Source organism: Phaenicophaeus curvirostris, chromosome 5, assembly GCF_032191515.1.
Source record: "Phaenicophaeus curvirostris isolate KB17595 chromosome 5, BPBGC_Pcur_1.0, whole genome shotgun sequence".
Taxonomy (NCBI): domain Eukaryota; kingdom Metazoa; phylum Chordata; class Aves; order Cuculiformes; family Cuculidae; genus Phaenicophaeus; species Phaenicophaeus curvirostris.
The window spans coordinates 49,472,633-49,544,721 of NC_091396.1; the positions used below are offsets into that span (position 1 = coordinate 49,472,633).

The 72,089-nt window shown below is 37.1% G+C and overlaps 1 long non-coding RNA gene across 1 annotated transcript; it reads left to right on the plus strand.

Annotated features, from left to right (window-relative positions):
* The first annotated feature begins 29,984 nt into the window (after positions 1 to 29,984).
* On the plus strand, positions 29,985 to 50,236 carry LOC138720709 (uncharacterized). The gene is made up of 3 exons (XR_011337457.1): positions 29,985 to 30,069; positions 49,510 to 49,567; positions 49,856 to 50,236. It is a non-coding gene; the product is annotated as an uncharacterized lncRNA (long non-coding RNA).
* The last annotated feature ends 21,853 nt before the right edge of the window (positions 50,237 to 72,089 follow it).

Here is a 72,089-nt window from a genome sequence, read left to right on the forward strand (position 1 = left end):
TTTAAAAATGAAAAAATAGATATGCAAATTTAAGACATCGTACATAAAAATGTATTGGAAATACTCTAACCTTCCATCACTGCTGTGTTGATAACAATGAAAGACAGCACACTACCTTTTCAATACTTGTGAATTTCTGAAGATGAGGACAAAATCTGATTTAAATGCTGAGGAAAGTCCTGTAGCAGGTTAATTCCTGATATCAAATCAGTGAAGTGACCACACTATGTGCCAGTGGCTAAGTTTGGACCTTGCCCCTTAATCATAAGCAAAATATTGAAAATCGTAATGAAAACTGAAGCTCACACATCTGAAAAGCAAAACTGAGAGCTCTTCAGGTAAAATGGCTATGTAATTTTAAGGGCTTTTTCAAGTATTGTAGAATTTTAGACAGGACGTTTTTACTTTATAAAGAATTACATTTCAAGTTAGTGATTAATTTTATAATACTCTAATTAAATAAGCAATATGATTGCTTAGAATCTGAAAATTAAGTTACTTAGTTCTCAGCATAAGTAAGGGTTTCTCCAGTAAATTACACTGTATTTAACTCTATTATAATTTAGAAGCTCCTATCTGAAAAATAAGTTTATCATCATGTCTTCAGTATTACCCAAGCATTCTTGTAAATTAGTAGCATTTCAAACACTAGAGGAAAATTACTTGTGATTTAAAACTTCCATGTTTAGCTAGATGAAACTTGATAGTGAGATAGCCACAAACATGAAGAAGCTTCCTGAATTTGAATAACATACTGGGTCATTTCCGCAAACTAAAGACACATTTTGAGAGAACCTTAACATCAGCAGTCTGTAATGTAAATGGGCTCAGGAAAAGTGAATTCATCTTAGCTAAGTAATATGAAGCCAGTATTAGTAGTAATTATGACTTTTAAACCAAACCACCTCACAAAGCCTCATTCTCTCAGTCAATTCCCTTTTGTTTAATTAGATATAAGCAGATCAAGCCCAGAGGATTTTAGCAAGGAGATAAATGTAAACTAATCAAGTCAAAAATAACATATGTGCTGTTCTTTGCCACTTGTTTATTTGAGCATCTGGTCTCAGCTACTGCTACATTATTAGTGAATGATGACAGAAGCAAATTCAAATCACTGACATAAACCATAGGTAGTTTGGCAATTTTGTTTGGGTCTGACTATATTTAAAGAACAGCACAACCTTTATTGCTTTACTGAAGCGAACTAGAGAGAGACTGGGCAATAGTCAGTAGCAGTTATAGTTCTTCTGCAATAATAAACCTATAGGTCTACTATGCTTTCTTCTTGGGAACACTGATAACATATCTTACAAAGCCTAAAAGCAGGAATCTATTTTTGCAAAACATTCACCTCTATGGGTTTTTTTATAATTCTCAAATGAAAATAAGTAGAAAGCAAGTGGTTCTTGGCAAAAAGGTGAAAGATCTTTCAGATAACAAAATTTTTGTAATCAATCCAGAAACTATATAAAGGCCGTTTGCTCCGAGATGTCACGATGTCTAAAAAGACACAATCCTTTACAGTAAACCATGTAGTCAAGTAATGGGTGCTGTTAAATTCTAGCAAAGCCTTCTTAGTGAGAAGTCTGTAACACTCAACTGTAGATGAAAGAAAAACAAAATACCTAATTCATCTTGAAGTCATTGGTTAAAAACTATAATAAAATCCCAAATTAATAAAGTTTAAACTTGAGAAATGATAGCCTTTATTTGTAAATCCATGTGGATTACTGACAAATTCTTATCTAAGTGCAAGATATTATACTCATAAAAAACTTAGCACCTTTTACTTGTATGAGTTTGCTTCAAAGAAAAGCAAAGAATATCCTTCTTAATTTCCCCCCTTCTTTACACAAGAGATGGCTGTCTGAATTCAGACTCCTCTGTTCAGTATTAGGAAATGCAAGTATAGCGATGCAAATTTCCCTGCCTTCATTTTAAGGTGATTAGACGTGACAACAGTTGCAATCTCAAAGTCATATAGCAACATTAATAAGTAGTGATGTCTAAAGCTGATGAGTCCTTATGAAAGGAAGTGATCTTTTGCCTTCTGCTTGGTTACCTATCATTTATTGATCCAACAAATGAGAAAAAAGTCCTTAACCTCTGGATCTTAGACTCATCATTTCTGTTTTAAAGAAAAGCATGCTCTGCCTACCTAACTAAAAGCAAAAGTAGGAAAGGCCTTGTCATTTCTCCATTTCAACCTATGCAGTGTGGGAGGGACAGTGAGAAAATAAGGAACCTTACTACACCCTACAACTCAGTGCTTCCTCTGAAATGCAAGGAGTCTCTGTTTCTGAACTCTGCCTTCCAATTGCACTCTCTTAATATAATTCTTTGTTGCAATATCACTGCACAAAATACTTCCTTTTAGGAACATGTCTTGGGAGTGAAGAAGACTTTTTTCTGCCGCTCTAATCTGGAGCTGGTCAGCCCATACCATGACAGTTTAGGCACATTATGCTTTGGCACTTCTGAACTCTGTGATAATGATAACTGCACTCAGAGTCATTGTCCTTACCTTATCCTTTCTCCAATACTATTAAAAGTTATAAATGATCCTTGATATCCACACATGTCTTCAGGTCTCCATGGGGTGCATTTTGAGTCTTCCTAATTCCACACAACTCTACAATTTTTTGTTCTGGGCTCAGGCAGAGTAATTTGATCCTGGCAGCTGCAGAACAAGCTCTGTCATAGCTCTGTGATAATATCCAGTCCATGTACTATGTGTTCTATGAAATACAAAAGTCCTTCCTTCTGTTTTTCTCCACTGAGGCTATAAGCAAGGTATCATGAGTAAGAATCGTAGAATTACTAGATTGGAAAAGACCTTTGAGATCATGAAGTTCAACTGTACCTGTCCACTACTAAATCATACCCCTAAGCACTTCATCTACCGATCTTTTAAATACATCCAGGGATGTATTTAAATCACCACCCTGGGCAGACTGTTCCGGTGCCCAATAACCCTTTTAGTGAAGAAATTTTTCCTAATGTTCAATCTGAACCTCACCTGGTGCAATTTGAGGCCATTCCCTCTTGTCCTATCATGTGTAAATTGGGATAAGAGACCAGTACCCACCTTGCTACAACCTCCTTTCAGATAGTTGAAGACAATGATAAGATCTTCCCTCAGCCTCCTTTTCTCTAGGCTAAACAACCCCAGTTCCCTCAGCCATTTCTCATAAGGCTTGTTCTCCATCTCCTATATCAGGTTTGTTCCTCTTTTCTGGACATGCTTCAGGACTCAATGTCTTTCTTGTAGTGAGGGGCCCAAAACTGAACATAGTATTTGAGGTGCAGCCTCGCCAGTGCCAAGTACAGGGACACAATCACTTCCCTGGCCCTTTTGGCCAACCTGTTTCTGATACAAGCCAAGATGCCATTGGCCTTCTTGGCCACCTGGGCACACTGCTGATTAATATTCAGCTGGCTGTCAACGAATACCTTGAAGTCCTTCTCTGCCTGACAGATTTCCAGCCACTCTTCCCCAAGCCTGTAGTGCTGCAGGGCGTTGTTATGCCTCAAGTGCAAGACTCTGCACTTGGCCTTGTTGAACCTCATCCCACTGACCTCAGCCCATCAATCTAGCCTGTCCAGATCCCTTTGCAGAGCCTCCCTACCCTCAAGCAGATTAACACTTCCTCCCAGGCTAGTGTCATCTGCAAACTTACTAAGGGTACATTCAGTCCCCTCATCCAGATATTGGACAGAATTGGACCGAGCACTGAGCCCTGGGGTGCACCACTTGTGACCAGCCTCTAACTGGATTTGACTTCTTTTACCGCTACTCTTTGGGCCCAGCCTTCCAGCCAGTTTTTTACCCAGCAGAGGGTGTGCCTGTCCAGGCCAGCAGTAGCCAATTTCTGAAGCAAAATACTGTGAGAAACAGTGTCAAATTTCAAGAACACCATCCCAGAGTGATCCGAATCTGAAAATTTTACTTCTGCTTTGTTTACATGTTCTTATTATAATTGCCATTGGGGTTTTGACCTTTAACCAAGCCATCTTGTCAGGTGATAACCAAAAGATGAGATGACTGAATCATTAAAACCAGCTAGAGTATTTTATAAAATTAAACTGGAGGGCCTCTTTTAGGTTAGAACTAGAAGGTGTTAAAATTGGTAAAGTAGAAATAAATAGACATTAAAGAAAGTGAAATTAAAAATAGACATCAAAATACTAAAGTCTTCTGTACAAGAAGTAGGATGAATTTACTAGAGAGGCACTGGAACTGAGCAGTGCACAATTTTTTCACTAAAAATAATATGACCACAGTATATTTAATTAGATAAGTTAAATATATACTGGTCAGGTTTTGGCTTGGGAACTGCTCTGTTGGAACCCTGTACAGAATTTTTTTTAAGATTACTCCAAGACTGAATATGTTTTTGTGGTTTCTTCTGTAACTTAAGGGTACTTTTTGCTTTATTTGGCATGGGAGAGTGAAGAAGGAAACATTAAAAAAAAAAAAGATAGATTTGAAATACAGAGGATAGCATCGAAGAGCACAAGATATTAAAAATTCAGCTCTCAGTCCTTGAATGGTGCAGCTGTGAGCCACTTAAACCAGCTTATCATTTTAATTTAATACATTATAATGTGTATTTTTTCTATGTACTATACCCTTTTTCTTATACACACAAAACATCAAGGGTTTTTGGTTTTTTTTCTTTTTAAACAGGAGGTGGAATGTTCTTAGATTTACAGTTTAAGTCTTCCTGTTTTCCAAATGGCTGTATTAACCAAGCATATTAAAATGCAACTAACAAAGCTCTGTTTAAAGCAATCTGAATAGACCAGTTTATTCTTCAAGTAGATTTCTGAATAAAAAAGAATATTTCTTTTAAAGTAGAAAAGATCCCCTCACTTTGACTGGAACAGTCATTTATTTATTAAATATCCACAACTTAATACAGAATCTTATTTTTTACAAAAGTTCCAAACATATTATTGAATAAATGATTAGAATAAATTATTTGACTGGCTAACGATAAATCATTTGGAAATATCTATTAATTACCAGGTCAAACACTCTCTTTGAACAATATGACCTACTTTCCCATGTAGTCTGTTTATAGGTTGCCTCATTAGTGCTTATTTTATGTTGACTACATATAGTGCCTTGCATAACAACCCTTCCAGTGAAGTAATATTTCCCAATATCTAGCCTAAACCTATCCTGGCACAATTTGGTGCCATTCCAACTCATCCTATCACTTGGTACTTGGAAGAAGATATCAACAGCCCTCCTCACTACACCCTCCTTTCAGGTAGTTATAGAAAGCAATAAGGTCTCCCCTCAGTCTCCTCTTCTCCAGACCAAACAGCTCCATTTCCCTCAGCTGCTCCTCACAAGAGTTGTGCTCCAGACCCTTCATCAGCTTCATTGCCCTTCTCTGTACATACTCCAGCAACTTAATGTCTTTCTTGTAGGAAGAGGCCCCAAACTGAGCAAAGTAATCAACGTGTGGCCTCAGCAGTGCTGAGCACAGGGAAAGATCACTTATTTGGTCTTGCTGGCCACACTATTTCTGATACAGAGAAGAAATAAAAGTGACAGAAAACCAAAGAACATGATAAGCCTAAGGAACTGCAAATAGGTTGAGGACTGATGATACTGGTAGAGAAGGGATAATTTAAAAATATTTTAAACCCCAAGGAATTTTAGTCATGATAAGGAAGTGATGAAGCATAAAAGCTGATTTATAGTCTAGCTTGTTCTTTCCTGTGAATGTGAATTGTGGCCTGTACCAATTCCTGGCTGCAGTATTTAGCTGAGCAGTGATGACTCAGCTAGAAAGAGACAGAGATTTAGATGATATTATTTTCAGATTAGTAGATAAAGTGCAGTTTGCTTATATTTCTTTCACCAATATCATTATAAACTTCTGTAACTGTTATTATAACATCTATTTGTGTAATTTAATCATTGATTTTGTAAGAATTTTAATGCAACTTACATAGACAATGCATTAGCTGGAAAATATCAAAACCACAATTCCAGAAAATAATGGCAAGCCTACAATAAGAGTAAAAGCGCACTCTGATAGTGCCCGCACCACATTACATGTTATGGACTGTGAATAAAAATTTCATTAAACATAAGCAAATATTAAATGCAATTGATCTTACACATTTCTTTAAGACAGAAAACAAGTGTCCTTACGAGTCCTATTGATGAAGAACTAAAAAAATAGCCGTCGCTTCTACATTAGAAAGCCAACTAAGGGGATTCTTTCTATTAAAGCCCGGAACAGTCAGTCTTTGAAATTAAGAAACCTTTTCCTAAAAATGTAATTAATTCTGGTTTCACTGAGTATTTGTAAATCATGATTCAGCCTCCACAAGTTCAGTAAAATGGCACATTAGTAATGACTGTGCTTGTCATATTTCTACTGTGCCCATTTGTTCATCACCGAGGTAGGCCAGTGCTGCAGGCAGCAATACTAAAGCAGGTGTTTGAGAAAATAATGGCGTAGCAAGGTACAAATTAGGGCTAATATTAGTAGTACATCAGATTTGGAAGAGAAGCCATTTAGAAAATTATCACAGAATTCAGAAGCCAAATTTTACTTTTGTTCCACATACATATATACTCATACGTGTGTGTATATATATATATATATAAAATCCAGTGTGCTGCAAGAAATGCATCTGTCCAAAGTATCATGGTTAAAAAAAATAATTAATTTGTAATGATAACATTGACATGCATTTTTATGACCATTGCACTGAGGTTTTTTTTCTGTTTCTATAAATTGCAGTAAATTGCTGGAGCATAACCTTTTTTTCCCTGTCTCTACTTGTCTGTCTCTATAGAGGACTGCTGGAGAGATAAAAAAAATTGCAGGACCATTGTAGCCATATAGCAATCATAACTGTAGATTGCTGAAAAGTGGAGTTTCCAATTCATGAAAGATAAAGGGGAGGCTTTAATTTATCAGCTTTCAGTACTTCACGTCAGTCCTCACAGGATGGAAACTTCAGAATTATAGTTCTTCATGAAAAGAAAGTCTAACAAAAGCATATATAAACCCACCAGAATTAGAAATTTCCAGGAGGTAATGGACTCCCCAGGCTCCACACCTTTTGCATAAAGCTGATTTCCTCTTCAGTCTCATGGCTGACATGCTTTGGAAGTGGCAGGCCAATTTCCCTGTACATCAGCATTCCCTTCTTCTGTGCACTTCTCTTCTATCACTATGCATGAAATGACAAGGCTGCCACATGAACTGCTCAGAGCTGGGTTTGCAGCCCTTCAATGATCTCTAGTTTTAGTGCAGACCCACTGGCGACTTGTTCTCTGTATCTGCCCTATGAAGGATACTTGGCTTCCTTGACTTTCCACCCACTGGCTCCATCCCAGATCAAGTGACCTTAGAAACACTACACCCTGGAACGGAGATCAAACTGCTTGACCTGGATTACCAGGATAGAAAATTTACCTGACAGCGAACATAAAAGTTACAGACCTTAGATGTCTGAGTACATAACTTTTCATTTAAATAACTCTGTCATTTTTTTTTGTGATGGAATTTTATTTTGACATAAAACATGCTACATATTCTAATTGCAGTAATGATGGAAATGTAACAGACAATTTTCACAATCCACTATAACAACATTTTTTTCTGTGAGTAGGTCAGTTGAGCAAAAACCAGTTAGAACTATACAGCTTATTAATTTCTGTTTCTCCAGCTGTTTATTATTTTCTTTACATTTTCTTAGCTCTCTTCTCCTTTTCCTACATTTATTGCATTTCATATTCACCCTTACTAGCACTATGTGCTTTTCGTTCTTGGAGAAGATTGAGAGTTAAGTTGCACTGAGTACTACAAAATGCAATAAACTATACTCAATTTGTGGAAGAATACAGTCCTTCTTAATAATGATTGCTTGATATTTTGTGAAGCTTTGATGTGATATTTTGTCGCCTTTTAAATATATCCAAACAGCAGTTTGATAACCTTGACAATTATTAAAGTAAGGAAGTAAGTACACTTTTATTCAGAAATTATGGATGAATTTTTGATCATTATAGTTTAAAATATTACTTTACAACATAAGTCAAGATGAATATCAGAGTAATTGTAACACTAGATATAAAATTTCAGCTTATTTTACCAAGGTGCTTACCATATGACTGCGTATTTGAATCACATGTTTCTGCAAGAATTATTGTTTCTTTCTGTGTTGGAAAGCTCAGGCAATATGGTAATTTTAAGCCATAGCTACCCAGGATATATATATGCTGACAATTACATACAGGCATGTACAGAGAGAAGAAGACAAACAGAGAGAAAGGAGGAGGGTCTGTGTGCTAGACTGAAACAATCTAGATGGGAAAAAGTATTGAAAAAACAGTAGTGAAAAAATTATATCATCCCCCAGCAGGTTTTCTCTTTTTGCTAATGTGTTATTTGCATGATACTGTACTGAGTTGTTAATAAGGTCAGTGAAGTTACCTTGACATGGCTCTACCACCAAATGAGATGAACATTCATTTTATCCAAAATTTGGTAAACAAACCCTATTTCTTATAGTCATTTTAAAATGTAACATAGTTGATAATTAATTAAGAACTAAACTGAAAGAATTAAGCAAACTCTCTAAAACTGCTTCTAAGTATTTCAATAAATCTCTCACTGTATGGATGCTTAAAAAAAAGGAATATGGAAATATCACAATAAGTTTAGATTTATTTATTCATCAGTAGCACCTGTTTTCTAAGTTAAAAATATTTAAGTCTTCTAACAAGGAAAATGGAGAAGCAAGGTTAACATGATAATGAAAGACTGAACACACAGAGCTTAGTGGTCCATCAAATTTGCAGCACACCTCAACTTAAGTTTGCAAATGGTGTGAAAACAAAAATAATTAATTGTTCCATTCTCCAGTTAATTTGCTTCTTTGCATGATTGATACCCATTTAAAACAAGCACATTGCAGCATTTGTGCTGGGAGAAAAAGAAATATTTAGGTACAGATTGAAGTATCTTCCAGTTTCCCTCTTAGCAGAGGTCATCTAACTGTGGACTTGACAGGTCCATTTATGATCTACTTCTACTGCCTGAATGAAAGCAGAAAACACATTTGTTAGGGTTGTGTCTGAGCGTGATGGATCAACCTCCCCCATTCTCACCTCCCCCTAAACTGACACAATTGAATTCCTGATGAGGTGGCTCATTCTCTCTCCATGGTTACTTGGGGATTGGGGTACTCAAGTTTAACTCATTGTGACAGGCTGTGTGCTATGTGCCCTTGTGATGTTTACATCTTCATAATTGTACTGCACTAATGTTGAGCAGCCAAGAGTGAAAAGCAAATTATTCAGAAAAGTTTCAAGGTTAACAGTCTTCTGCATTATCCCCGACTCCTCCCAACACTTTCATTCCAGACCTCCTCTCCCTAACAAAACGAAAATAACAGGACTGTATTGTAATTCCACTGACAGAGAATATCATATTAGAGCTTGTTCCAAATGCACACAATCTGCCAGGACTCTTATTTCTGTTCATTCTTTTTTTAATTTATTCTATTATCCTGTGTAAGCAGAATGAAATCTATTAAACCAGTTTTCTTCCTTTCTTCTTTAACACAGGAATTCCAACCATGCAACAATAAGCAGTAGCTAGACAGCTGAATTAGGCTTCCCTAATTCTTTTATACAACATTTTTTATATTTTTCTTTCTTCATGTGTTTTTTATAGAGGATATGAATTATTCTCTTTCATTTTTTTTCTTTTATCCAGTGATGATTTAAGAGGAAAAAATTGTATGAACCATCTAGGAAGTATAAATAAAAATTCCATTCTATGCCCACATAAGCAAGTTCTTCTTTCTTTTGTGTGGTCTCATGACTCTTGCATTTCTAACTGTATAGTGGCTGCATTTATTTTATCTGTGTTAATTTTCTGGAGTTTCTGTCTGCTGAAATTTATTGAAAAAATATGTTGTCATTATCATGATGTCATCATATGAAGTTGCGTGTAGGCCTAGACTTTTAGACCATATGGGTATTTTTTACATAATTTATAGAGAATTTGGATGATTATTCATCTGGCCAGGATTATAGTCGGAGAAGACTCTTACTCATCTTCTACTAATCTTCAACTCAGAATTGTCATTTGTGTACAGGGGTGGGCAACTGAGGGTCTCAAATTAAACAAGGAAGCACCAGCTGGATGGAGACTCCTATAGAAGTGGACGGTACTGATTGATGGAGTAATTGTCTTGGTCTCAAGCTAACTTTAAGTGTAATTCCTATTCAGGTGATCATTTGTTATGATGTTTTTCATGATGAGACAATGAATGACAAGGAAAGAAATGGGTAGTCAGTTTGAGACAGAAAAGGAAAAGGGTGCAAGAGCAATAGCAGAACGAATAGGAAGGTGTGGAGAGTTGTTAGTTGAGCAGAATAAACTATGAGAAGACTGGTAGAGGAAAACCTTCTTAGCAAGGACAGTATAGAGATTGACACTGAAAAGAAAAGGTAGTGAGAACACACAACCTATATCTTCAGATAATGTCTTCTGAGAAATGCACTTTGGGTGCTGCACCTTCCTTTAGAGCACTAATGTTTCTATTGCTGGCTTATGTAATATCTTAATGATTAGAACAGCTACTTCTCCTATTTCATTTGCTGAGTGTAAAAAAGAAGATTTCTTTCTTTCAATTCCTTTTTTTTTTTTTTTTGGCTACTTTAACCAGAAAATTGATAAATACCATAACTAGACTGGCAGAATTATACAGATCATTTGTGCAAGGCCCAGATGGATTGGTGTGAGAATGCTTACAACAACGAGCATCCTCTGAGGCAATAGAAAACACCCTAATTTGTTGATACCAAAGGAAATAATTTTAAACAATCATCATGCTGTGAAGTACTGTGAAAAATCATGTAAGAATTCCCCAGTTAAGCACTTGGTTTATCTACAGGAAAATCTTAGGTGTCTCCAGGGTCTGCATCAAATGAAAAATTTTGGAAATCTTAAGTATGGATTTAGGTATTTAAATCAGCACTGGGGCTGTGCTTTGGTAACCATGTACCTTATTATATTTATCTTGAGAAAGCTATCATATTTATCAGAATTTGTATCGCTTTCGTTTTCCAATGTACTAATCACTGATCAGACCTCAACAGAAAACAGGATGACAAATCCTACTTTCCGAATTACAAGTGGGGAGATAATTAAAAATTATATCCAGGAAGAGGGAGAAAAGCCTAGTTTTAGTTTTGTTAGAAAAAAGGATATTTTTGTGACTGAAAAGAACATTTCTGAGCTCTAAGAAAAGACTGAAGAGATTAACCTAAACAAAACAAAGACTCAAATTTAGGAGACGGTAGAGAACTTGTCTAAATAGTATGAAATTGTGCAGCTGAAAAATAAATATGAGCAAAAAACCCCAAAACATTGAAAGGGAGTCTTTTGTGCATTCAGCTATATATTGGTAGTGTAAGTTGAAACACTTGCTGTTAAGTAGTTTTGCATCACCATATTAGGCCTTCTCCAGCAAAACAAAGCAACTCTGTGGAATATTTACTAAGGAGAGGCCAGCCCAACAATGTCTCAGGCAGGAGAACTCAGGAGTGGTCTATCAGGAGGGACAGACAGCATGCCAGTGTGTTTAGTAAGTTGCATCATGTAGACAGTGACTTGCATTGGCTGCGTGCTATTGGTATAGAGTAGTAAAATTCCATGTGTGAAGCTTCTGTGTGTGTGTTTATTTTTGTGTATATCTGTAAGACAGAGAAGAAACTTGGGGGAAAATTGTTCATGTGTAAATGAAAGAGTAGGTACACTAAGCTATTATTAGCATTAGGCTTGGCAGGACTACGGTTTGGCAAATGTTAGCTAAAAGAACTGAAGATAATGTATTAATATCAGAAAAAAGTTATGAACTTTGGGACAATACAAAATGCAGCGAGTTAATACATCTTAAAGGCATTCTGATTTACTATCCATAGATTGCTACCACCAAGACTTTCTCAGTCCTTAATCAGACTTAGACAAAATGCCTCGTAACAAGTTATTATCCTGATGTCACTTTCCACACATAAATGGGTACTAAATGAAGGGATGTACTCACATTTTCATTAATAGGCTGATTTTAAACCGCTGCCATAGGTCTTGTCCAACCACTGTTTGAAAATCTAGAGTGGAAAAAGCTGCAGTAATCAACTAATCGGATACTATATCCTATGCTAAAAAGGTCAGATTCAACTTTCCACATTGAGGAATCTTATTGAAATGCTCACTGTGAGATAACAATAATATCAGAACCCCATCTTTATTTGTATTGTTCGGAATCTAAACATTTATTTCTTGGAACAAAAGAGGTGCAATTTGTGAAAGAAACCAGTGGACTATGTCTTGCAATGCCAAGAATTTCCTTATGGGTTATTAAGACTTCAGTTTGCAAGAACTACAAGAACAAATATGCAGCACTACAATGACAAACTTATAGATTTCCTAGTGGATAGTGGAATCCCCAATGCTAAGTTAAGATCTTTGTATTCAGAAAGTCTTATGTGTCATTCAAACTCAAGAGCAGCTCAGAATAGCTGCAATCTAGAGGTGTAAAACTGATGTTGGACACAGTGGAAAGAGGTAAATCACATGTGGTCATTGGTCTTACTGCATGATTTGTGCTTTCTGTACATGCACAAACATTGTTAGGTGTTGACTGACGACATTGGAGCAAATAGAAGCATGTTCTGTGAGAAATGTGGAGGAAATTGTAAGATGCACTGTGGGATTATCCCCAAAGGGAATCATCACATAGCAAGGGGTAGAGAAATGCCTCTTACGTGTAGGATTCACAGCGAGGAACATTATCACAGAGTTTGGCAACCTATCAGAGGAAATTTCTTTTTTAAAAGTGTAGAAGGGCACATAGTCAACAGCAGAAATGTAGGTGTTTAGGAAAGCAACCACTTTCAAGGTTTCAAGGCATCTTGGATTTTCAAAAGGTAATTTGGTGCCTAGATTCCCTTTAAAAGTGTAACCCAAATTTTATGCTTTTTCCTTGTTTCAGAGTTACCTTTCCTATGCTTTCAATGATTGATGTGGGGAAGTGTGTTTTTTGTGATTTCTCCTGAAGAGAGAAAACTTTGTGTGAGAAATAAAGAGGATAATTTTCATGCATCCCCATTACTTGCAGTGTCCTGCCACTTCAGTTTCTGCTGAGCAATCTGGTACATTTGCAGTTTATACGAGCTGGTGACATGATCCTCACTGACAGACTAAGAGTACTAATGGATTTCACTCTCCCTTATGCAGTGAAATTGAATAGCACCTCCAACTCCATCATGAAAGCTGACAACACCATCTACATAAGAGAACAGACCAGGCAACAACATCAAGTAGCCAAATGTTGGTAAAGGTTTCTCATACATTAGTGCTTTCTCTGCAAAGTGCCTGGAAACTGCCAGGAGAATTCTGTGAGCAGGGCACAGCTGTCATCTTCACTTGATTAATGCCCCATTTTGGACAGGGAGTAAACGATCTAATAACTAAAGTACCTCTAACTTTGCATGAGCAGCACAACACATTACCACTGCACAGACTGAGGTATCCCAATCTCTATGCGAGCAAAGTGAAGTGCCATGCTTAATGGCATAGCTTACAGCTATAGAGTTAGGCAGTCCAATTAGGCATTCCTTTGTCTGTGTAGTGGTTTGGTAGTTCTCACAATCACATCTGCTGCTGATTTTGTGCACATATTTGTATCTGTTCAACAAGGCTAACAGGCAAAAGAATTGGCCCCACAAATACATTCTTTCTTAAGGGAATGTTACTGAGACATTTTGGAATCATGAGCTCATCAGAGATAGGCTCATCACACTGCTAGAAACACAGATACTGTGCAAAACCAAGCATGATGGATAGTTGCTATCTTTTAAGACACTTTTAGAATATCCATTCCACTTTGCACAAGGAAAACTGGTTGTAAGCTTGCAAGAAAAAAAATGTTGGCAAAAGCAAAATGAACTTCTGGAAATAATTTATGAAAAACTTTACTGTCATTTGATAATTTTTTTTCCTCAGCCAATGGCTATAGGAATAAACAGCTGACATGGATTAAAAAAAATCTACACCTCAAACAGAGGAGAAATTAATGTTGCAAACAAAAAGATTTATCCTCAGGAACAGGCTGCCCAGGGAGGCGGTTGAGTCACCTTCCCTGGAGGTGTTTAAGGCATGGGTGGACGAGGTGCTGAGGGTTTAGTGTTTAGTGAGGACGAGATTTAGTGTTTGATAGGAATGGTTGGACTCGATGATCCAGTGGGTCTCTTCCAACCTGGTTATTCTATGATTCTATGATAGATATACAAAAGTTTGAAAATTTCTCTCCCCTGTTCAAGGGTCTGCTTCTTTGAGTTGTCAGATAGACTTATTTTAATTGTGTCATATCTCCATAAAGGGCACACTTGCAAATGTTCATATTATTCTGTAGGCAATTACTGAATATATTTGTTGTGTGTTTTGTGTATTTGTGTGTCTAACTATGACATGGTTAAAAAGGAATGAGGCATCGGGCCTGATGGATGCATTCTGGTGGTTGCATAACAGAATACCTGTGTGTTAGCAAGAAGTCTGTCAGCTAGTAGGAGTAGGTAGTTGCAGGAATGATTGGTGAGGTGGACTCCAGATAGATGTAAAGCAGAGACGTTTATTATTGCAACTTACAGGTTTATATACCTTTGCTCATCTGTCCACGCGCTTTCCATAGCAACCTGATTGGCCCAGGCCTATTGTCCACGCGCTTGCAAGCACCAGCATCAATATTTGACTGGTTGACCTCCAAAACCTCACACGCTGCCCCTAAATGCTGTCTCCACCCTGATTTCCATCTCCGATATTCATCTCTTTGTTCAGCTTCCTGCTCTTACAACGCAAGGTCAGTTCAAGGACCCCAAGTCAAAGAAGTATCTAACAGGTCTACCTTGCTATTGCTGATTCCTACAGGTAGTGCTACTTCAGCCTCCAAAATTTAACACTGCTCTGCTATTCTAAAGATGAGTAAAGGTCTTAATTTTTGGTTTTTGTTGTTTTTTATAATAAAGAAAACCCACAGAACTGAGAAGTTTACTGTTACCCTTGCATACTGAAAAAATATATCTTATGCCTGACTAATTTTGTCTTGTCTCTAAGTAATCCAATATATCTCAGCTAAAATCCCTCTGTAGCCTTTCTTACGTGTTTGTTTCTTTTTCTGCTGCTTGAGCACTCTTTGTACTGCAGCAAGAGGTCCCTGGCATGTGATACGGAGAATGAAATTCTGAAGTTGATGAAAAACTCCCATTGAGTTCCACAGCATGATGGTGAAAACATGACAGATGAATATTTCCTTGCACCAATTGTTTTATGTAGTTTCAATTTGTCCCTCTTGAATTGAGAAACACTGACAGACTACTTCTAAATTCCTTTGATGCCTCTTTATGCTTTTTCTTCACTTAAGTTTCACGCTATCTGAAAACTGTCTTCTTGTGTCTCTTTGCCTCATTGACTTAACATTCGATTGCAATTCTCAATTGAAAATACAGTTTCTCTGTTACCTAACCAGGGCCTGATTCTAAGCTCTGAGTAATTCTGTATTAGTGTAAAGAGTATTGATTTCAGTAGTGTTAGTTTCAATTTACACCACTGAAAGAGGGATGTGACTGTGGACATAATTTCTCTCTTTCCATTATTATTATCTTACTCTGGAAAAGCATTATCTACCTCTGTAAAGTCTTTGCAATTTGTATGAACCACGCTATACATAATAAAGTTGAATTGTTATGTTTTGACTTGCTGCAAAGATAAAGCATTAGATTTTCATCCCAGCCTTAACTAGATCTCTCCTTTTGTATTGATTTGTTTAGACAGCCAAGTGTGAAGAATGTAGGTGATGCCTATAATAGTTGATTAATATTATATGGTCTATTTGTTTGCTTGATAATTATAGTTGTGTTTTTACTGCAGATTACAAGGATGGTTAATTCAAGCAGAGTCCTTTCAGAGCATGGGCAAAAGAATTTATTTTCAAATTTAAAGAAGCAGTGCAGTTATTACAAAGCATGTGATTTACCTGTAACTACTTCAGATTCAGTAATCTGTTTTATAAATTGAAGATCTATTATAAACAACAAAAAGAAATTAGGAAATCTCTAAGAAGCAGTGGCTCTTAAGAAACAAATTGAATAATAATTTGTGTGGTCCATGGAGAAGTCAGGTCTTTGTCCGTATTCATGTGGATTTTATACTAGATTAGAAAGAATTTCCTACTGTTTTCCTAACAATGACCTCAAACAATACCTCATTTAAAAAAAAAAAATCTGTTTACCACATTTTCTAGCACCCTTTGTTGATCTTTTAGTCCTAACTCATATCAGACACCTTGTTTTCTGGTCATCTCCTTTCTGCTGAAGTTCTACGTATGGACATCTGTCCTCTTCTCTGTTTCCAACTTGAACACATAACTGAGCAATGACTACTACTGCCCCTATTCAGCCTTTCCTACATTCTTAAATTCATCCATTCTCTCAGCCACTAGAGAAGGATTTGGGTTATTTTTTCCCATAACATATTCACTTTGTTCAACTACCTCCTTTGTAATGACATGTAAGTCTTATTAGGTCAAAACTCCTGGAAAAAAAGCTCTATGAAAGTATGAATCCTTCCGGATTTAGTAAATTCTCCTGTGTATTACTGTATCACCGGGACCAGCCGAAAGCAAGAGAATCACTCAGTCTCACTTCAGAGTGGAGGAAGCTGTGGACTACAGTCAAAGAGCATGGAGATGACAAACTGAAAGCAGCTTTGATTTGTAGGTCTGCAAAAGGTAACTAGGAATATTTGAAGTATTTACTATCAATATAATCCGTTATTAATTTATATTATTCTACTATTATTGAATCATTCATGAGCTTATTTAAAGGGTCTTTTTCCATTATCTTTGACGTTCAGTGTTATACACTCAGAGACATGAAAGAACAATTTGCTCTTGAGCTTGTTTGTAAACTGCTGGCTTTTTTCTTCACAGTCTGGTATTTGCTGTTCACAGATCACTTACACCTACGGGTGTTTTTTCTGCATCCTGAGTAGTTGACTATAAATTCATAAGCAGAAGACAAACCAAGGCTATATAATGAGGTTTTCATGCCAATCTAAATCAAGCTAAAATTCAAGACACTTTCATTAAGCTTCCATGAACGCAAGACAGATGTCCAGTTACTCATGAAAGAATTAAAAGGAGAGTTTCACAGGTCCACAGTCAGAAGTATGAATGCAATAACTCCAAATCATATCATGTTTTATTATCAACATGGCTTTTAAGTAACTGAAATTATGTCAATTAACCTCAGTTCCTTATTGCTGGTACTAAAGGAACCTGATTTTAAAATCTGGCAAAGGTACTAGGAGGCAAAGTTTGCTATATAATTTGCCTAGTGTATAGTGTCTCTACTGATCAATGTTCAATATTTTTTAATGGAGGTTTTTTTCTTTTAAAATACCTATAAAAGGCCAGGCTGAGCTAAAACTATTTTTATTTCTTTGTGTCTGTGCATCCATCTGTCCATTGTATTTTGCTTACCAGACAAGAATATCAGACTAAAATATAAAAGTATTGAATATAAATCAAATTTAAAATAGAAGATAAACAAAAAATCAGTGTGCTATGCATGATGATTTTAGAATTGGATTTTTTCACAAATTCATCTTAAAAGGATGTTAATCTAATGAAGTTAGATTTGTAATTCAAGAGGGTGAACATGCTCTTAAAGTAGGCAAAATTAAAATTCCACATCTCAAAAATTCCTATGAGTCTCCTCTAGTTTAACTCCTTTATTCCAGATTTAAACAAAAGAAGAACCTCATAAACATGAAAAGTTTCTTCTTTTCTGTAAAAATTTATTCTATGTGGCAGGGATAATACTTAAGAAGATATGAATTTTGAACCATGCTTCACTGAGGTAAATGGAAAAGTTTGTGGTCCCTGAAAGTAAGCCTCTAGAACATTAGCAATAGCTTTGAAAATACATAAATTTAACATTCTATATGCTAAAACTGTAGATGAAAGAACTTTGTGAATGTTTGCTAATTACAGAGTAGATTGAAACAAATTCTAATTTGTTTCTATTTATAATTCAAAATTATTAATGTTAGAGAGGTAAGAAATGGCTGGAAAAAAGGTAGACTTTGTATATATATAAACTATGTAAACTGTAGTTTGAGTTACCAATAAAGACAACAAGGAACTAATAAAGTTTGGACTATATAGATTGTTTTCAGTATTCTTTTTAGTGAGGCTAGGAAGCTAATCTTGACGATTTAGAGATATTGGTATTTTCATTTAAGAACACTCATGTAGAGAAAACCTCTATGTCATATAGTATAGATTAAATCAGCATAACATCACAAATTCAGAGTATCACAGGAATAATTTATAGAATGAAGCTGTTCCTACATATGAAATAATTTACAAGGTGTAAAGAGCTGATATGTCTCCTGCTTACAATGCCCCTAGAGTTTTAATGAGAGCTTTTGTGTATCTAAACTCCTTGCCTCTTTGAGCTGGAGAAATGTTTTAACCTGAGCCAGGGCAATCCCAAGCACAAATACAGGCAGAGAATGGATCGAGAGTAGCCCTGAAGGGAAGGACTTTGGGGTGCTGGTGAATGAGAAGCTCAACATGAACCAGCAATCATAGAATCATAGAATCATAGAATAACCAGGTTGGAAGAGACCCACCGGATCATCGAGTCCAACCATTCCTATCAAACACTAAACCATGCCCCTTAGCACCTCATCCACCCGTGCCTTAAACACCTCCAGGGAAGGTGAATCAACCACCTCCCTGGGCAGCCTGTTCCAGTGCCCAATGACCCTTTCTGTGAAGATTTTCTTCCTAATGTCCAGCCTAAACCTCCCCTGGTGGAGCTTGAGGCCATTTCCTCTTGTCCTGTCCCCTGTCACTTGGGAGAAGAGGCCAGCTCCCTCCTCTCTACAACCTACTTTCAGGTAGTTGTAGAGAGCAATGAGGTCTCCCCTCAGCCTCCTCTTCTCCAGGCTAAACAACCCCAGCTCCCTCAGCCGTTCCTCATAAGGCCTGTTCTCCAGCCCCTTCACCAGCTTCATTGCCCTTCTCTGGACTCGCTCCAGAGTCTCAACATCCTTCTTGTGGTGAGGGGCCCAGAACTGAACACAGGATTCGCGGAGCAGTCTCACCAGTGCCGAGTACAGGGGGAGAATAACCTCCCTGGACCTGCTGGTCACGCCGTTTCTGATACAAGCCAGGATGCCATTGGCCTTCTTGGCCACCTGGGCACACTGCTGGCTCACGTTCAGTCAGTTGTCAACCAACACCCCCAGGTCCCTCTCCTCCAGGCAGCTTTCTAGACAGACTTGCAGCAGCCCAGAAAGCCAAACATTCTGAGTCCTTAGCACAAGAAAGACATGGTTCTGTCAGAGTGAATCCAGAGGAGGGCCACAGAGATGATCAGAGGGCTGGAGAACTTCCCATATAAGGACAGGCTGGTTTAGCCTAGAGAAGAGAAGGCTCCGGGGAGACTTTATAGCACTTATAGCCTTCTAGTACTTAAAGGGGGCCTACAGGAAAGAAAGGGAGAGTCTCTTTACCATGGACTTCTGTGAAAGGACAAGGGGTAATGGTTTTAAGCTGAAAATGTATAGATTTAGATTAGACATTAGGAAGAAACATTTTACTGCGAGGGTGATGTGGCACTGGAACGAGTTGCCCAGAGATATTGTGGATTTCCCATTCCTGGAGGTGTTCAAAGGCAGGTTGGATGATGCTATGAGCAACCTGATCTAGTGGAAGTTTTCCCTGCCTGTGGAGGAAGTGGGGGGGAGGGGGCAGTTGATTTGTGTGATCTTTAAGGTCCCTTCCAAACCAAACTATTCTATGATTCTATAATTCAGCTTGCACAAGCAAAACTCCATTTGTACTAGATCACATATGAAATCTGCTGCTTCACCAGGAGCCATAACTGGATCTCTCACATTTAGTAACACCATTCAGGCACCTAGGTGATTGTCCATCACTGTTTAGACACCTTTTTCCAAGTTACATAAGGCTTTAAACTAAATCAGAAGGGATTCAAGCACCTTGATCTAGTGGAAGCCGTCCCTGCCCATTTAAGGTCCTTTCCAACTCAAAACATTCTGTGGTTCCATGATTCTATGATTATTCCATATTAACTCATACGTACTTTCTTTGAAGCAAGAACTATGAACTGTTTTTTCCAGAAACTCCATAGAACAATAAAACTAATGATAGGTTCAAGAGAGATTCCAGTAAGTAATAAACAGAATGATGTAGAGCAATCCAATCACATAACTAACATTAAGAAAATCTAGTGATGGAGCCGATAGGTTTAACACTTTGATTGTGGACAATTTAGGCCTGAATGAGCAATGGTGAGAGAAAAGTTTTCTCCCACGTGGTCCTTAGAGCCGCTGGAACAATTCCAAATTTGTGCTTATCACAAAACTTATTCAATGTTGCAAGGTTTTTTTAAGTACATATGGAAAAAGTTAAAGAAACAGACATAAATGATTTCCCAACACAAGTCACTCCCAAGTAGTAATAAATCCAAAATGTGTTGATACGAAGAACATCTGGACTACAATTTATTTAATGGTATAACCCTACAACAGATTAGTGGTATTCACTTTTAAAAGATTGTAAGTCTTCTGGTTTTCAAGCCTCTATATAAACTCTTCATTCCACCTCTGCATCCTTATTTTTTCATAACATCTCCCAGAAATGGCTAAGATTTCTTAAGCATGACTTGGCGAAGTGCAAGAACATTGATGTTTTTTAATAACCTGTGAACAAGTAGAAATGTGCTCTGGTTGACTAATATCTGCTTCCTCAGATAAGAGAACTTGACGACAGACTCTCTAGACAGGTGAAATGAGGTAGATCTAATATTTTTGGAATACAGGATGGCATTTGATATGATTCCTTCCTTCTGTAGGCCAAAGATCTTTACGTATAGGAGAACTGGGTACTGAAAATGTAGTAAATAAGTTCCTTGGACTTTGAAAAACCTATTTTTTCTTTAGCCACACTGCCTATCTGTTTGATATCAACAAAAATATTTTTTTTCAGTAACTTACACCTGTTCCTTTTTTAAACTATTAAGTTCCCATTAATTATTTACAGAGACATCAGCAAACTGACATGCTTATAATAATAATAATGTCTTCATTTTTGAAACAAAAGGTGCCTGCAACAGACAGTTGGTTTTTACTAAGTTCTAATGCTCCTATTCCCTCTTAATTAAAATCTTGTTTTCCAGACAGGAAATCACAGGAAAAAGAATCCTCATCCCAGTTCTGTTTTGGAAGATAGGAAATATAGTTCTGCTCTGCAAGGTGAGTCATGAGCTGAGTGTGACAATAGTGCAGGTAGGAGCAGTGACCTCACGGACAAAGAAACAAGACATACAACAGCAACTCTGTGTCAGGATTGAGTCTAGAGACTAATCAGCAAGTCTGCAGGGGTAAGGCAGGTCCAAGGCCAAGCTGAGAAGCCAAACTGATGAGTTCAGAACAGGTTCACAGAGGTACAAGACCAGGAACGGACATAGCTGCAACACAGCTGTGATGTAGCACAGATTGGGGCATTGCTAAATTCTCACTTTACAAGCAGATCCTACGGGAAAGGAGGGGCAGATTCTTTCTTTTATCTCTCTTCACAAGAACTCATATCACCAAAGAAGGCAGCAGTGACTGAGACAGCTGAACTTCATTTCTCCTGTTGAAGTCCTAGAAGGTGCATGAACTCCAGGACAGCAGGAATGCAGGAAGTCTTGGAAACAGTCACAAGGGAGGTATGAGCCTAATCTACATCTGTGCAACAAGTAATTTCACCAAAAACTGTGAAAAATGTAGCACTTCATCCCCAAGTGTACAGAATTTCCAAATATAACCTGTGCCAATATGGTAACTGTTTCATTAAGGAAACATATTTATTCTATCACAGTGAAAGCTCATTGTAAAGAAAGAATAAGGATGGCAGGAAACAGTGAAATATTAGTGGATAAAGAGTAAATCTCAACGAAAGGCTGTTGTTTTGCAATACAAATATGGTGAAGCAGAAATTGCAGGAATTCACAAGTGGAAGAGGATGCACACGTGAGACTTAGAACCGCAGGCTGGGAGGTTTTGGTTATCAGTTGGCTACTATTTACAAGGAAAGAATAAGGAACATACAGATTTTCCTTTGAGCCATCATGATTATTAAGTGGAACAGAATGGCTAATAACATATATTTTGTTTAATAGGACTTGAGGAGCAGAAAACTCATGTTTACTATTAAATTGTGACAGCAAAAAAACCCAACTTATGTCACTGCTTAATTGCTTATCTTTTAACTATAGTTTAGGTTGATTGCTCATCCTGAAAAAAATATCTCCATTCCTCTGATATGAGCTGATACGATCATTTGCCAGCCCAAATTAGAATGGTACTTCTTTTCTAACAACTAGAAACAGATTATTTATTTGACAAATGGGCCTGAATATCTCTTGCCTTCTGTCTAAATCTGCCTTTGGTGATGTAAATTACTCTTTGTACCGGGAACCACAAAGATCTCCAGCTACACACTCTCATGAGTTCTTGGAAAGACAAAGGACCATGCTATAAGGTGTCTGCATGTGCTCCCAACTCTAGTTTCCACACTGCTCTGTGTTAGAAGAAAACCATCAGTGTGGTTCCCCTTTATAATTTGTTTTCTCTCCAACCTCTACTTATTTTCCTTAGTAAGTGAGTCAGAGACAAAATGAGAAAGCCCTACAACTATAAAGTTTTAATGAGAAGTGAAAGAAAACTCAAACAGGAGGTTTCATCCCATCTTTTCATCTCTTCATTTTTTTTTTTGCATAATCTTCATTAAGTTTTTTGAAACATATGTGGAAAATGGAATTCACTCTCATATCTAACACAAAAGGAAGCTTTCAAAAGGCTAACACAACATATAAATTGCTTTAGACCAGTCTGTTTATGCAAAAATAGTATCACTTGTAGCAGGATTAGAGTCAGTGAAACTGGATACCTCCTGCAGAAGTCAGCTGTGAGGCTCAAAATCTCTTCATGGTCTGCCTTATTAACTTTGTAGGAGCTAACATTAGAGCTGCTGTTCACAGCTTGTGTTTGAAACTACAAGGAACCATCACATTAAAATGCTGCAGAGCAGATTGCCCTTCAGGACTGTACTGAAGGACTGAAGTGGTCTTGAAGCACTTTCAAGCCTGTCCAGAAATTGGTCTGCATCAACCTCTCATCCAGATGACAGGTCCTTAGCATGGTCTCCTTATTGTGGTTTAGAAAATCCGTGAAAATAAATAATTGCTACAAAATCAGCATGCCTGGAGTCTGAGGAAACAATTTCCTTCCCACACACACATATTTACTCTGGCCTTAGGAAAAGAGATTACTCCGTTCGTCACACTCACAAACAGCGTAACATGCACAAAGAAAAATGTCAGTACATACTGGAGTAACACAAATAAGAGAAGGTTTCCTGAAGTTCAAAGTGTTCTTTTCACCTTTCAGTTGTGTCTCTGTGACAGGAAGCCACAAATCACTGCTCTGCATAGCCCCAGATCAGATGCCTTGGACAGCACCTGTGGGGAGGGCACCAGGGCTCCCTGTGGCCTCTGTAATGATGCCTATGAGCAACCAGAGTAGGTCCAGGCAGCCTGTGTCCATCCCACATCGGTCAGGAGCAGAGCAGCTGGGGGCACTGAGGGCAGACCCACCTGGCCACCTCCCTGGGGACAGGAATAGTTTGGAAACAAGAACAGTTGGACACAGGATGGGCCATAGACCCACAGCTGGGCAGGCTGTTGGGGAGCTGGAGATGTGCCCTGTTGTGGTGCTGCTGTGGCAAGGGCTGATGGCCCTGGGGGCCAGAATAGAGTCCTTGGCAGGGTTGGGGAGGCCATGAGGGGGCTGGTAGGGGCAGCCAGGCTGGTGGGTGGCTTCAGGGATCTTACAGAGGGAATGACAATTGTTCTCAGTTGTCTGCAATATCTTACCACTATATGCCTGCACTCTTACTGCTTTATAAAACTTTTGAATTCTAGAAAAAATGTTTTTCAGCATTCTCTCTGTCCTATTAAAAAAAAATTGTATTTTTTTTCCAGAGTTAATTTACTGCAGGACAGAATTGCACAGTCTACACAAAAGAATAGAACAGAATGTGGAGATGAAAAATGATTAAGGCAAGATATACAAGTTTTAAGATAAAAAATGAACAGAAATTCAAACAAATGTGTTATTTTCAAATCCAGAATGTTCAAAAAACATTATATTGAGATATGACACATAGTTATGATGCTTGGGATTTTCAAATATATCACACCAAATTTATGAATGTCACGTGTATCTCTAGGGCTGACTGAAGAGTATATTCCTGCTTTAACAGGTAAGTGCTTCTTACAGGAACCAGGGTGACTGAAAGATAATTAAGAAATATCCCTATCACAAGTAATGTTTCTGTGAACTGTTAAGTAATATGTCTATAACTGATATACCTAGGAATGCACATATGCTTATCCACACATATGTTTTGCTGTCCTAACAAAATAGCATTTTGGGGTTTGACCTGTTTCAAGGGAACTGGTATGTAAGGCATTGCTGTAACATCAAACAAATAAACTGATTTATGATGGAAAGTCACAATACAATGATGAAAGACCAAGAGATAGAACCATACATGAAGAATTTTAGCTGCATCAGACTGGTAGTTGCTGGGTTAGCAACTACAGTTTTTTTCATATTTTAAGATAACATTTTTTACATTATTAGATAGCTCATTAAAAACAAAAATAATGGGGGAACTTGCCAGATATATTAGATACCTATATTCTCCCACAAAGCGCATTGAGAGCAAACAACAGTAACTAGAAGTCTTAGTGCACAAATGGAGCTTAATTGGCCTCTGAGAGACTTGATGGCCTAAATCAGAGATACAGAAAGACATGTAGGGAGAAAAGGAAAGCTTCTTGCCATATTATGAAAATATTTATGGTTCTCTGAAACTCAGAAGGAGTTGAAAAGCAGACCTGTTAAAGCCACCAAATAAAGATAAAAAGAGAAATAGAATGAAGTAGTATCATAGTAAGAGAGAATAATAAAACTGATGCACCTTATCTCAGATGTCTAATACCTGAAGGACGTGACCTTATGGTAAAAGGAAAATATCTGCTGAATGAGTATTTTAAACAGTTGTAGCCTACCAATAAATTATTGAGGATGATGCTGAAACCATTTGTTTATAAACACTAAGGCTGTGCTATGTGAAAGATGCATCTGAGAAAAGGGATGGAAATGTTTAAAAGTAGATATATAGATAAACTGTCAAAAAGTATCACGTTACTAATTCTTTGCAAATTAATGTAAAAGTGGAGCAGAATAATAGCAATAGGTTACAAATTCAAATTTGAACCAGGAAGACAGGCTTTCAGAAAAGGATTTCTCATGAGAGGAGGGAGATAATATTAGATGCAGAATCAAACTACTAATCAGAATTTATTCTACAGTTGGGATGTGGGTTATAACAACAAGCAGGTAAAGCAGAAAAAGCACAGGGAAGAAAACCAAGAGTGATGAATGGCTCCAAGTTAGACTTTTGAAGAACTGCTGGAAAAAGTTCACTTCTTCTAGAAAAATATATGGTAAAGAATATTTAAGTCTTCAGGTACGTGTTTTCTCTAAAAAGGACGTGTGATAATTTCCTCCTCTTTGTGTCTACAAAGGGTAACTGAAAAGTGACCAACTTAATATGAAGATTGTGATAGATGTTTCATTAATAAGTATTACTTTGTAAGACATTAGAGAATCTTTTTAAAATTTAAGCCGGGGGAAAAGCTTTCTCACTAGATTGTGTAATGCTAATCAATTCAGGATTAGAGAACAAAATTGATAAGTCAATTTTATTGATTTACATCAAGGATAACCTCTGCCACATTAAATAGGTGTGTTTTTGACAGGTGGCTGAGGGATGCCCTCCTTTCAAGGCTCAAGGTTGAAGATGGACTTTCTTACTTTTTAAACTTCCCGTCAGATGGAAGCCTAGGTGCGGTTATATCTGTCTGTAGTCCCAGACCTAGGTGAGAGTTTATGACTGAAGGATTATGTGGATGCATGTCTATGTGCTAGACACCAGCCAGAATTAGTGTCACCTGTGAGAGTCTCCTCAGAGATTGTCACCCATAGGGTTATTTGCTGCCAATGAGCCCAAGGGGGTTGTCATTGGAAGCAGTATAGAAAGTTCCACAATGTCTGTCAGAGAGACAATTTTGCAATGCTGAAGTGGTGTGTAATTTAATAAAGTGACAGGTTAAAACAAGTTTGGATTGCTGTTTAGAAATCCACTTGTCACTTTAGCACTAGAAGATTATATCCAGTTAACAATGATAATATATTTTTATGAAGTAATGATTGATAGTTGGGTTAGTAGATATTTTCCCAGGGACATCTGACAAAGTTAGAGACACACAATTCTTACTCAAAAGGCGTCCTTTCTCGGGGAGTGAAAACAGATATCCATGCCCATCAAACCATCTGTCAGGTAAGGTGGTCATTTTTATTGCCACAAAAAAAGGGGTTTCAGGAGCCAATTTTATACTTTTTGAAAATTCTTTGGCACCTCTTGGCAAGGTGGGACTATGTCAATTAATATGTTTTGATCCACTCTTGGCAAGGCCACTCATGTAATCAGAAGAGGGGACTTGGCAGTTCACCACACATTTAGGGCAAAGTGTTCAGTATGTGCTTGTATGGATATTTCTGTCCTTAACTGAAGCAACAGCTGTCACTCAATCGATTTGAAAGTCCACCATGAATTCAATCTGTCTTGCAAGATAAGGTTGTTAGCTGGGCAAGTAGAACTTCTCCCTTTAGCATACTGATCTCTCTTGCAAATTCACAATGAGTTTGGTATGTGCCATCCACAAGGCCTAGAAAGTCTGCAGTAGGACAAACCTTTTGGTTTGTTTTTTGGGTTTGTTTTTTGGGTCTTTTTTTGACAATATTTCCTCCTTTAAAGCTGGATAAAACAAGATTAAAATTCTGATTTCTCTGCTAGAAGTGTAACACAGGTTTTGTATAAAGATCAAACATTCTAAGATAGTCTTAGTGAATTCTTGAATTCTGAAATGCAAGATTCTGAAATACAAATTTCACAGAAGGAAGCCAACTATTAATTACATCCACGGGAACTGTGACAGTAAAAGGCTTGAAAGTGAGTACAGTAATTTGAATGGAGACACAAGAATGATAGTGTGGTTGATGATATTCTCCTTTACTGTAAATCACTACATTGCCACAGAAGAAAATTTACTCCAATCAAGAATCTGGTTCAGATATAGATTCTGTTTGGTGTGCTTCTATTAATGGATATTTATCTATTGTATGATACCAATAAATCAAACGTGCCCCAGTCCCTTGCATGTCACACCTCTTTTCTTTGTCTTTCTGCATTTTCTTTTTCTCTTTCCTCGTCTTTCACATACGTATACACACCTATACACTTTCTCTGGCCCATTCTCACATATATATATTTATGGCAACGGGATTATTTTTGAATGGAAGAAGAAACAACGAGTAAATTGGAATCCCCAAGATCTGTACCCACATTTCAACTCCCCAGAGAATTACAAATTTCTGAGTCAAAACACTGACTATGTTTGATGGATGCATATGAGCATGAGGACTTTTCGTAAAGACTTTTCGAAATTAAGAGTTCCTGAAGTACAGCTAAGTGTCTATTCAGAGTATTGATTTTTATCCCATTCAGTAATTTTGTGTCTCAGAGGATTTTACTAAGAGAATTACAGAAAGTAAAATTTTGATTGTACTTTAGTGGTGAAACACAGTAATTTATTGTTTGGCTAAGATCTTATGAAAGTATTACATATTTTATTCATCATACAGATCATGAGGAAGAAATAGCAGATAGATTTCACATTCAGTAAATAAAATGCACATCACAGACAGAAAAAAAATTTGCTTTGTTTTTAAATAGATGTTATGATGAAATCTATACAGGTCTTTCATTGAAATCCCTGAACTTAAAATTTCTTGATATTCAAAATATTTTTCTTCCATTCTGCTAAAAAATAAATTCCGCGTAGTTCACTTCATTCACCTGCTGCTTTCTGTTAATTTCAGACAATTTTGTGAAACATTAAGATGTATATCTTTCAAACTTTTCATGAAATTTCAATGTATCGGGAACCCTGGACTTATTTTATTTGAAATTACCCTGCCCTGTAGAATTTAAATGAATCTGGTTTACACCTTCATTTGCTTAAATTTCTTTCTTTAAACTACTTGTTATAATGTAACAGCTACTCACCATTCCCTGTTCTGTTCATAATATTCATAATAGTTTCATACACATTACCTTTAGAAGGCCAGAAAAAAGGACAAAAATACCATGGTTATAATACCCAATGTAATTCCTCCATGTTACCATTGCTTCCTACAAAACATCCATCCTTCAGGCTGCTGGTGTACTTAGCCTGCCCTGGGAGCCAGCTGGATGTTGGCTGCCAGAACTTCTATCAAAGCATGACTCTAGAAGAGTTAGTCAGAATGCTATACCTGGAATATGCTGGGTTTTTTAATAAAATTGACTTCTGAGATGAATTATCTATTTCTGGGGAGTGTCTACAAAGTCCAGACTTTTATTTTGCAGAATGAAGAAGCTAAATTAAACCTTAGTAAATTGATTTTATTTTTCTTAACATACCCAAAAGAATTATTAGGTAATTATTTTCTTGTGAACTGATAGATATAACCATGTGCTTTATGACCAGGACCCTTCTCAAATGGCATCAGAACAGAAGATTGTAAAAAAAAAAATTGAGCAAACAGCATTTTTCATAGAAAATTCTTTACGTATCTGTTCTGTTGATGTAACAGTAACTTTACATTTTCTAGAATTTATTTAATAGGTTATTCAATTATTTGAAATTTCAGTATGTTTAGTTAATATATTCACATAGCTACAGTTTCTTTTTTTTTGATGGAAGGTGAGATTTTTTTTGTTTTGGTATGTTAGTTGTTTCTTTTAATTCTTGAAGTAACTGATGAGTGCTTCTGGAATATAACTGTTGCTGGTTTCTTTCAAGTCTCAAAACTGCCAACATGATACCACAGAAACATATTTATTAGTTCAAAGTATGTATAAAACTTGAAAAGTATCTTCCAAACTTCTCTTTTGCTTTAGCTTTCTATACTAGTTATTTTTATTCTGAGTTAAAATGTGCATATAAATGTTAGTTATATTGATTTGAGTCTTTTATTTAATATCTTGCAGTAGTCCTTTAGCACAAATTATAAGCTATATATATGTAAGAACCATTTGACCAATGAGTAAATAAGCTACAGAATAGCATTGTGAAAATAAATAATTCTCCTTTTGTATACAAGAACAATCTAGTAGTCTTACCTTTGCCAGTTATTTACTATTTAGAATCTCCTGAATTAAAGGAGTGTAAGAAAAGTGTTTTGAGGAAGTAACTACGTAACCAGATATTACACTATATCATGACTGTGCCTTTAGTCTCTTCCAAAAAAATACTCCAAAACAGGGAGAGGAAAATTCTTTGGTAAAAACTCACAGAAATATTTCTAAAAATAATCCGTTGTCATAATTCTGTAAATATTTTACATGTGTTGATTTTCTGTGGTTTGTATTTTATAAGACAGGAAATATTTTTCTCTTTAAGTGATTTTTGATCTTTGGATGTAAATAATTTCTGACTGTGTGCTGAAGCACTGTAAAATTAATAGTCTGCAAGTATAATGAGGTTATTTGATGCCTATGACAGGGTGAACACATGCATCTAAGGAAATATAGGCAGGTGGCTCCAATTAATCCTCGTTACTGGAAAAGGATCATGGCATGAGAGATATCTAAGAACAGTTAAAAATAGATCCAACTCCTCTTAGAAGAAGAAGGGATGTTTTGCCAGTTGCAACTATTTTTTTAAGATACGAGAGATTAAATCAAAATCTTGAAAGTAAGGTAATGTGCTTGAGGACAAAATGTATATAGACCGGGGCTCTTGTAGAACACCTTGGAAATGGTAGAGGAGTAAAAAAGAATATGAGTGTGTGGACATAAACAAGTGTTTTATGTTTGTAAGAGCTTGTCATTTTTTTAGGTCTACTTGATGTCCTGCTTGAAGATTTTAAAGAAAGGGAGCTGTGAGCAGGCGATGATTTTTTGCTTTATCTTGATTTCTGATTGGTGTCAATTCTTAAGGCAGTTTATACTTACAAATTTCATTCTGTTGCTTTTTCCTAATTCCTGTGTGGAGGTTACCCATGTGATTTCTGACCACCTCTTATCTGGAAATTAATGGAAGGATATTTTGCTTAAGACAGGATCTGTTCTGCTGTTCCTTGGAAAAGTTGCTATGTGAGATAGAAATGTCTCTTAGATCTGTAATTTGGCAGCTGTTATTGGTATCAGCAAGGACGTTGTGTTGAAATAACGGAATAATGGAAATAACCTGGATTTTTTGTTTTTTTTAATTGACACTGCACTTCTGGCAACGTAAGAAGTAAAGTTAACTTTAAAATGTTTTCTTCTCTATTCGCTATGTACTGTAATGTACTCCTTGAAAGGAAATGTGTTCCTTCCTTCAGAGAGAGGAAGAAGGAAGATATGTACAAAATATATTTAAAGCAGCTACATTTGTATATGCAGCATTTAAGATCTCCTTTGTTTCTTTTTTTTTTATCTCAGCTGCAGGTGTCTAGCAAGGGGAATTTGAAAAAAAGAAAAGGTTTGGTTCTGATATTCCATGCAGAAATATACTGTGTATTTTTCTGAAGTGCTTAATCTGATTTCTGTCAACTGGTTTTTGAGCTCCGAGGAGGCATGTAGGCATATTTTTGTCCTTTTTCTTTCCATCCTGTTAATTGTAACAAATTTACTATGATAAAGTAAAGGAAAGGGCAATATATTTAATAAAGAATGTTTGGCCAAAATAAAATCCCTTAGGTAAAATCTCCTCTTTGTAACATCACTGAAGAGCTTTGTAATAGAGAAACAACCCAAAAATCTACTAAGGAAGAAAATAAGGAATTCCTATGGTTAATTTGATTTTAAACTTAGCTTGAGCTTTATCATCAGACTTACATCATCTAGATCATTAAAATGAATCCACCACTAAGATCTGAGCAAATCTATTTACTGTGTCCAAAGCAGTTAGCCTTTCTCTTCCTAAGCCATTAAATGCATCAAACAGTAGACCAAGTTTTGTAGGTTCCACTCATCTAAAAAATTTAGAACTATTTTTGTTGCTGTGGATAAAATGGTAACCAGTTATCTTCTAAGTATACTGTTCAGTTCACAGGTATCGCCAAATATGAGGCAGGATCTTTTCTATCTTTCAGAAAAAAAGAACTATTTTCCTTTTAGCTACATTCTTCATTCCTCCAACAAAACCAGAACTTTCTGCTCTGCCAGCATGTTTGAAAGGCGGTTCATTGTGGCAAGGCTATGGATAGACATTTCTGTTAACTAGACAACAGATTAGCATGCTGTGGAAACAACGGTGGTTCAAATCCAAAGCAGTTTATTGTACAATCATTTGCAGATAGACATCACATGTCAGCCTTGGAAAACTGAACAACTTGCTAGCGCATGCAAAGATGTCTCAGCCATACATTGCATGTTTTAATCTAATGCCTGTCCCTGTAGAAGTGAGCCTTCCAGTTTTGCACTAGGGCATTTCAACAGAAACAGGAGGCTGCTCTGGTGGTAACAATTCAGAAAATTATTTTCATCTGCAGATCTGTGGTTCTGACATGTTCTACAAACAGGAAATTGTCTTTAAAGAGCTCTTCTTAAACGGTTCAACATTTTTTTGTAACAATTGAATATTTAATATTTAATTTCTACAGACTGTATAGAAAGGAGTGGATAGAAGTACTGTCTGGGCAGATATGTGGAGTCTCTTGCATTATAACCCTTATTAAAAATAATCAATGGCTAGTGATCTCCAAAAGGCTTTTTCACTACTAGCAACTTCAGCTTGGATGGGCTGTTGTTTTCATCTAGGACTAGAATCTCTTCTATTGCTAAAGGAACAACTGAGGCTGAGGAGTGGAGACTACAAGTGATGTTGAACATTTTTTTCCTGCCTGACCACTCACAGCAATTCAGCTACTGATTTTCCAAGGGAACACAAAAAACATTTGGAAAGAGATTTAACTGCTGATGAAAACACTATCTACGTGGGCCAGGGGATCAATTTTCTGCAATTAATATGAGGGAGAAACACTGATTTAAGGAACAGAGATACACCTGAATGACACAGAAGCTGTTAACTTCCCTCATAAAAGGCAATTTATTAGAACTTTGTTTCAGCTCCTTTGTGCTTTAAGTACAAGCTTGAACTTCATCTGGAGAATGAATTATTTGGGGGGTTTTATTAATGGGATTTTGTTTGGTGGTTTGTGTTTTTTTCTTCCTGCTACACATAATATAATTAAGTACTTTTTGGCTGAGGACCACTCCTTCTCTGTTGTTCTGTGCAGTTTAGAAATGAGAAGCAAAAGGTAATCTTTCATAACTGACTTTTTATAAAGATTTCCCTCATCAGCTTTCTGAAGGTAATGGAAACAGATATCGATCCCTTGATTTACAAGATACTTCCCCCTTTGCTCATGATTCCAGGAGCTGTCAGTGCCCTGACTGCTGATTTACAAAACTTGCCTTATAAAAGCTGTTAAATTTTTAGCATAAGAATGGAAAAGGCCACTATAAGAGTAGAGAAGTTTGGCAATACTATTGCAAAATAAAGATTACTCCAAGGACATTTAGGATGCAATAATGCTTTCATTACTAGTAAAGTACTGGTAAAGTTACATGCCTGTAAGCCACTGATTAGCTCTTGTACCTGTTGTGAAGTTCTGTTTATTTCCTTAATTTCTTATTTCCACTGGTAAAGTTTTTTCACAAAATTTAAAAATGTGATTTGTTTTAGAGATTCCTAATATTTCAAGATTCCTTGCTGAACTGAGGAGAAAACACATTGGTATTTGATTTAATTTTAAAATAGTAGTAGAAAGTTATTGTTCAGAAATCTTGACAATTTGAATGGGACTAAAATGTCTTATTTCAGCTTGAATTAAGATTGAAGTATTGGCTCAGGTTGTCCTAGTTCTTCATAGAAGCCTTATTTTCTCATTTCTGATGCAGAATAAGCATTCAGACTATTATATGTCCTATGATATTTAAGAATTATAGGATTTTTTAAAATTCCGCTCTCTTGAAAGAAAATAAAAAACTGATGATGCACAACAATATCGACAACAAGATATAACACTTCTAAAACGTCCATTTTTCAAAGTCCTTTCGAAGTGTCACAACTCAGATACCTAAGCTACTACCTGATCCCTCCCTAACAAAAGATCTTGATTCAACCCCCTTTTCAGAAAGTCTCCTAACATGAAACAAAATCTTTTATTTTGATTTTACTGCTCGAGAGAAATAATAATACCAAAGAAAAATCTTCTCTGGGGAAGATCTTAAAGAAACTGCATTTTTCATAAGTGAACTTCTTTTAATGCAAATTTTCCAAGCATCTCAAGCCATAATTGGAGGGGAAAATGACAGCAGTCATTTCACATGAAATGGAATTTTGTTTTTCATTTTCGTGATGAAAAAAAGCATGAAATAGATTCTTGCTTAATAAATTCTATGGGTATTTTTATTATTTCTTATAAATATGACTACTATTACTATTTTGCCAGACAGCTTCTTTATACAGACAACTGCATTTTCTTAAGTATGGAAGACTTATATTTTCTGCATGGCAGTTTTTAAACCCATAGCTTCTGCCTCTCAGGAAAAGCCAGAAGTTATTGGGTAAGTTTGATTTATCAGGTGTACGAGCTATGACGTTTTATACCTGCTTTCCTAGAATAAACACAAAATGAAGTTAAGACTAAAATATAGTCCTCTCAAGTAAGAATTCTAACCTTCAAGGGAGCAATAAATTTTTATTCTTTGTCTAAATTACAGTTCATATGTTACAGATTGGGGAAACTAAAAAATAAACAGACTAGAATTATCTGAATATATAATTCTGAGGAGAGAATCTTTCAGACTGGAAACTTGGGGAGATTTAGGTTGGACATTAGGAAAAAAATTCTTGACAGAAAGGGTCATTGGGCCCTGGCACAGGCTGCCCAGGGAGGTGGTTGATTCACCTTCCCTGGAGGTGTTTAAGGCACGGGTGGACGAGGTGCTGAGGGGCATGGTTTAGTGTTTGATAGGAATGGTTGCACTCAATGATCCGGTGGGTCTCTTCCAACCTGGTTATTCTATTATTCTATGATTCTATCATGAGGAGGTCTCTAATTCAGCCTCCTGGTCACAGCAACATTGACAGCCAAACTAGGCTCAGTTGGACTGGGACGCTCAGTGTTGTGTCCACGTGTCTGATGAGAAACTCCAAGGATGGGAACTATACCACCTTTCTGTGCCACTTCTTCCAATATTTGTGCAATTATTGAATTCATCTTTTTTTTTTTCCTCTCTTAATCTTGTCTGGATTTCTGTCCTTACCCTATCTTCCCTGCATGTCTTATCAGATTTACTATGCACTACAGATCACTGCAGTGTTCTGTAAGATTAGATATGGGAGTCCAAGTTTCTTAGATTAGAGGAATTTTTCTGGTGATTTAGGCAAGAATTTAGGCAAATGTTTGACAGATGATATAAAAGGGAGTTTCCTTCTTGTTTTTGTGAATCCAGCACTGGAAAAATTTTATGTGAAAATGTTCAACAATTTGACCTGAGTATCGAGATGATCAACACACACAGCTTTTCACTGAATTAATACAGATCTTCTGTTCTCTGACTGCTGAACAGATTTAAGTTTCCTTTAATATTTCTTTTTAATATTTAAAAACTTTTTTCCCCCCATCCATAGGACATCAGGCTTAGTAGAATGATTTTGTATGCAAACAGACACTTTGGACTGATTTCTGGGAGGAAGTAATACAAGCCATATGTGCTAATGAATATAATATGTACTGCCCTGAGTACCAGAACAAATGCTGGAAATATTCAGAAATTTGTTACCTTTGTTGGGTTCAGGAGATGAAAAAGATAGAAACCCCATTTTCAGTGAATCTCAGTTGTTGGATCAAATTTATAAGAAGGAGTGGTGGAAATAACACATGTTCTGCCTAAATTGCCTTGAAACTATATCCACACCTCAAAGGTCATTTCCAAACTAGACAATTACTACTTGCCTCTCTAATTCCAGAAGTGGCTATTGCAGAAGCAGGCCCCTTCCACATTATTTTAAGACTATGGTTTATGAACTTCCACAAGGAAACATGAAAACGACTAGCTCTCTTCTGTCTTTAACATCTTTATACTGTCTGGGCAAAAGAATATGTCACAGAGTATTAAGTTCACAGATAGTAAAAGAAGTTCAGAAAGACAGCAGAATGCTTCACTTGCCCCAACAGAAGTACAGCAAGTGATGCTGCTTTATTCCACTGCTGCATGTCCCGCATGTGCTTGTAACATGTGAAACTATTGTGAAAATACAATTCAACTCATGATGAGGATACATGCATTTTCTCCATTCTTTATTAGAATGGGTCTATCAAAATGAAGACAGGATGGCTCTGGAAACTATACTTGCATCAATTTCTGCAATGTTTTAATACAACAAACAGCATATAAACAAGTTGTCCCATTGATTCATATAGCTGTGAGCATATTGCCAGTATGACTCATGGCTTTCTGTTTTCTTTTCACTTCAGGAGAAATGCTACCTTGAAAGCAGAGAATTTGCTCTAAATAAGTACTTAACCACAGAAGAAAATCTGTAGGAAATATTTTGTTTTCTTGGATTTGCGATAAAAGTTAATTCTTTATGCATACAAATTGTATTCTATTTTTTCTGAATTCTAGTATTAATTATTAAAAAGAACATTAGAGGAACAAAATCAAGCCTAGTTCTTACAGTTTATTTGCTCCCATTTCTTGAAACTCCAGCTAAATAAATTAGGGAAATAACTAAATGCTCTGGGCAATATAGAAATATTTTAAATATTTACCTTTAACTCTTTTTTTTAATTGACATTCACAGAAGAGCATTTATTGTTTTCCCTTCACAGTTGTATTGTAAAAAATATAATGTAAAATACACTGGGAGTGTTAGTGATTTGATTTGATTCAATGCAAAAAAAAACAAAAACAAAAAAACAGATAAAGAACTCGTTGTATATAACACGTACAACTGGGTGTGAGGTGATCCATGTTCCAGTCTCAGCTTCTATTTTTTCACATAGCATTCAAGGCAATCTCTGGACAATTTCAGCATTCAATAAAAAGCGTGATGAAATTGCCCAGCATAACCTGTAAGAGGTCTGATGTTTCTGCTGCAGTCCACATATGCTGTTGTTGAAAGAAGAAGCATGGGCTGTCCACGCTTCACTTTTAATAATGATCTCAAACAGTTTGATGGCAAAAATACCAATCAACCTGGATGTTCATTGGCAGATAAGTGTTGAGGCTGTCTTTACGCCACCTGTCTGAAGAGCTACATCAACTGCATGTTATCAAATAAGGTTTTGTCTTCTCTGCATTGCAGAAGGTAACCGATAGAGATAAACAATGGAGAAAAAAGGATGGAAGGTGTGTTTCAGGTTTCAGATGGTGCTATGGACAAAACAGATGTGAATATCTTTAAGAAGTCAGTCCAAATTAAAAGAGCATTGCATTGCAGTGTTTTATCTGGACAGATTTGCTGCTATGTAATGAAGTTTGTATAATTTTGTTATTAGGTAGCTTATATATCTAGTTTTAGAAGAAGGACGATTATGGAAGAAAGATGATGTTGAAAGAAGCAATAATGGAGACAACTGGATTGATATGCTGTTTAATTGCTCAGGTCATTAAAGCTAAATGTTTTGGAATTTCATTCAAGAGAAAATGTCTTGATTCAATGGTAGAAAAGAAATGCATGTTTTGTAGGATGAAGTATCATTATATAAAATACTTCCTCACAGATATTTCTTCAGTTTTAAAGCTGGTTTCCTTGAAAAGCCTGAAATATATGATTAATCACCTTGCCTCACATCCTGCTTTCTCTATGCACTTGCTTTTCAGTTTCTTTGATTTTTAATTACTATTATTTTCCTGAAATGAGAAAATCCAAAACACTGAGAAGGTACCACTTGCATAACCTCCATCTTATTTGTTTTCGCCAGGATGACTTAAATAATCTAAACATGTTTAAAAGTGTTGCCAAACCAAGTTCAATTCCTTTGAAACAAAGACTTGGGCTGCAGCAGTACACTTCCAGTGTGCAGTACACTTCCAGTGTACAGTACACTTCCCTTGCAATTATGAGAAGACAGTATTGAAAAACACTTCAGCATCAGCAAACTTGAAAGACAATGTCTCTTTTCCTAAATCAGAGCTGACACGCCTGACAGGCAGAATACTAAAAACTTGATTTTATTATTAAGAACATTATCAGTAGGGTCAAGTGATGAAACTTTTATTTATTTCCAAAGTTGTGACAATTGGAAAACATCATCCATGACTGAGCCTAGTTTTGTACTATGTGTACCCTTTTGAAGACATTTTTGAAGATACTACTCTAAAAAATTTAGAGAGGTAATTCTTAGAAAAAAAATTCTTAATTACAAAGACTGAGCAGAAAAACTTTGAACCAATGCAGTATTTTGAGAATCCCAAGTACCTGTTGTTTTGATGCCATGTTTCTCTTTTAATTTACATGTACCTTATTTTAAGTGAACACAGCTAAGCTGTTTCAAGAAGTTTTTACTACTGGAAATAACAACATCTAAGTAAATGCAAGGGTTGGGGCTTTTTCCTTAGTCACAAAAGTAAAATGTAGATTATTTAATAAAACAAATACAGATGAAAAAAAAAAGAAGGATGGGCATTAAATGAACTAGTAAATGATCTAGTATGAATGTTCCTAGCCAAAAAAATACTGTTCCTAATAGTAGCAATATAATCTTTTACATACCACTTGTTATCTATACACTTCAAAACATTATCCTGCTCCTTTACAACAGATGGAAAAAGGACTTTTTCATTCTAAATGCTAATGAAAGTAAAATTGTCATCCAATCATAACTTTTTTTAAAAAATAGATATATCCACAATATAAATTTGGAATGTATAATAGCTGGGTACAAATGAAAAGTAAAGGAAAAACACGTGTTTGTAGGGGCATGTCACTTTCTATAACCTGTTTCCTAGAGGTCCACAAATTTCTATTATTCATGATCAGAACAATATGTTAGTTGATTCCTTGCTCTTAAAAGAAAACTATTAAAGAAACAATAGAAATGTAGACAGAGAGTGAATAAATCCCACTTAGCAATGGGAATCCAAGGAGCAAAAAACCCAAAGGAGTCACAAAGGAACTACTGAGCTGAACATTGTTTTGTGTGAAGTTAGATACGCCTTGAGTTAAAGTGAAATGCAGTTCATTCTCGAGCGCATTGACAGCAAACTAGATAAGGTTTCAAAATTTGACTTAGAAATTAGCTAGAAATTAGCTGGTTTTGAATGAGAAAAATAAGAGAACAGCTACATCTCCGTGTATGGCTGGAGGAGACATCTACAGCTTCACCAGCACAGCAGCATGGAAATTTCACTGATACTCCATCATCAACATTGTATTATAGATGATAAGTGATGGTCTTTGAAATTTAAAAATTGTTGAATATTCACTCTGTGTTTTAAAACTGGCAGGAGAGGAAGTGCTAGGGATGAATAAAACCTTTAGTTTAACCCTGTATTTAATTTTCCTTATCATGCCATTCAGTAATATTCCTTTTTAAGGCTTGAATAAATACTATTTTCTTTTTGTGCCCCCATTTTTACAGTGTTTACACAGAATCTTCATGAAGACTCATTGACAATAAGTCAACAGAAAAAGGCAATTTAAAAAAAATTTCAGAATAAGGCTCAAATGATTGCAAAAGGAGTAGAACAAATATCTCTGAAATTTAGTGTAAAAAATACATCAACAGGGCGTGAATTCTCTCCTTTTTAAGTTCTAAATTTTCTCCGCAGGGTTTCTTTGAGGAGAGAATCAGAAATTTGGAAAAGCAAATTATTTTTAGCTTTGAATTACGTGTAATAACATCTCATTTTACTTTATGCTTTCTCTGCTATATCTAATAACTCATCAGTGCCTGTCTTTTGACTCCCAATTATCTCCTCACAAATCCACTTTTTGTTCAACTTAGGACTTACTACTACTTTGTAAGTTTTAATGACTCTTCTGTCTGTCATAATCGCTACCAGAAATTCATCATCGATACTGCTTCATAATACTCAGCTTTTACATGATTTACAAAAAATACCAGTACAAGGGTGGAATGGCCCATCTTAGTGGATAATGTCGTACGTAGCTAATAAGAAAATGAAGGATCAAACTGAAAAATTCTATGCTATGCAGACTTTAATTCTCAATTTTTTATAATATCCTAAAATAAATTTAACAATGATAGCTATGTAGAAGTGGCCTGAATTTCATCTCTTTTAAGTAAGTGCCTAAAGGAAAAAAACCCAAAAATTATATTCAGATCATAAATATTTATAAAGAACATATCTCAAGTAATTATATGAAAATATTCTTTCTAAAATGATTCTTACCAGATTTCTTTGGCAAGTTTATAGTCTAATTAATATATTAAAAAAGGTGTTGATATATGATTGTACAATGAAAACATAACCTTTCTATATTCCATTTGATTTACTACAAATATCAATCATGAAAATCTGCTTTTAAAACTTGGACTGTAAGCATGTTTTGAATAAGTTATAAAGAGATTTTTAATTTAATCTTAATGATAATTTGAGATTGAAAATATAAAAAACTTCTTCAAAATCAGTTGCTAGGCAATACTATTAAATACTATGCCAGTCATATAACTGCAAGACAAAATTCTCTGGGCATACATAAATAGAATACACAAAAAGGACAGAATTTAAATGGTGGAAAATATAAAGATCACAGTTAAAAGAACGTCATCATAATATAGTTAAAATAGCTCATCTTGGAATGACAGAAAAAGAAAAAAAGCCTAACTCTACAGACTGGGACACTCTGTACGGGTAAACCAGGGCTAAAAGAAGAGGTTCAAGGGCATATCAAAGCACATATTCCTACCCTTAATGCCTTGCTTTGTCTCCACTAATTGCATGCTGACTATACCTAGACTCCTGGCAAAGGTAACCCAGCAGATAGGCTCGGGCACATTTAGTCCCACATGTTTCAGTCACACATAAATTTGCACTTTTTGATTCTCTGTTTACATAACAGGTTAATCTGGCCACAAGGTGGTCTTTTGTTAGAGAACAGGAAAGCCCAGTTACACAAGGACTGGAAGTAAACATTTAATCATAAGCTTTTAAGACAACAGATAAAATTGAGATCACAGAAGGAAATCACAGAACATATGAGAAAGGAATATATAAGGTAGCAACAAGAAACTCAGTGTTCTTCCGTAGGTAGCCTTTGATAAGACAGCAACCAGTCCAGTTCTGTAAGACTGAAAATACTAGAAGTCAACAGATGTTCATGAAAATACTTGGAAAAAAAATCAGCCAAAGAGCATAGCTATATGTGTTAATATATAGGTAAAGAATTATAGAATCATAGAATCACCAGGTTGAAAGAGACCCACCGGATCATCGAGACAAACCATTCCTATCAATCACTAAACCATGCCCCTCAGCATCTCATCCACCCATGCCTTAAACACTTCCAGGGAAGGTGACTCAACCACCTCCCTGGGCAGCCTGTTCCTGTACCCAATGACCCTTTCTGTGAAATTTTTTTCCTACAACTTTGCACTTAGAATTGGATGCAAGTCTCAGAACAACAGTTTAAATTTGAGAACAGCATTATAGCAGATGAGCTAGACTTGTCATGTCAGGAACCTGTGTCAGTAGTAGATATGAAGAGTCATGCTATGTGTTTTCTTTAAGAAATTCTGTTCTCTTCATACAGCAAATCAGACTAAAACAGAGTATTGATCAGTTCTTGCCACCTATGAAGGAACAGGGACACTAATTCTTACTTGCTAAGATTATTTAGTAGCCAACAGAAAGTAATAGCTAGTATCCTATAATGAAAGGGAGGGGAGAAGAGGTGCTGATTTTAGATCCTTGTATGTCCTTGTGATTTCCAGGAAAGCTTTATTGTATAACAGTTAGCAAATTTTTAGTTGAAACAATATATTTCCTTCTTGCCTGCCTGGCTTCCTGCTTTCCTTACTTTCTTCCTTCCCTTCTTTTTTCCTTCCTATATTTTAAAAAGAGCACCAGAAAAATGCGTTCTATTTTATTTACAGATTAATGTAATAACTGTGATGTGTTATTCTTTTACTATTTTACTGCTAACCCACATTCAATGCCCCGAAAACAAGAAAATAATAGTATTTCATTGGTGTATACAATACTAATTACTTTACAGCACTGTGTACATTAGTCTTTGACTAAGCAGACTCCAGTCAACTGTTTTGTAAAATATAAGTCTAAACATGTTTACACGTGGTAAGTGTGGTAAATAAGTACTAGTTGCCGTATTCCAGGAATTGCTGCAGTCATACTAGTAAATTTATTCATTCTTATGTTTTTATTATTAATTTATCAGGTTTTTCTTCAAGTATTTAACTTGCACATTTTTTTAGTTGATAGCATTACATTTGAGTTGATGGAAATTTTACTTATTTTATGGATATTATGTAATATTCAAACAGTATCAAGTAGATATGTAAATGAATAAAATAAAATTGCAGGAAGGTATCAGTCTATAAAACATTTTTGGTCACAATCAATATATTTAAAGGTTAAAACTGATGAGTAACAAAGTTCCAAATGTGCAATATCAAGCAACATATTTCTAGAGCATGTTTATTGGGCCAACAGGTTTCTGCTAAGTAAATTGATGTGAATTTTAATAACTTATTTATTTATAGTGAATTCCTCAGAGATTTATCATATTTTGTCTTAGTTCAGGGTTACTGATATCACAGTGTAAGACCATGTGCTCACGGTTGAAGCTTTTCTACATTAAATTTTTATTTGATCAGACCCGGATTACCTCATAATCGCATCTTAGTTCCTATATCTCTCAACCAGATAAAGCTCTTTCCTCTTTTCCCTTTGGCCTTTACTACTAAAATGGACACTAATTTTGCATTGTATAATTTTTAACTAAGTATAATTATTAGTACCAAATTAGTAGTACCAAAACCCCAGAGTTCATGTAATAATATTTCTTTTTACTTGGTCCTGGAGAAGCAGAATCATTGTTAGTTCCAGACAAAACTAATTTCTATTTTATTACACGTGATATCTGTGTAATCTGTGTATCTGTGTAAGTAGAACAAACAAAACTGTAAAAGCAAAAGTCTTGAGTTCCTCACATATAAAGGAGGGGGAAGAATGGGAAGACTTCAATTACAGTAGGGTTAATAAAATCTTACTTTATTAGACTTCATTTGGGACACACTAAGTGTATCCAAAAATATAAATAAATATGACGCTGCATAATTAATAACTTACAAAGCTACCTGTGGAAATCTGTTCCTTTGGAACTGTACTGTCAGCTTCATAGATCTCCTGCCAGGACAAGTTGGATGGAGTCAATGTATGTTTACTCAGAGACTGCTTTTTACTTAGGACTGTGTCTTTGCATTAGGTAGAAGAACAAGAAAACTTCTTCAATTTGAAAGTGTCTCTGAAAAACTTTGTGCCATTTGGGGTTACTGAATATCTCACATTATCTGGGTTTTCTTTTTCTGTTGCTACTTTCACACTTCTAAAGTGACTACTCAAGGAAGCAAAGAATAAAGTTAAGTTATTTGCCAGTTTAAGCTTAACCTGTGTGGTTGGTCCTATATCCTATGTGAAAGGCTAATAATATACAGCTATAGCTCTGTATTCATGACAACTACCTGTTTTGAAAGTGCTCAGCTACCAGTAGGAAAAATAATGAATGTGCATAGAGAGATAAATAGAGTCTACACAGTTGACCAGCGTATGTAGGGAACAGCATCATATAGCATGTGAGGCAAGCTCAGTGCCTTGGATTTCCTGGGTATAGAAAAAGCCGAGCACACATGATTTATTTGGCTATAACTATCATAGATATCAACACTTGAAAATAACACTAGTTATTAATTGCCTACACATGTAGTAGTCCATAATCACTGCTCGTTCTCAAATAAGCGTGGAGGAATGTGATGTCCTTTTTACAGAATTCATTATGCTATGCACATGACAGATGATATAATCACTATGAAGGCAGATTTTATAAAGGAATAAACATTAATTTCTTCATGGATAGAGGAAATAATTCATTATATTCAATGACTTGACTTGTTAAACTTATTCTGCCAATGCTTTTATTTGTTTGACTACCTTGGCAGTAAAACATGATAAAACCATATCTAGCCAGGTTTTTAAATAAGGACTGGATTTTGCTGCTTTCATAAATTCAAAGGAATGACTTACACTTCAAATAGTCTTGTTGCTTACACTCATCCTTTTTGAAAAGAGAGTTATTACATGGCCCTCATAAGTAGATTACCATATGGCTTGAATTAATGAATAATGAAGACTTTGATAGGAGTAAGTGAAACTCCAATGTTTTGACTTGTGTAAGTACCTAAATCCTACAATGAGAAGTCAAACTGTATTCAGATTTTGTCTGATTTAAGTACTAAAATAATAAGATTTCTCTTTCCTTCTTTTAATATCAATAAGAGTAATGTATTTGTCTTTAAGCTGCAAAACAAAGGAAAATGAGACAAGTAAAATATACCTTTTTCAGGAAAAAATTCACACTAAAGATATTACTATGCTAAAAAATTATTATGCAGACACAGGACAGTATGAATGCTGTGTTATAGGGATAACTGATTCATTATTTTTCAATAATGCAAGTATATTCTAATGGATATGATCCACTATATAATTAAGCTAGTGAAGAGTAAAGAATGTGTGAAGGATCCCTAAGTATTTGTGAAAATTTTTACCAGCTTTACAATTTGGTGGCATTGTAGACCGTTAAGTTGTTTTCACATGGAGCCCTCCATTTAAAAATGAAACTTGGACCTTCTATATGAAGTAAAGTTAAGGATCTTTGAGGAAAATGTCCTTATTTCTTCTTGGTTTTTCACTTCTGGAGCAGTAGTTCTAGAAAGTATCAATCCACTAAGTGAGGTAATAAATCCAGTTGTGGATACAAAGACTATAGCATTCAGCTGATCAGGTCTGAGTTCTACCTGTAGAGCACAGCAGTTTGCCCATCAACATGACTGTATTGAGACATCCAATTCACTCATTCTAAAATTCTTTGATGCATGCTTATTTAATACTGATTAACTTCAATAACATCCCGCATGATATTCCTTCTTCAGGCTTACCTTGAATATATAATTCATAACAAAATAATCCCTCGACAGAGCAATAAAATCAGATTGCAGAAAACTGCATCCCTGGAAACACTGCAAAGGCAAAGCTACAAATTGCCTCTAAAAATGCTATGTTAGAGTTATCTATTTATAGATTTTGGGTTTTCTGAGAAATGCAATAAATTTTCATTGCAAGATCTAATTTTAAGTTTCTTATTTCTCACATCCAAAAGAGCAGAATGCCTAAAAAATCCTCAGGCAGTTTTAATGCACAGTGATCGTCAGTCCTTGATAGAAACTGTCTTCAGACAAGCTAATCAATATTCTAATAGGGCACTAGTGACTACAGGGTATTTCTTCCTGTGTATTAATAGTGATATTCATCTTATCATTACATATTTTTATGAACAAATATTGAAGTTCTTTGCAAAATATGTCAGATGCCCATTTTGCAGGCAAAACATGGCCAGCCACCAGACAAGAAAAGTAACTCTGCATGGCCACACAGCAACTTCAAAGACTGGATCTTAGTCTGGATCCCCACTGCAGAGAGTACTGAACTCTGTTCATTTCTTGTGTTTTCACTGACCTTTCAGCTAGGACATATGTATGTTTATTGCATCACAGTTACTTCTAGAAGGAGAAATTAGTCCAGAAGGAGAAAACATTACCCCAGAGTGGAGTTAAGATGACAACTGGAATGCATTCTTCCCATGTACATTTCTTGTTTATAATCAGTTGATCATGTGGGCACACAGTTTTTCAAAGACCTATTTTTTAAGCTAGTTCTCTATGCAACCGTTTCAAGATAAGCCCCATCAGCCCATCCTGCTCTTCAGTGTTACTTCCAGAAATGCTGAGCCTGAACCATTGGGTTTGAAATTGGCTTAACTGGAAATTCTTACTGTGAGGTAAACAGAACTAAATTAACACCATCATCATTGCTTGGAAAGAACGTGGCAGTGCTTAATAACAGCTGTAGCACCTTCCAGATTCTCTCACAAATTGTTCCAACAAGTAGCTGTTACTATAATTGCAAAATAGATTCACTGTTCCATTAGTGGTATTTCAATATCACTTTGGAATGACATGAAATAGAGGAGGATAGAATGAGTAAGTAACATTATATTATTGATTTTAGTACACACTTTTATTCCTTACAGTAGCACAATAAAGAATTAGGGGACATTGAGTCAGATTCTCTGAATTATATTGAGCAGGAAAAGAGTTAGAGACCACAAACTTTCTTTAAATGCAGCACTGTAGCTGCTGAATTTCATGCATATTTTCTCACACCCTCAGAATGAGTTGAGGATAGATCTGATTTATATCTATAGTATCCAAACCTGAAATAAAAAAGACATGGTAGAAACAGCACTAGAATACTGGGAAATAGAGTACAGGTGAATTTAACAGCCACTGCCCTAGTTCAGTTAAGAGTCATCTTTCTGGGAGAAGTCAGCATCTTTGAAAGATGTATGTTTTGGGTAAGTAGAATCAGATGGGTTACCTCAAGCCTTGTTACTGAGCTAAATTAATTTTCCAGATTTGGCTTGAAGCAGTAGTATTCACCCACATCTCTCCATCAGCAATAGTGTGGGAGAAAGAGAACTTCTCACAGAGGAATGGATAGCAAGTTGAGGATGATTAATATATTGACTAGCACGGCTGCATACAAAATGTGCATGCACCTATAGCGTCTTCTTCCGAAATTCTACAGTAATGAAGAAACAGCTAAATTGGATTTTAGACAATAGTGGGTAAAGAAGAGCCAAGCTTCTTTTACAATAAGAAGTATAACATTTTTGCTTCAGGTAAGGGAGGGCGTTTGGAAAAGATATTGAAAACTTGTATTTACTTTTAGTATTCATAGAATCACAGAATTATAGAATAGTTTGAGTTGGAAGGAAACATAAAGATCATCCAGTTCCAAGCCCCCTGCCATGGGCAGGGACACATCCCACCAGTCCAGGCTGCCCAAGGCCCCATACAACCTGGCCTTGAACACCTCCAGGGATGGGGCAGCCACAGCTTCCCTGGGCAACCTGTGCCAGCGCCTCACCACTCACATGGTGAAGAAATTCTTCTTTATGTCTACTCTAAATGTGCCTCTCTCCAGTTTATACCCATTGCCCCTAGTCCTATCACTACAAGCCTTTGAAACAGTCCCTCCCCAGCTTTCTTGTGCACCCCTTTCAGGTACTGGAAGGTTGCTATAAGATCTCCTTGGAGTTTTCTCTTCTCCAGGATGAACAAGTCCAACGCTCTCAGCCTGTCCTTGTATGGGAGGTGCTCCAGCCCATGGATCATCCTTGTAGCCCTTCTCTGGACCTGTTCCAACAGTTCAATATCCTTCTTACTGGAAACAATACTCCAGGTGGGGTCTCACGAGAGAGGAATAGAGGGTCAAAATCACATTCCTCGACCTGCTGGCCACACTTCTTTTGATGCAGCCCAGGATTCGGTTGGCCTTCTGGGCTGTGAGCACACATTGCCAGCTTATGTCAAGCTTCTCGTTGATCCTGCACCCCCAAGTCTTTCTCTGCAGAGTAGTTTTCAATCACATCACTCCCCATGCTATACTGAAATTGGGGATTGCTATGAACCAGGTGTAGGACCTTGCATTTGGCCTTGTTGAACCTCGTGAGGTTCTCACAGGCCCACTTCTCCAGACTATCTAGGTCCCTCTGTATGACATCCTGTCCTTCCACTGTGGCAACTGCACCACTCAGCTTCGTGTCCTCTGCAAACCTGCTGAGGATGCACTCAGTCTTGCTGTCATTATTGATGAAGGTATTAAACAGCACTGGTCCCAGTACAGACCCCCGAGGGACACCACTTATCATGGCTCTCCTTCTGAACTTTGAGCCATTGACTACTACTCTCTGAATGCAACCATCCAACCAGTTTCTTATCCACTGAGCCATCCACTCATCAAGTCCTTATCTCTCCAATTTAGAGAGAAGGATGTTGTGGGGAACCGTGTCAAAGGCTTTACAGGCGTCCAGATAGATCACATCCATTGGTTTACCTGTGTCCACTGCTGAGGTTACTTCATCATAGAAAGCCACTAAGTTGGTTATACAGTATTTGATTTGTTGCAGACTTAGGAAAGCAGTCTTCCAGGAAAGCATTGTTTAAAAACTCCCAGCACTTGCTAGCTCCTTTATCCTCCATGGAAGCTTCCCACAGAATCCCTCCCAACTCAGCTCTGAGCAAGCTGAAGCTTGCTTTTCTGAAATCAAAACTCCTTGTCTTAGTGTTAACCTTCAGTGTGCTCTGCGGGATCTCACACTCCACAATATTGTAAATGCTGCAGCCAAGGCTGTTACTAACATAAACATTACCGAGCAGGTTTCTTTGGTTTGTGAATAGTAAGTCCGGCAGAGCTTCATTCCTGGTTATATGAGAAAGCATTTAACAATTGTATAAGAAAGCAGTCCTGTATGCATTCCAGGAACTTGATGGATGATATATAAGCTACTGTATTATTCTTGTCTGAATAGTTGAAGTCAGCCTAAAGAGCCAGGTTCTGTTGACCCAACACTTGCTTAAGACCCAAATATTGCTTCTTTGGCCTTACCATCTTGGTGCCACAGGTACATCATGCAGTCTTGTTTGGAATAAAATGCATCCTGCATTTAAATGTATTAGTAAATACACTTACATTTAAAATGTATTAGTCACTTAAATGAGGAAACTGGAATCTGGATGGAAATGATAAAATCTTCCTTAAGAAATTCATATATCTACAGAATAAGCAATATGTCATGGAAAGGCAGTCCATAATCAGAGGAAAAATCCATAATCAGAGGTAAAGAACACCTCAATATTATTCACTCAAATACATCTCTGATATCTCTAAGCCTACTGAAATCAGAATACAGCAATGCTTGACTGTGTCAAAATTTTATTGTACTCTTGTTGTGAAGCAGGGCATTATTGCTGTCTTTCACTGTCCAAAAGTTGCTGAGAAATGCACATGCTCCAAACAGATGAGACTCTGTGTTATGCCAAATATTAACAGTTGATTTGTATTTGCCTTTTTTCTTTTTCTTCTTTTGGGAGGAGGGAGAGAAGAGTGGATATCTTTTATCTCTAAGGAGATCCAGCTCCTTCCATCCAGGCCAAGGAACTGGTATAATACTTTCACTTTCTTTATGGGTTCTGGCTTTATTAATAGATGTAAAATATTGCTTACTGGCTGCATTCCACCCTACAAAATATTTCTGTGTTGCTTTATTCATACAAGTTTTTTAAGATAAGATTTTTGAAAAATTGCCACAAAGCAGAAGCTACCTTAAAGTAACCTGCTTTTAGACTTTCCTTTTCCTTCACTTAAGCATTTCACATCAATGATGTTATATTTGTACATCATTCTTTGAAGAAGTCTCTAAAGTTCCAAATTGAGAAGCATGTGGAGACTCAAATTGTTGTTGTTATGAGGTCCTTCTGAGGCACGTTGCTCTTCTGAGGTGGTCTGCATTGTTTTTTCTGTTCCACATCTATGCCTTTTGCTTAACATTAATGTTAAGGATTAGTTTCTGCATTGCTCCTCTTTATCTCTGGTTTTGGCAAACAGAGTGAAGGTTTGTAGTACACATATGAGATCATTTCTTGAGTGTTATAAGGACCACATTCTGCATGCAATTTGACACAAGGGCTACTATGTTAGACACATTTTGATTTTAAGTGCTAAATAAGTGTGCTAAAACCCACGTAACTTGTCAGTGTGTAAGTTAACTTACTTGGGAACAAGAAAAGATTATACACTGGGCTATTCAATCTTTTTATTTTTTTAAATTGAACGGGTAAATTAGCATGTGAAAATCCACATAACCTCTCAGTGTGTAGATTTAAATTACTTGCAAACTCATCTATGATACACACTAGGTTATTTAAGTTATTTTTAAAAATTCTACTAGTAACTGATAACTCTATTTTGCACACTGGAGCTGTTGACTCCTTCTCCTGCTGACTTTGTCTCTTTTTCTCTCATACCACCCAGGCCAGGCTGAATGATGAAGGAGCTAGCACTGTCTCAATGGAAATGAGTCATAAAAGAGGTATTCCTAGATTTTTCAGTTTAAACATGCTTTTCGAGGCCACATGTCTGAAGTTGAAGTAAACTGGTGAATGGGATGCTTTCATGGGTTTCATCCACTACCTCATCAAAATAAAATTTCTGTCCTTATGATTATAGGATTTAATTCTGAATACAACATGACAGCACTTTAATTAGAGTTTTAACTACCTTAAATGGGCTTTGACTTTTTAACTCCACTGAATTTCATCCTCTTATTAACCAACTACTCCCCTTTATTTTCATTTTTTTGCCCTATTCTGTTTCATAGCAGATTTATGATTCAGCAAAAATCCAAGCCTAATGAGCCTTTGGGGAAGAAGAAAGAGTATGTGTAGGACAGGATTTGGCTAGCTTCAGGAAGACCCCCAGCAGGGACCAGTTGATAAAGGAGGATGTGCTGGACGTGCTGGAACTTGTCGCCGCAGGCCTTGGGAAGAGCGAGATAAGGCTTTTGTTTAGAAGGAACAAAAGAGTCTGGCTATGTGAGGATGAGCACAGGTGTCTGTGGTTGCGAGACAGTTACCTTGATAAGAGGAACTATTGTTGTTGCTGAAGGAAGTAAATGTTTGAAAAAAGCTTCTTTGTATTAACCAATCTGTGATTGCCTAGTTTGGTGTGGGGACCAATCGGTTTGAGACACGCTTCTTGTAGCTAGTATAAATACGTCTGAAGAACACAATAAAATTGACACTTTTTGCTTGTATCAAGTATTGTCCCGTCTCTCAATCGCGGCAAATTGGTGACCCCGACGTGATACCGACGTGATTGCCAAGGGTCAGAGAACCACCTATCTGGTGGCATGCCACGAGTTCCACAGAACGTTGAATGAGCTGCTGAAAGGAAGCAGGAACCGGCCGGTAAATAATCCCTCTGGAGCATAGAGGTGAGCTGTGGGAAACGGGAAAATGGGGAACCAGGCTTCTTCCCCTGAAAGAGACGTATATGAACTTATGAAAGCCCTTCTTCAAAAGCAAGGGAAAAATATCTCTGGGCATGATCTTAAAGTAATACTTAAATGGGTACAGGCGAAAATACCCACCATAACTGCATCCCCTATCTTTACGCGGGAACTTTGGGATGATGTGGGGATGAAACTGTGGGATGCTACGATAGAGAAAAAAGAAGGAGCGAAAAAGCTGAGGGCTCCCTGGCAGAAAGTTTTTGAAGCGTCAAAGGCGCATGTCGGCTCAAAAAAGCAGAGCGATAATTTCGAGCCGAGTGCAGGATCGTCAACAACTGTACTAACCCCTCACCCCCCTAAACTGGCTGCGCTTGCCTCTGCAACCCCCGACGGGAGGGCCGACTATCCCTTTGACCTGGGTCCGATAGACACCGACAAGGAGCCCGATCGCCCCCCTCACTGTCCCTCAGACCAATGGGTGCAACTCAGGAGGGAGGCACAGCAGCGGGGAGAAATTGAAATATTGCAAGCTTTGATCCGTGCGCGGCACGGCGGTCCGCGCTGGGAACTAATTAGTGACGAAGTGATAAAGGAGACTCCAAAAAACTGTAAAAAGAGAACCAAGCCACTCGGCTGAGGGCCACTCCCCCAGCCCTCCAGCTCCCGCGGAGCGGCTCGCTGCGGGGGGGCCTCTGCCCTGGGCTGGGGGGGGGGGGGCGGCTGCTGCTGCCGAAAAAACCCGAGCAGTTTCAGCATTGCAGAAGGGACTGTTAAGAGATACGATAAGAAATGGCTCAATTACCTACAACAACAGCTAGGATCATTTACCTATCAAGCAGAGCATTTTAAAAGAGACTGCAATGCCAGGAGAGAGGGCCTAAAATCTGCCCTTGGTGTGGAAAGGGCAAACATTTTACCAGTTGGTGTAAATCGAAATGGGATAAGAACGGGACAGTATTGTCAGAAAACCAGGAGCAAAGCATGGTTCAGAGGCACGTACCAACACAGACGCCTCCGCAGCGAGCAGCAGCTCTCACCTCAGGGCAAGAACCAGAGGCAGCACCGAGATAGACGTGATCGCCACCATCGCAGCAGTGCTGCAATCGTCTGCACTTCACACAATACCACGGAATGTAAAAGGACCATTGGAGGGTGGCTTTACTAACTTGTAATTTGAATGATTGTCAATTCGATTGGGAATCTTTGTTTTACCTGGGGTCATTGATGTAGGCTGTACTGGAATAATTTAAGCAAGGATATGGATGCTGTCTCCACTAGTGTTATGAACACCATTTCCACTAGTATTAATACCAACAGATAGCCGGATAGTGTATTTAATTTTGTTCAAAGCAGGTGTATTCCAAGCTGACTCTGTAGAGCGTGGCTCACAAGGATTTGAGTCAATAAGAATCCCTGAAATACATTTGGCTTAGTCTACAAACTCAGCCTCTTATGTTGAAGTGTAGTGTAACCCTTAGTTGTGCACGTTCCACTAATCTTGTGGGGGGAGAGATGTGTTAAATGCAATGGGAATAGATATTGGAATTATGAACGAGTGAAAAATTGGGTACATTTCAAAATTTAGTGAAGGAGCAAATAGATCACGGGCATACAGTCCCATTTAATAGTGCTTGGAACGCACCTGTATTGGTGATAAAAAAGAAATCTGGAAAATGGCGTTATTCACATGATTTTTCTAGACAAACTACAAGAGGCCTTAAATAAGCAGGCAGACAATATCACCGCTAGATAAGTGTTGCTTAAACAATTAGCCTTAAAGAATGTAAAGATGGACTTAGTGCACTGTTAACTGAATTTTCACCTGTTACAAAGATTGCTTGTTTTACCAGAATTGACTGATGCCAACTTTACGAGAGCGATGCAAGTAATAGTCTGGATGCCTATGCCTTCTGACTTTATATCAAAGGGCACTAGAATCACTCATCTGATTTGTTTTTCAGCAGTTGTACTCCATGAAGAGACAGAGGCTGTGGTTCAACTGAGCAGTCCATGATTCTATCAATGCAGAAACTACAAAAGTCTACCATAAGTGAAATATTTGTTAGACAATCGATATAAGCCTTATTAGATAATGCATCTATATATTTTAAGTGTTGTATGTTCCCGGTACCATGTGTAGATTAAATATCCGTAGCGTGGAAAAATTGTGGATCCAATAGTGATAACCAATGTTGTATGAATGTATTCAGCTAGCTGAGAAATGAGTGGTCGTGTGCATATGCGTGTATGTTTGAAGTACTTCAAACGTTTGTAAGACTTAGAAATTGGCTTTGATTAACCTTGAAAATATATCTCTGGGACCTTTCAATCTCAAATGTCCACTAAGCCGGCAAACAGGTAGATTTACCTGGGGATCTTTGGAATGAAAGGCTTCAGAAGAAAAAGTTTTAAAATACCTAGCAAAACATGTAGCTATATGTGTGTGAGTGCCCCCCCCACTTCTCCTTCCTTTCTAAGTTTTTTTTCTTTCAGCCTTTAAGAAGTCCAGAGGAGTTAAAGGTGTTATCTCTCTAGGGGAATGTTGTGAGAATACTCTGCATTCCAATGTCCCTCATCAGCAACTACTGGGTCCTAGTGCAGACAACCTTTTAGGGATAATTGAGGCAATGATAGAGGAAAATTCAAAAGCTTCATTACGAATTATTGAGTGGATATTTTGCCACACTAACCCCCAAAAACCATAGTCACTAGATTTGAAATGATTACAACGATAATCACCGAGAGAAGAAAAGAAGTGTTCAATTATTAGGCCAAGACTCGACAATTATTTATATCCCAATGACAAAAGAATATACTAATTAGTGCATGGCAAATATTTTGAATTTACAAATAGATCTAATAGATTATCCAGGAAGTATTGATATCCATTTACCAAGTCGTGTCATTATTGAATGTACTCATCAAGTAGTAAAAACATTGTTAGCAAAACAGAAAAGGGGGGAATCAGGAGAGACACTGTAAAACAGATTGATAAAGGTGCAATATGTAATAAATTTTTTGCAATTAGCAGGAGATGATCAAATTGTGCCGAAGTTGAAGCATATACAAACCATGTCATCAAAATTAGAGCAAGTATAAGACAATGTGAAAGTGCTATTGAAGAACAGTTATTATGGGCAATGGACAGGTCTGTGTAAGCTACTAACATGGAAACGAGGTTAAGCTTGTATTTTAACAGATACAGGATCACTTTGGGCACCTGCGAGGTGAATCAAGCCCACATTGCTGCGTGACAACTGTTGAGCCCCAAACACGAAAGCAGTCGAGAAGAATGAGGAGGACTTAACATTATGGATGCTCTTTATCTTATGGGTGGTAGTTAAAGGATATCCCTGGGTGATCGATTCTCGAAAGAATGGGTGGATAACAAGATGGGTATGAGAACTGTTGGTCAAAAGAATGTTGTAAAAATGATTGTGTATGTTTTGGTGTTCTTTATTCTTTTACTACTCTTTTTGCCATGCTTATTACAATGCCTGCAAGGACTAATGGCGCGTTCTATAAAGAAGATTCTTGTTGTGCAACAGGAAGGGGGAGATGTAGGACAGGATTTGGCTAGCTTCAGGAAGACCCCCAGCAGGGACCAGTTGATAAAGGAGGATGTGCTGGACGTGCTGGAACTTGTCGCCGCAGGCCTTGGGAAGAGCGAGATAAGGCTTTTGTTTAGAAGGAACAAAAGAGTCTGGCTATGTGAGGATGAGCACAGGTGTCTGTGGTTGCGAGACAGTTACCTTGATAAGAGGAACTATTGTTGTTGCTGAAGGAAGTAAATGTTTGAAAAAAGCTTCTTTGTATTAACCAATCTGTGATTGCCTAGTTTGGTGTGGGGACCAATCGGTTTGAGACACGCTTCTTGTAGCTAGTATAAATATGTCTGAAGAACACAATAAAATTGACACTTTTTGCTTGTATCAAGTATTGTCCCGTCTCTCAATCGCGGCAAGTATGCACAACACGGAAGTGGTCATAGAATAATAGAAACTCTAGGTTAAAAAAGATGTTTGAGATCATCAATACCTGTCCACCACTAAATCGTATCCTTAAGAACTTCACCTACCCATCTTTTAAATGCACTAGGGGGTGGTGACTCAATCACCTCCCTGGGCAGCTTGTTCCAGTGTCCGATGACCCTTCCAGTGAAGAAGTTCTTCCTAATGTACAATCTGAAACCTCCCCTGGAACAGGCCAGTCCCTCTCATCCTACAACCTATTGCTTTGGCAAAGAGACCAACACCCACCTCTCTACAACCTTCTTTCAGGTAGTTGTAGACAGTGATAAGGTCTCCCCTCAACCTCTAGGCTAAACAACCCCAGTTCCCTTCGCTGCTTCTCATAAGACTATTTTCCAGGCCCTTCACCTGTATTTTTTCGCACTTTCTCTAGACATGTTCCAGCATCTCAATGTCTTTCTTGCAGTGAGAGGCCCAGAACTGAACACAGTATTCAAGGTGCAGCCTCACCAATGCTGATTACACAGATGCAATCACTTCCCTGATCCTTCTGGCCACACTGTTTTTGAGACAGGCGAAGGTACCATTGGCCTTCTTGGCCAGCTGGGCACACTGCTGGCTCATGTTCAGTTCCTTGTCAACCAACACCCTGAGGTCGTTCTCTGCCAGACAGCTTTCCAGCCACTCTTCCCCAAGCCTGTAGTGCTGCTTGGGGCTGTTGTGTCCCAAGTGCAGGACTTGGCACTTCACCTTGTTGAACCTCATCTCATTGGCCTCAGCCTATCTATCCAGCCTGTCCAGATCCTTTTGCAAAGCCTCCCTACCCACAAGCAGATTGACATTTCCTCTCAGCTTAGTGTCATCTGCAAACTTACTAAGGGTACATTCAATCCTCTTATCCATGTTATTGATTAAGATACTGAACAGAACTGGGCCGAGCACTGAGCCCTGAGGGACACCCCTTGTGACCATCCCCCAGCAGGATTTAGCCCCATTTACCACAACTCTTTGAGCCCGGAAAGAGCCTCTCCTTGATGCGAGCCTCTCCAGCCTCTCTCCTGCCAGAACAGATTACATGTGACTTGCTTGAGATCACCTTAGATTTACCATGATCTCTTTGCTGAGACAGCAAAACCCTGCCTGTTTGACAGGCTCCTTTTTTCCAGTGTGATGGGGATATGGCTTCACATCAGCAACCTAAATCACTATCTCATTCAACACATTCCACTTCACAGTTAGGTTGATAGCCATTATGCTTAATCATTTACAACCCACACTAGAATCGATTATTAAACAGTGATAAAACTTTTTATGCCAGGCAGCTCTCTGCTCCCCCACCCCAGCTTTTCACCTCAAATTTTATGGCACAAAAAGTCTTGTCTTATTTAGTTATTTTTCTTTCATAAACTTTCTGTATTTTTTTCCCTAGCAATTCTGGTCAAGAGTGTGGTGTGGACCTGCAAAGATGGCAACTGTATTCTGGATACATTGCAGTTGCTGAGTAGGTGGCTCTGGACTCTGTATCACACATGCAGTGAGGTCAGCATGCACAAGATGCCCTCAGAAAGTGGTAGTTTCCCCGTGACTTTCAGACATCTGTTGTTTTTATTGGAGCTGCTAGTGCCGTTTCCACAGGAATGCCAGGTACCGAAAAACCTGGCCAGATTCACTATTTACCAGGCATACAAAACCACCAGGCCAAAATGCGGAAATAATCAAGATGCACAGTAGTGTAGTCTGAGATGTTAGATATGGGCTCAAGTCTAACTAGCACTTTGAAGGATTCAGTCGGTGCTAAGAGAAAATTGTGTGTTGTAGGACCAGATGTCTTCTCAGTATTATTTTCTTATTGCATCTGACAAAAACAATTTCTGTTTTAATCATCTTGTGTTTTCCTTATCCTAGCTTTGGTATCACATTGATGATGAAGTGTCTTTGATTTCCTGTCATCCTACCCTAACACCTTTCAGCTTTTAAAGTCATAGTACATGCACTATTTCCTTCTGAAGTTTAAAGAAGTCTAGAAACAGTTTATAAAACACCTCTATTAATCTATTTATAGAACACACACAAAATACACTTCACTTGCTTTTGATGAGTTATACATGTGATCCTTCAAGTTAATTCAGCTCATGGCCTCCTGTTATCTGCTGGGCATTGATGGTGTTTAAGTTAGGAAAGCTAAAGCCATGAAGGAGCATACAATCACTCTGCTACAAGTGCTGCTCTTCACAGGAAAAATACTTCCTTCTTTCTTTTTTTTTTGGTGTGCATCCAGTGCACTTGAAACAACTAGGTCATCTGCTGAATTTATTGATAGTTTGGCAAAAGCTTGTAATTTTATTACATTTACACAATCAAAATGATTCTCTGCTTAAGTTTAGTGAATCTTTGGCCTGCCAAATATGGTAAGAGTATTTATTCATTCATTTGTTCATTCTTCCATTCATATGTATGTATGTACTGTGGAAGGTCAGTCCAATGTGTTTACTATTCAAATAAATACTAAAAAGTAGGGAATGCTCATTTACTGAGGTAGATTGGTTATTTTTGTTGGATACTGAAACCAGGGAGTTTGCATCAGTTCAGATTTCTAATGTGAATGCTCTCATTTATGAATTTTTACTTTCTGTACACATAGTTCGATTCAAAGTCTATCAACAGGAAAAAGAAGACTTCTCTTAATTTCAAAAAAACTGTTTCAATGAGACCTCAAACGCAGCATTTTTAAAGATGATGTATGTTACCTTTCCAGAACTTTTTTTCAGAAATCAATATAAATATAATCTGGATTTTAAAAAGATTTTTATTGCACAAAGCATTCAGAAGTATTCACTTTTTTTCCAGCACATCATTCCTCAGAATAACCGACATTTTTTCATTCTGTTGCAACTCTGTGACCACTTTTTTATGAACAAAGCATGTAAAATATTAACATGTCAGAGGCAAGACCTGAATTAGCATGCACGAATTGCTACAAGAGGGTACAAATTTCAGCCAGGCTAAATTAACATTATGTAAAGCGGTGTAATATTTTACACTTTTAATTTTAAAAAGAATGCTTGGAATAAGAGTTACAGAGGAGAGTAAAAACTGGTCTAATCTCTCTCTCAGTATTGTTGATGTAAACATGTCCAGAAAAGAATGCTAAGGGCCATCTATGCTGACTGCCTAAGAGCACCACAGGGGTGAGGTGTTCTTCTTTCCTTTATTCCTGTGCAATTACCCTAAGGACACTCCTGTCACCTTCTTGTGCATTTGAGAGCCCTTGTTGTGCAACTGCATAGGCCAAATGTTTCCCACAGGATTAATGATGTCATTTTCCTTTTAGCCTTCTAGTTTGTATTGTCTATCATTTCTGTCATCTTGTACCAAACACATTTGGCATTTACATTTAGCCACTCCAATGTGACCTCAGAATCCTTATGTGCGCACTCCTTTCTGTCTAGCAGGGTCTCAATATTCCTGTTAAAAATCTCAGATTTTAAAATGGGAGCTTTCTCTCGTATATCTAGCCCAGTAGGTGTTTTTCAGTTTGTTTTGGTTTTTTTTTCTTCAGATAGTCTTAGCATTTCTTTTCAAAGAATGTAAAAATGAAATTGTTCATCTGAAATGCAAAGCTAACTGATGTGGGTAGAGAATTTTGAACCCTTTGGGTTCATATGATATTTCATCAATTCTGCTGATTTCATGTTGGTTTTGGCATTATTTATTTATATTAGAATAAAATTTCTACATGGAACAAAATAGCATGCAATCAATAGTTTATACAAATTCTTCCTTGCCCCTGGGCAATACTCTGTGGTAATTCATAATCTGCCCTTTCAGCTGTTGTAGGAGGGAGGTCCAAAGAGAAATGAGTTGCATGCTTACTGGTAGATAGGACACTATACTAGGAAGATATATTTGGGTACAGAGGATGCTACCAGCCTACAAGTTAACCTTGACCCTTTGTTTCAGTTCCTTACCTGTTAATTACAGCATATATTACCTATCACCTCTGGTAGCTACAGAAATCTCCATATAAAATGTATTATATTAGTAGTATGAGTATAAAAATAAAAAGTTTCCACTTCCTTGGCCAAAGACAATGCCAACATTTAAAACTGGTTAACTATATTCCTAAAAACATTAAGCCTCTTTCTTTCTGCTTAGTAAAATGGGAGAGGGAAACTCAAACAAGAAGGAGGGTCAGAAGAATGTGCTCTGCAGAACAAAAAAACCCTTATGCAGGTATTTGCAATAAAAGTTCTCCTATATTCTCCAAGTAAAACATCAAACTCCTCATAAATATCGCTGTAGCAGTGGCCAGGTCCATTTTTCCCTCTTCTGTCATTAAGCGCCGGTCTTCCACTTTCACTCTTAAAAATACTATTATAGGAAAGTGTAAAATCAGTTCTAATTTCAAGGTCTCTGATTCCAAGGCTGAAAAGGACTACCTGAATATTGCATGTTTCTGTTTAATCCAAAAGCAAAGCTTGCAAGTCCACCTGGGTTTTCTGTTTCTATTCTTTGGCTGAGATTTATGAAAGGATAAAACAAAAGAAAGAAAAATCAAGGACAAAATAATAAAACTGAAATAATCTTATTGTTAAATTTTCCTATATAATGTCATGACAGGGAATTAAATATGGTTGTATCACATAGCAGTCATGTTTCTTAAAAAAGTTATTGACATATCTTTCTGTGTGATCTATACTAAATTTAGACTAATGGATAAAATGTAACATCATTTGAGCTTCAATCTTTAATTTCAGTAGAGTCATGTTACAAATTATTATCATAAACCTACAAATGAAATTACAGCCTTCATACTAATCTATCAGTTTACACATGTGTGTATGTACATCTGCATATGTGTGTGTTAGTGTGAGTTTTAAGTGTGAATATAAGCATATACACACCTAAAAATTTAGTAATTGGCTGTCACTCCCAGCTGCTTAACACACAGCATTAAGAAAACATTCCTGCAGCTACATATAGGACATATGATTACAGTCAAGACATTTTAAATTCATAAAGAGAAATTCTAATTAAAACAGTGCTAAATGGCCTTTTTGGAATTCTTAAAGCTGAAAATAACCCACAAAATATGACAGTAGAGGGACAAAAAAAAAATTTAGGGAATTCACATTTACCTGCTTGAAGAATGTGACTGAGTCAGGTGGAAGAATTTTGCACTTTTTAGTAGAGAAATATATTCTTTATTAAAGAAAAGATTTTTTGTTTCAAAGGACTTTAACAAATAATTTATTAGAGATGAAATTCAGGGGAATTTTTTTCTGAGAGGCAAAATGTCAAAAAATCCTCCAATCTGAATAGTAAATGACAAATGCTATATAGGAGAACATGTCTAGGGTAGATCATCACGTTTCTAATTTGCTAGATTAGTCTTGCAGTCAAAAGTTGACCACACTGATCCAGTGGGGTCAAACAGTGTAAACTCCACCTTACAGAGCCCTGTCCTTGCCATGACATGAGTTTATCACCAACAGACAGTTAAATCCTTCATGTGGTAGCTGATATTCATAATTTTCTGTTACTGTAATGTTTGATTAAAGTAAGCACAACTTTGGAGCTTTTTTCAAGACACCCAGCATTTTCTTTATAACGTAGAAATTAAATAGAATATTAATCTTCACACTGAAAAAAAAATCAATGAAACTTATGTAATGACTCCACGATGCAGACATCTGAGACAGCACTAGACAGATATTTGACTGCGAGATCAGGCCTTGCAAAAAACAATAAAATTGTCTGGAACTAAATATGATAGTTTTAAAACAAAAATTAAGATTATTTTTAAAGTTTCATCATATTTTTCTGTTCATACCCATTGCTTGTTCTACATGGCAAGGATATCAGAGTTTGCAGCACTTTAAATATTTGCAGTACTTCACATGTGCAAGTACTGGGATTTTTTGGTAAAATGAAACTCATAGAAGGTATTGGGGTTTTAAAAAAAATTAAAACCCTGTTTGGTTACAATTATTTAGGTGTACCTATCACATTGGCAATAGTAAAAATAAAGCAGTCATATCCATAACACTTGCTGACAAAATTACCAAAGTTTAATTCTGCATGACTTTTCTCTTTCATATTTTAAAAATCATTGATTGTCATTCATTGATTCTTATTTTGGTGGCCACCAGTCCTGAGATTAAGAAAGGAGTTCCCAGACAAAATCTGCTCCTGTAGGCAACAGAGATTTTGAATTTAAAACTTGGCTCCAGCCTGATCAGAAGCCACAAGCCACATTGCATCTAAGGATCAATCCAGGCCTTAAGAGTAAAAGGTCTAATTTCAGTGGCTTTAGAAAGAGACGTTCTTTAAAGATTAAGCAGCAGATTGATGATTACTGGTTATCTTAATGTAGCTGAAATTTTTTGATTAATTACTCTCTCACCTTTCTTTTGAAAAAGAGCACTCACAAACACCCCCATTTATTAATTTGACAGTTAACCTCTTTTATTGTAAATATAATAGCAAACTGGATTCTAAAATTTTCTCTGAATTGGGCAAAGTGCCTAATTTGTGTATGTAAATTCACAATGGGATTTGGGCACCAAAGGAATATTTGACAACCAGCTCCAAAAAATAATCACCATTATCATCAAGATACCAATACTTTTGTTAGTTAAATTCATACTCTGCCTGAGCACGTGGTTCTTTCTAAAACATAAAACTTCTGTAGCGATCAAGGTGCAAATGAGAAAAAACTTCCTGCTCATGTGTGATTTCACATTAAAACTCTCTCTGGTCATCTTTTTCTGCCACTCAATTGTTCAATCAAGAAACAATAAGCAAGAAGAGATGTTGTAAATTAAACAAAAGGCAAATGTTTGCACCTGCTGAAATGCTGTTTTTCTGGATGGAAAATTGCTGATTCTTTGTCCATTAAATTGTCTTATAAAATAAACGCACAACCACACATATTCATACCATAACAACAACATTTGTGTCTCTAATTTATTTGCTAAAGGGATTTTTGGTAAATACTGTCAAATGAATCCAGACTGTTGTTTACATCTCTGAAGAGTAGTAAACAGGAGACAATTAACTGCTAATTATTTCCACCTGGTGAACTCTATTTTGAGAAGTTTTGATTAATTAACAGTGGGGATCTATCATCATCAGTTGCTGGTGAGAAGGGAAAAAATAACAATTTGCATCAAATTAACATTAATCTGAAGTGAGGTCTTTGTCCATTTTCTGGGTCATTGCCACTAAACTCATTATAGAAATAATTGGAAAATGCAGCCACTGTTAATCAATATAACAATATGATTTCCTTTATAAAGCTGATGGCAATTACGAGGAAGTCTGAAAGGAAATTTTAAAGAAGTAGAGAAGTATTTTCTTTAACCATTAACATGGCCTTAGTTTCAGACAGTCACAGAGCACAGAAAAATAGCTTTTCTTTGCTTTCAATGAAAAAAACCTTTCAAGGTTTTCATCTGAGAGAAAAATTTGGAAATACTGGGAATATGGTTTACTGCTGCTAATTTTCTCTTAAGTTGCTGCCTACTCATTTCACTGAAAAAAAAAAATCTGTAGAAGGATTTTAGACTGTGGTATTTCTCTGGTCTTAAGGTGTCTCTCAGTTTCCCCAGACAGATGTCTGAAAGATTATCAGTTGTGCCAGGTTTTTATTTGGCGCTGTGCAATAATCCAAGGTAGTTAGCCCTCAGTAACACATATTAACCACCTTATATTTTCCTCACATATCATCTTGCACTTTTTCTTGAGAACGTGAAGAGATGCTTGTTGGCCATATCTGTGCAATATTGGTTCAGGATCCTCAAGAATATTTTTACAACTTGTTTGTTGTATTTAAACTGCTGAGGAGTCAGTTGGTTTGGACAAAAGGATAATGGACAGAAATGTTGACACGAAGCTGAGTGGTGCAGTTGCCACATTGGAAGGACGGGATGTCATCCAGAGGGACCTGGACAGGCTGGAGAAGTGGGTCTGTGAGAACCTCATGAGGTTCAACAAGGCCAGGTGCAAGGTCCTACACCTGGGTCAGGGCAATGCCCATTTTCAGTACACGATGGGGGATGACACAATTGAGAGCAGCCCTGCAGAAAAGGTCTTGGGGGTGCTGGTCAATGAGAAGCTCGACATAAGCTGGCAATGTGCGCTTGCAGCCCAGAAGGCCAACCGAATCCTGGGCTGCATCAAAAGAAGTGTGGCCAGCAGGTCGAGGAAGGTGATTTTGACCCTCTATTCCTCTCTTGTGTGACCTCATCTGGAGTACTGTGTCCAGTTCTGGAATCCTCAACATAAGAAGGGTATGGAACTATTGGAACGGGTCCAGAGGAGGCTACAAAGATGATCAGGGAGTTGGAGTACCTCCCATATGAGGACAGGCTGAGATAGTTGGGCTTGTTCAGCTTGGAGAAGAGAAGGCTCTAACCAGGATTCCATTCTTTTTGCTTTTGATGCTGAAAGACAAGTGTGATCATCATTTGAAAACCTCATATTAGAACTTTTTGCTTATTTAAAAAGGGTCAAAATAATTTTCCGCCTCTACTGCTAAGAATGATTGTTGTTAAGTGAATAGATTTGTTTTGGAGAAGAAAAAGAGATATGGAATGAGAAATTTGAATCCACTTTTTATGCCACTTCTCTTACTTTAAAAAAAGTAATTTTCTCTTTCCACCCATAATTTTCTAATATTCTTCACAAGCTTCCTAGCTAACAAAGCAAATACTGCTGGTTAGGTAAGTTATTTTTTTACAATGAGAGCAGTTTATGTACTGACAGGATAAGCAGCAAACAGTGTGCTATAGATTTAATTCCCATCCAGAACTTATACTTATTTTCGGACAGCAAATCATCTCTGTTACCCTAGAAGATCTCTGACTCATTCTCAGTTACTGAACTAATGGATAAATTTCAAGTTTTAGACAAACAGATACAATAAATATATTTCACCATTCATAACAATGCCTCAAATAGCATTGTTGTTATTCTTTTCTTTATTAAGTAAAATGCAAATCTTAGTTCCTGATAGCATTCAGATCAATAAGATACTTGTAAAATTTAAAATTTACTTATTTGATGTCTGGATTACACAAGCTCACCTGTGCATAAATGTTTCCATTTACTGTAATTCTCAGTTTCATAATACATGTGCCTGATCATTTTCTTGCTCTCAGTGATCTTGAAATGCAACAATACAAATGTGACTGTTCAGCAAGTTTAGTTGTATTAATAATCAGCAGGGTTTGGTACTAGGGAAACTGTTAGATGTGGACATGGCCTATGGTGCAAAGTAAACACATATATTGTACAGATGCTTGATTATTGGTATATATCATAAGTCATAAAAAAAATAAAAAAAAGAGACATTTATCTTTGTTATGACTCAACATTTTAAAAGCAAAGCAAACTGTCTGGCCTGAATCTGAGCAAGCTGTATTCCAACTGCCTGAGTCTAAATCAAACATTTTCAGTAACATTTTTGGAAGTCTGACAAGATGCAAAGATGATTACATTGCAGAAATTGTCAAACATTATTGACTGTGGCCAGGTAATAGTTGGGACAAACACCTTATATCAGAATCTTTACATTGCCTTTATATTGCCTGATATGCTGATGTTTCGATTAGTTACTAAAATATTTTGGAAATTTCAGCCTAGTCACAAAGACAATTTTCTCAACTATCTTGCTTACCACATGTTACAAAATACCCTAGACTATATTTTCTATCTGTATTTTCTTATTTTAAAAAGAAATGTCCAAGTTTACTTGATGTACTTTTTCTTATTAAAATGATCATTTACATGTTAAAAGTATTCAGCAAAACATAAAATACTATATCACCTCTAAATTTAGAATAGTGTGGATTAAGGAGTAGATCAGATTTTTGAGGGATTTATGGCACCTTAAAGACATTTAAGTCAAACAAATATAACGATCTAAGGGTTGTGTTTGAGAAAAAAGAAATTTTTCCCCTTAGCTTTCAGAATCAAGATCAGAAATGACTGATCAAGTCCTTGATTCAATTCTGTTACAAAGCACAGGAACTTTTGGTCTAAATGCTGATGGACAATCCCACTTTATTGCAACAAATCTTTAGCCTCGATCCTAATCACATCGCTCCAAAAAAGTGCTGGCAGAGAAGGAAGAAACTATGCCTAGGGAGAGTATCACCACAACAGATACACAACATAGTTAACATAGAAGAGCTGAAATAGGATTTGGCAGCTGGTTTTAGTGAGTTGGTAAATATATGCTCTATGTCAAGATTAAGTTCTTGTCACCCATTGATACAGGGAAAAAAACTGTAGAGAGAAAGAGATATCAGGTCTAAGTCATGTTACATGACTGAGATCTGAAGAACTAGGTAGAGAAATTTGACTGCACTTTCTGTAACCACAATCAAGATTAATGACCCATTTTGAGCAAAAGACAGAGAAGAAGCATCACAAAGAAAGATTAAACTGAAGAAAAAGCATGTCAAAATTTTTGACTGACCTTGTGTCGTTCTTTCACTGATACCACACACACACGCAAACACACACTTGTTATTCTCTTCAACTTAGTTATTCAAGGAAGAAGGGTTCAGGGGTGGATTCTCACTTTCACTTAAACCCTTTTACATAACCTCAGAAAAGCAAAGCATCAAAGGGATCTGTCTTTTCCTCTTGCCTGAGACAGGAGATTTCCTGGTGTAATAAGACAAAATTCACACTGTGCAGCTACCGAAGAAGAAGGGATTAGATCAGCCACATGTTGAGTGGAACATAGCAGCTATTTACCAAAACACAGCAACTCTACACAACATGCTAGGAAAGGAAATTAAGAAAGCTGTCTCTATATGAAACAGCAGGGGGAATTTAGGGAAGCAGAATGTAATTAACCTAATTGTTATCTGTCAGAGTACAGGATTTTTCCAGAGCCTTACTGTTCAGGATGACTTTATCATTAAACAAATGAACCACTGTCAGAGACATTCACTTTTAGCAAAGCAGCAGCTTTGATTTTTTTCATTATATCTACACTAAACTCAAAAAATGAGTTCATGCAGTGATCATTCAGTCCTCTGTACTGTTTGTTCTTGGCAAACAAACAATGAAATCCAGTTGGTGTAACAGGACATCTTGAACAAACAGTCTATAATTGTAAGTATTTCTGCTAGTGACATAAATGAGAGAAACCCTATTTTCAGTCTTCAGTGAAACTGAAATGTTGATATTGCTGCTGGAAAGTAGAGACACTCTACAGAAAACAAAAGAAGCCAGCAAAACACCAGCTATACATTTTTCAAAGGTTTACATGGCAACATTTCTACAAGTTGAATTATTTTTAATATGAATAATTATTGGACTGGAAAGAACACTGTACTCACTAGCTACATAACCTTTTGGATGTATGGCAATTCCTCTTCACCTCACTCCTCTTCAGTAGGAAAAGAAAAGGTTAGTAATATTTTAATACACTTGTTGCTAGATAGACAAACCAAGATGGATGATGGAGTTAGTGTTAGCTTTTCAGCAGCAGAGCTGAAAATGCTGAACCTGGCTTCAAACTATTCCTTCACTAGTTCCCGTGATGTGTAGTACTGAATCATGCAGTTTGGACAAAACACAAGCCAGCTATTTTGAGTTAATTTCAGTCCTGATTTCTCCAACCATACCTGAAGCTCATAGATTTATCTACAAAACCTTCCAGGTCCATTTTCTAAGGCTCAGATAGTGCAATATTGTTCTGTTTAACACATTGTCAGTTCAATTCTTTGCCCTCAGGCTAACAATTTATAGTTTCTTAAGTCATACTGTGTTTTCTGCTTACTGGTATAGCCACCTTACTTAAAAACACAGACCTTACTTACTCCAGTTCTATTGTTCTTTTTTTCTTGATAGATCTCTGGTCTGGTTATCATCGGAGGCTACAATATCTTAGTGGGGAAGGAAAAGAAGTCCACTATTATTGTATACACAGGTTCCCATTAGAGAGTTGTTTGTGTTCTGAAACTTTGTTATCCGGTAAAGTAGGATCTCTAAGACATACAATAGAATTCTTCATGTCACACGGTCAACAAGAATGGGTAGGAAATCTGTGGTAAATTCTTGTTTTACAAAGGGTTTGGAACTGGAATGTGTTTGCCAAAAATTTTGCAGTGGTAGGATCATCAGATTTTCAAAAAGTTCACCTAAACACATCATAATACATACAGTGCAGATGTTTACAACTTCTATATTTTTTAAAAAGTAAGTTGATTCCTCCCAAGAATATAGACTACTAAATGAGATTGGAGAAGAGAAGCAAGAACTACTGCACTCTAGAAGGCAACATAGACACAAAGGCCTCCTACTCATCCTGTGGGAAGGCATTTTTAGAGAGTTCATTACTGTATGCAAAACTTCCCACAAAAGGAAAAGGAAAGGAAATCTGAGAAAGAGCATTTCCATCCAGCAGTTGATTCATAGTCCCACCCATAGACATTTCTGCAGGAATTAGCCACTTGGAACTGACATGTAGAAACGTATAAAAATGTACTTGGTAAACCTTGGGGCTGAGAACAAACTTGAGACTATAGCTCATGTTCTGTGAAGAATCCTACTGATTCACAACACTAGCTTCGACTCCTTAATACACTCCTTATCTTATTTAGAGGGAAAATCTGGAGATGACTACGTCCTGTGGATAAGCAAGGAGCATCCAGTAGTCTACATGGCCATAGAAAGTAATAATTCAATTCCATACTGCCCGGAAATTTCTTCTCTTAACTTGAGATATAATTGGCAGGAAATGTAATTAAAATTACTAGAATTTGTCTGAATACATTTGAGGTGGGAACCTTATCCCTCTCTACTTCAATTTCTCATATGTAAGAAAGAAATAATAAAAGGACAACTCTTCTGAGTTGTGTAATGATAAATATTGCAATGTTTAAAATATTGACTTATCGGTTCTGGAAAGTGGATGAAGATGAAGCTAGAAAATGTCACTGAAAAGGAATAATTTCATTCCCAAAATAACCAGTGCAACTGTTTTCTAATTCCATAGTTGCAGAACACATCTGCATTTTTATTTAAAATTCTGCTTTTCCTTTTCTCATCTGAACATAATCAGAGATATTCAACAATAAATTCTGAAACAACTGAAAGGTCTTTAATATCTAATTTGCTTACATTAGAGACAATCAGCCTTTTAAAAAATCCTTTTAAATTTTCATCTTCAAATCAGCTTGTTTCTTATCCCAAATCTACTTTCCATAACGTCACTAAAGATTTTTTATTCTAACTTTTTTTGTGGAAAGTGTTCAGTAAATCCTTCCAGGTATTTCTTGCTCTCTTTATGTCTGAGAAGCAAAATTATATGTCATCAGACTGATATTTTTTTCTTGATTCAAGTTTCTCAACAACAGGTTCAGGTGACCCTAGAGCTTCCTTTTCTTTTCTTCTTCCTTTTTTTTTTTTTTACAAGCGTTTGAATAATCTCCTTATAAAAAGCAGAGTGAGAATCTTCAGAAACACCTGTTTTCTCTCTCAAGCTTTGATTGTTGTTTATTCCATTCTATTTCTGTCCCAATAAGCTTAACTAGGTTAATTTGTTCACAACTGATCTCCCAACTAAGATCAATTCAAGGTCAAATCTATGGAAGCTTAACAATGCTGAAAATGGACTGTCTGGTCTGCAACTACTAACACATTCTATATGAGTAAACCAGAACAACAATGAAAATAGACAGTTCTATATATCATTTAATGATTTTTCAAACATATTTCTCCTATATGACCTAAATTCCCCAGTTTCTTGAAAAATGTCTATCAAAATAGCAATGTTTGTAATGGCAATTGTTTACTTTCAGAAATCATTTCCAAGTATTGCTGAAAGTGTTTTGTAAATAGAGGACTCTAAAATGAAACTTTCAAGTCATCTGTAAAACAAAAGGGGTATTTTTATCTTCTTACATTACCCACTGTAAAGGTTTATGATATCCCTTCTTAATGGGCAGATAGTCACTAATATCATTTGGAAATGTGATGGGGGAGTGAACGCTTCTGAATGTATTTTATGAATATACAGAAGGAATATGACTATAAGTATATGCATGCCATCAAGCCAATTAGTAGTTTTGTTTATCAAACCAAAATAACGTAGAATCATAGAATCTTAGAATGTCTCATTGGAAGGGACCTCCAGGATCACCTGATCCAATCTTTTTAGATGATATATAGTTTAAATGAGATGGTCCACAACCCTATTAAGCTGAGCCTTAAAAATGTCTAGTATAGGGGAATCCACCACTTCTCAGGGGAGGTTATTCCAATGTTTACCTGTTCTCAGGGTGAAAAATTTTCTTCTAGAGTCCAGCTGGAATCTCCCCAGGAGCAACCTGTACCCATTACCCTTTGTCTTTTCCATGTAACGCTTTGTAAAAAGGGAGTCTCCATCGTCTTGGTAGACACTCTTTATATACTGGTACATGGTAATAAGGTCTCCCCTAAACCTTCTCCACTCAAGACTGAACAAACCCAGTTCTCTCAGCCTTACTTCATATAATGGGTTTCCTAGTCCTCTGATCATCTTAGTGGCCCTTTTCTGCACCCTCTCCAGTCTGTCCACATTTGTTTTGTATAGCAGGGACCAAAATTGAACACAGTACTCTAAGTGAAGCCTGACAAATGCTGAGCAGAGTGTGATAATGCTTTCTTTATCTCTGCTGGCCATGCCCTTTTTGATACACCCCAGCATCCTGTTGGCCTTTGCTGCTGCAGCACACTGTTCACTCATTTGGAGCCTGGCGTCCACCAAGACCCCGTGGTCCTTCTCCACAGAACTACTCTCCAGCCAAGTGGAATCGAGTCTCAGATGCATACCAGGATTATGTATTCCCAAGTGCAAGACCCTACATTTATCTCCACTGAACATCATAAGGTTCCTGCTAGCCCACTCCTCCAACGTATCCAAGTCTTCCTGGAGGTTAGCTCTTCCCTTTGGAGTGCCAGCCTCCCCACTCAGCTTGGTGTCATCTGCAAATTTCATCAGACTGCTCTTGATCTCAAAATCCAAGTCACTTATGAAGATATTAAATAATGTCAGGCACAATATCAATCCCTGGGGAACTCCACTTGTGACTGGTGTCCAGTTTGAGAAGGAGCTATTTACTGTCACCCTCTGGGTATGGCTTGTCAGCCAGTTTCTCATTTACCGCACAGACCACTTGTCAGTTTCTCTAGAAGGAGGCTATGAGGAACTGTGTCAAAAGCCTTGGAGAAGTCCAGGTAGACAATGTCCACTACTCACCCAGCATCAATTGATTGGATTACTTTGTTGTAGAAGGTGATCAGGTTTGTTAAGCATGATCTGCCCCTAGTGACTCCATGTAGGTTTTTTTCCCAAGCACGTGCTTCATTTGATTTATGGCAGTTGCTAGGAATATCACTTCATAACTTACCCAAGGACTGAAGTGAGGCTGATGAGTCTGTGATTAGTCAGGTCTCCCTTGGAGCCTTTCTTGTGGGTGGGGGTGACACTAGCCTTCTTCCAGTCTTCAGGGATGTACCTGGATCTCCACTACTTCTCAAAGATTGTAGAGAGTTGTCTCTCAACCACATCAGCTAGCTCTCTCAACACCCTCAAGTGTGGAATCTGGGGCAATAGATTTATAAAGGGTAAACTCTTGTAATAGTTCACACAGCAACTTTTCATTCACTGATGGTAGGTCTGTGTCTTCATCAACCTTGATGTTTGTTCCCACGTCCTGGGGCCCACTAGCACTGGTAAAGACAGAGGTGAAGAAGGTATTGAAGACCTCTGCCTTTTCAGCACTGTTGGTGACTAGTTCACATCTCATGTTTAACAGTGAGCTAATGTTCTCCTTCTGTTTCTGCTTGTTATTAACATAACTGAAGAACCCATTCATGAAGTTTTTGATATCTCTGTCTAATTGCAGTTTTCACAGAGCTTTTGCTTTCCTGACTGCATCTCTGCATGCCCTGCTAATGACCTTGGAACTTTCAAGAGGAAAAGATCCACTTTTCCATCTCTGGTATATTTCCCTTTTGGTTCAAGGTTGGGGGGGGAGCTCACTCCACCTACTTCCCTTGCCTTTAAGAGGGATAAAATGTTTCTGTGTATCTAGGAGATGTTTTTGTAAAACTCCCAGCAGTCATTAGCTCTTTGTCCTCCACAGGATCCCTTCAAGCTGAGCCTCGAATGAGTTGAAGTTTGCTCTTCTAAAATCTAGAATCTTGGTCTTGCAACTGCCCTTTGGTGTGCTCAGCAGTATTTAAAACTCCATGATAATGTGATCACTGCAGCCAAGGCTATCACTAAGAGAGATATTACAAAGCAGATTTTCTTGTTTTGTGAATAGCAATTCAAGCATTGCCCCACACCTGATTGGCAACATTTGTATGTGGAGGGAGTCCTCTACACATTTCAGGAACTTAATGGGTGTGAATTTCTATGTTGTTCTTCCAGCAAATGTCTGAGTAGTTAAAATCACCCGTAAGAACTGGGTTTTGACGACCTGAAGCTTGCTTAAGTGACTCAAATATTGCTTTGTTGGCCTTGTCATTTTGATTTGGGGATCGGTACAGATGCATACTGTAAGGTCTCTCTTGGAGATGACCCGTCTGATTTTGACCCAAAAGCGTTAGACAAAGTCCCACAATTACCATAGCTGACTTCCATACATTCAAGGTTCTCTTTAATATAGAGTGCGACTCCTCCACTTCTTATTCCTCGCCTGTTTTTGCGATGACCTATAGCCAACCATCATGATCATCCAGTCATGTGAGTTGTCCCACTGTGTTTCTGTTATTCCTATGATATCATAACTTTCTGATTGGGTACAGAGCTCCAATTTGTTTCCCAGCATGCCTGCATTAGTATACATACACTTCAGGCAGTTGATCTTTTGATTCTCATTTAGGGAGACAAGGAAGGTGCATTCTACACTGCTGTGGTTGACATTTTTTTCTCCAGCAGGTTGTTGTGGTGATGGTAACATGGGCATTGCCATACTGGGACCCTCCCCCCATGTCCTTCAGTTTAAAACCTACCTTACCAAATTGTCAGCCTACTGCTTTTGAGCCTACAGGCTACCTGGTGCAAAGGTTAGCTGCCCCATTCTTCAGACTGGGTGGAGGTTAACAGGTTGTAAACTTACCAAAAGCAGGGAAACAGCATGCTAAAGATTGTTCCATTAGCAATAATTTTGCCCTTTATGAGTTTCTTTCCCCCTTATGAAGTCTTCAGTTACACAATTGCCTTGTCCATTATATCCACTATAATACCCTCATCAATAAATTTGAAGCTTGGATCATTCATCTCGAGTGCACAAAAGTTCCCCAGATTTCTAGTACTTCTTTTACAGAATTAATTATTAAAGTTTGCTGTAAACTGTTATAAACTTTTTGTAGTAGTCACTACTTCTTGCATCAGAACCAGCTGCTGGTCATAATGTGTGGAAACAGTGGATTTTATATGCATTCATATCACAGGTCAGGTTACCAATTCCATTAACTTTCAGAGCTGCTTTTTTAGAAGCAGTGCAGTTAACAGAAGGCTACTTGTGCCCATCATGTCAGACATTTGGGTTCTAATCATAGATTATATGGGGTTTTTTTGCTAAGGTATAAATCACTGATACAGAAAAATGTCA